Below are 60948 nucleotides of genomic sequence, written 5' to 3'. Positions count from 1 at the left end.
AACTCGGAAAAGTTTTAGGTGCATGCGATAGAATCATAAGTTATCATCGCTTCCGAAGTATATTATTTCACAGAGATAAAATCAGAAAGATACTCATTGCTCAATTCGTCATTGTTTGCTATTTTTCCACATAAGTTTTTATGTAAATCTGTACCCTAAAGCGAGGAAAACTCGCAGGCTTTGTTTGAGTTTTCCATTTTCAGGCTTTCAGTCGTAGTCGGATCGTCGGTATTGCTCTACGCCGGCGTAGCTTTGTGGAATACGTCGAGAAAATCCGCTGATAAGTTTTCCGATATTATTTCAAGCGAAATCATTTTTCTCGTACAGGATAGTTTCTATGTTCAGTGATATTGTATGCGTAAGAAAATATTGCCATATCTATGTGGCAGATTTCCATTAAATACTGTTAAATTAGACTAATTTAGGTGGTTTGTAGTTTATATAAGGGAAAAGACTATGATGTCACTCAGAGGTGAGTTAAATGATTTATAAGTATTGTATAGAGGCAAGGAATCAAAAGCTTAATTTGCTATAATCCACTGAAAAAGGCAAATCTGTATGGTACATGTAGCATGCTACATGCACCGCCCGCCCCCCCACTGTTAAGCATGCAGGAAAAGCCAGCCACGAAGCAAGCCCCAAATATCACCCCGCAATACCACACAAATCGACGAGAATACTCTCGACGCATGTTTCTCTCCAACATCTGAGCATCCTCAGGAGTTGTAGACCTTAGAACGCACAATTGCAAAGTTGAAAATGCTTTGCAATTGTGCATTGTAAGGAACTTATGCGGATTACGGCTAATTAAGCGTTTGATTCCTTGTATAAATGATTTATATTAAGTAGGTAGGTATTACATATGAAAAGTTTTGACAACAATAATAAAATTATATCAAGTCCTAATACTTAATTTAATATTTCACAGATTACTAGACACAGATAGATGACTAGATGGACAGACGAACGGACGAGCAGCGGCGGAGGCTTAGCAATAGGGTCACGTTGGTTGGCTTAGGGTACGCAACCCTGGTAACAAAGTCTAGGTCGCGTTTGAAGTGGGTTGAAGCCATAACCTAATAAAGGCAAACCCTTTTTGCACCATTGAACTACTATGTACTTAGGTCTAAGGCACACGGCATTCTCCTAATATAATAATTACATATTAGGTAGGTATACTTAGCTTCTAATTTTGAGCTAGAAGTGTCGTAAAACGTAAAAATTATTTATATAAAATACCTACAATAATATGGTTGGCTTGAAATAGTTTCAATGTTTTGTTTGTAATGGACATATTTAGTAACAAAAGTTAGCGAGATCGTTGTCGTATCAATAACATCGAAGGTTGTCGCGATGATTTCTTGTAAATTACTGTGTCACGAAACGTGGTAGAGAAAATCGTCCACGTCGCATGGACATGATAATTATTGAAAAATGACCACTGTTTAAGAAAAGAAGATAGGTATATTTATACTAATAAATAAAATTGAAGTGACTATCTGTTTGAACGGGCTAATCTTCGGAATGGCTGAACCTATTTTGACGGTTCACAGACAAGTAGAGGATTAACCAAGGAGTGACATAGGCTACTTTTTAACGGACTTTAAAAATGGAGGAGTTGTGTTTTTCTACCTATGCACTGATATCTCCGAGATTTCTGAACCGATTTGCGTAATTTTTTTTTAATCGATAGAGGAACTTTCGAAATTGTTCCATAAAAAATTTGGATTCGAACTCCTCAATCCTGATGCTGCAGGGGATCTGACCAATCCACGCGGGCGAAACTGCGGGCATCATCTAGTATTATGTAAAGGTAATGAATTACAAACGTGAAAAAACTCATTATATTTGTTATGGGTCACAGCCGATGACAAGTTAGGCACAATGTTACAGACTGCATTTTTTAATCGCTGTATGCTGATTCGATTAGTCCAATTTTGTTTTATAATTCTGTCATATCAATGTTCGTGATTAATTTCCACGTATTTTCAAAGAATTCAATTTTTCTTATCTGATCATAATATAATCCAGCATTGATTTTTGAAGGGTATACTTGAATCAAATTGCTATTGATGTCACATTTGATTGCTAATATTAGCATAACCAGGATCCAGACGGTCGTCCAGGCCATTTTGTAGGCAAATTATGTGATTTGCATTTTTCTTCAAATAAAAAAGCCAAGTTAGCAAACAAAGCAAGTACATATTATAAAATAATGCTTACTTGTGACTGCTTTGACCTTATGGTGATGAGAGCACGATGTGAAGCTGCCGATATACTCCTCGTAGACCTCCAAAGCAGGTAGGCAGTAACTCGTACAGCGTTCGTTTTTCACCGAGGTTTTGGATTGGTTAAGCTTTTTCTTGCTTCTAGAACAAATCCTACCGACTGCGCCAAAAATGTAATGGGTCACAGCAGATGATAAGTTAGGCACAATGTTACAGACTTAGCATTTATTATATGAAGAAAATACCGAGGAGAGATTTATAAAGTAATTAAGCTATTTAACCTGTTTGGTAATGCACTTGTTAAGACTTGTAGATACACTCTTAAGTACACTTTAATCTATGCTCAATATATACCAAAGAATTATAATTAAAAAACAATTATTATGAAATTAAGAGGTATGTGGTAACTATCCAAACTTGATTATATAAAATGTGACCACAAATATGTTGTTAATGGCAATTCAATTAAGAAAGAATTTGGAAAGTTCCATTATTATGATTTCAACATGTAGTTCGACTAATTATGATATAAATAATGGTAAGGTATTACACCTAGAACTAGATCTATTAATGATGAATTACTTTTCTAGTAATGAATTACTTTTATAGAGCAACCTCCCAGGACTGCCAGACCTTACTTACTTATTTTCTGAAAAACAAAATGTGTGGGATAGAGTAATATTAGTATGTTTTAAGTATCAGCTGCTAAAGGCTTACCTTCGTAAAACGTTACTCACTTTCCTCAAAGTCTGAGTACTGATTTTAATGTATGTTTTATTGAACAGAATTTTATCTTATAGATATAAGTGCTTCTCTGTCCACTATTTCTTTCTTTTTATCTTTATTGTTACAACTTTCTGGTAAAAATAAATATAAATATACAGAATATTGGTAATAATTATTATCTAATAATTAATACTGTGAGACAATTTCCGTGGGTGGTAATTTCCGCCAGACACTTTAAAGCTCGCAAAAAATAGCATATTTAATCTTATTTAATGTCTGAGTCGTAAGTTTTATATTATTGATACTCACGAAATTAACCATAAAAATCAGCACTCGGACTTTAAGAAAAATAAGTAGTGTTTTTACGGACCTTTAACAGCTGATACCCATCTTTAAATTAGCCGTGTCGGTATAAGTTAGCAAATATGCAAAAGTAGGTACACACTAAAATTACTCTATCCCACATAATATTATTTTTTTCTTCAGATAATAAGTAACGTCGGGCGGCACTGGGATTTTGGACCATTGGATTAGGAAAAAACTCCTTTTTAGGGTTTCGTACTTCAAAAGGAAAAACGGAACCCTTATAGGATCACTTTGTTGTCTGTCTGTCAAGAAACTATAGGGTACTTCCCGTTGACCTAGAATTATGAAATTTGGTAGGTAGGTAGGTCTTATAGCACAAGTACAGAAATAAATCTGAAAACCGCGAATTTGTGGTTACATCATAAAAAAAAAATTAAAATGTGTTTCAGTTTTCAAAATAAGATAACTATACCAAGTGGGGTGTCATATGAAAGGGCATTAACATCCTGTACATCCTAAAACAGATTTTATTTATTTTTATGTGTAACAGTTTTTGATTTATCGTGCAAAATATTGGAAAAAATACCCGAATAACCCTCAGTGCGCGAGTCTGACTTGCACTTGGCCGGTTTTTTTAGTGCTGCAGAATGTAGACATATAGAGAGTAGAGATAAGACGTAAGCGAATCCCAGACCCTCACCGTTTGTTTAGATAAAAATTAAAATTGTTTAGATAAAATCTCAATTTATTTTAAAAGCTTTTAATGGCACTGCGTCTGTGTGACGAGCTCCTTATTTGGGTTAGATACTATGCCATAACTCATGAGGTAGGAGGTCTTTTAAAAGTGCAAAAGCTAAACGCACGAAAGGAGAAATAAGTAAGTAGGTACACTAATTAACATATTTTTCATTTCGTTTCATAACGAATTGTATGTACAATTGTACCCACATAATATATCTATTTTGTATGCATACAAAGATTCCAAAGGAGGTGGTATGTATATTAAACCAGCTATGCCGGCGACTTCGACCGCGTGGATATAGATTTTTCGAAATCCCATGGGAACTCTTTGATTTTCCAGGGATAAAAAATAGCCTATTTGCTAATCCAGGATATCGAATCTCCATTTTAAATTTCAGCCAAACCCGTGTAGTAGTTTTTGCGTGAAGCAGTAACAAATATACATACACACAAACTATCGCCTTTATATAAATCGCCTATTAGTGTGATAAATATCTAGATAAAAGGCGCAAGCTTGAATACTAAGCGTGTGGAGGAGGCCGCACCTTACGTCCTTCGTATGGTAATCTAGCTTAATGTGTTTACATTATTTACATATACATACATCGACATTCGATATTGTAATGAGATAGAAGAAAATCACTACTATTTCAAGTAAGTACTCAAAGAAAATACCTAAGCTTAACAGGGCTCACTCCGTCACTCGTTTCATACAATCGTAGTTCCAATTTCATTTGAATATTAAGCAACCAAACTCCATGAAATTTTGCAGACATATTCTAGAAACTAATATCTGTGTCTGTGGCGTTTTAGATTTTTCTAAAAATATGTAGTTTTAAAATTACAGGGGTTCAAAGATTTGTATGAAAATTTTTAAGACCGCGTAACTTTGAAACCGAATATTTTAGCAGAAATCTGGAAAACCACAGACATAGATATTAGTTTCTAGAATATGTCTGCAAAATTTCATGGACTTTGGTTGCTTAATATTCAAATGAAATTGGAACTACGATTGTATGAAACGAGTGACGGACAGAGCCCTCTTAAGTGCAGAACATCTGTGCAGTTTTGTGAACATTTTTTGTAGTAGGTAGGTAGCACGGTAATATTATACATAATAATATTACCGTGTAGTTAGGTAGATGATTGATCTTTACCGGCTAGAGAGTAGGGTGCCCAGATAAAAGACACTAACATCTGTAAAACCATTAAGTGCTTTGTTGGTCTAAAACTCTAAATTCTAAAACATAGTAACTTTTATTGCTCGGAGGTCTTTTTGTAATCTTGTAAAGCTTTGAACCCCATATGTCTGTTCCTTTGCAAGAGTTCTGTAAAACAAAAATAAATAAATAATTGAAAATATGTTTATCAAAGAAGTTAATCGTTCAGAATAAGGACTTAGTAGATCAAAACAAAATCGGTTGTAAGTATTTTCCTTTCTAGAAATCCATTCAAAGTATTCTACTCACAAATTCTTTTAATATTTATCTCTTAGTATTTTCTCATAACTATATGAAGTACGCGAGTTTCACTTTTTCAGTGTGGTTGCTTGTTTACGACTTTTAGTAGAGAAAGGAATTTAGAACACCTTCTGAATATTTGATTTATCGCGACCAAGTGTAGTCGTGCTCATGACCTAAACAACTTACATAATATCCTCGCCTTCGGCTCAGATCTTAGCCCAGTTATTAAAATTAGCACCTTGTCTGTATTTTTAACCCCCGACCTAAAAAGAGAGGTGTTATAAGTTTGACCTGTGTATCTGTGTATCTGTCTGTGGCATCGTAGCTCCTAAACTAATGAACCCATTTTAATTTAGTTTTTTTTTTGTTTGGCTTGATGGAGAGTGTTCTTAGCTATAATCTAAGAAAATCGGTTAAGCCGTTTGAAAGTTGTCAGCTCTTTTATAGTTACTGTATGTAACCTTCTTGTCGGGGGTGTTATAAATTTTTAATTTACACTTGTTCATCATGCCGCGCTTGTAGCATAAATAACTATTACAGTCTACTTAAATGTAATTTGTTTGTTGCAGTTATGAAAACGTTTCTGCTCTTGAGTCTGGCTCAATCATCGACTTCGGGTGTGAAACTAAACAATCACAATAGAACTGGTCACTTGGATGGATCTTGCTCGTTATCGGACCATACCAACAGAGCATCTTGTGTGCGATCTAGTGAAGCCTTATTGTGTACTAGAGGCTTCACTAGTGGTTGGTTATTAGGTGTAAGGTAAGTTACACCTAACGGAACTCCAAAAAATTATGTAGGTACTTATGTTAATGGAGCTTACTACCAGCAGATACGATAAGATAACACTAAAACTTCAGATAAACAACCCCAAACTTTTGTGCAACCAAGGGATCCTTTCCAGACACTATACGTCTGTCATTCCAGAGCTGATAAACGACGCACCACGCATCGGGTAGGTACCATCTTAATTGCGAACCGTTGCAACATTCTAATAATAATTTATTTACTTAGGTACCTATACGCATGCTATTATATGCGATGCGTATACGTATACCTAAGTAAATAAATTTATTAGTATTATTATTGGTCAGTGGTAAAATAAATAAAAGGTAGGTACGCGTCAAACCTTATCAAGGAAAAGGTATACATTTTTACATATTTCAAATATTTTGTATTTTTAACTGAAATACAATTAATATTAATTTAATATTAATAAGGTCAATAGGCACTTCTCATAAAAACTTAATTAAATTTGTTGTTTACAAAGGACCTATTGTCAACAATAGAAATTGGGCTTAGAATATCTTTCAGGCAAAAATCAATTAATTTATATTGGTTGTCTATAAATAGTTTAATTGGATACCTTTATAGCTAAAATTTCGATTATATTTCTAACGAGTAGGTAGGCATGTAACAAACTCTAATAAATAACTAGCCGATGCCCGCGACATCGACCGTGTGTATTTCGGTTTGTAAAAATCCCGTGAGAATTTGATTTCCCGGGATAAAAAGTAGTCAATGTCATTCTTCAGGCCTTTAACTATATCCATGCAAACATTAACCTTCTTCTGGTGCAGTTAATATCACGTCAAGTGCTCTGTTCTGTTGCGGCGTGCATTGATTTTGAAAGAGCCAAGGTTTTGGTTATTCTAGGGCGGCGCGCGTGAGACGTTTTCGCATTTACTGTATAAAACATTATGTACGAGTATTAATACCTATATCTTATGTACTTACTCAATTAATATTAATCCAACAGGACCACATTCTACCTACGTGTATTTAGTTATTAACAGGGCTCTCTCCGTCACTCGCTTCATACAATCGTAGTTCCAATTTCATTTGAATATTAAGCAACCAAAGTCCATGAAATTTTGCAGACATATTCTAGAAACTAATATCTGTGTCTGTGGCGTTTTAGTTTTTTCTAAAAATATGTAGTTTTAAAATTACAGGGGCTCAAAGCAAATCTTTGAAAATCTATGTAAATTTTTAAGACCACGTAACTTTGAAACCGAATATTTTAACAGAAATCTGGAAAACCACAGACATAGATATTAGTTTCTAGAATATGTCTGCAAAATTTCATGGACTTTGGTTGCTTAATATTCAAATGAAATTGGAACTACGTTTGTATGCAGCGAGTGACGAAGAGATCCCTCTTAATATTATGAATTAGGATTTTAAAATTTACCTAAAGGCGGTGGAGTGCAGATCGTAAAAGCATAAAAACCCTGCTTACCCTAGCTGAAATAGCACAATGCTCATTTTTCAATATTACTAGTGGTGTGCAGGTAATAGAGACATAAAAGTGGAACTAATGCCTACCCTTGTTGAGGAACCTATGCACGCCACTGCCTTAAAGAATTAAACCCACAAGTACCTAGTTACCTAAAAGGAAAAATCCGAAAACCGCGAATTTGTGGTTACATCACAAAAAAAAATTGTTTTTGTTACAGATGGTCTAAAACCCTTCGTGTGCTAATTCGACTCGCAATTGACCGGGTTGTTTAATTTTTCTCTTCTTTTAGGTTTGAAATATCGCATTTGAAGTTGCTGCAGTGGCCCGGCCGTTGTTTCAACGTGGGTCACCTTCAAAGACATTTTCCTCAGCTACGGACACTGGAAATAAGCAATAGCACTAATCTGAAAACTTTCAAGGGCCACTTTGACTCGGCAAGTAAAATTGAGGTAAGTTTAGTTGTAGCTGTTTCGCCACTTGGTGCGAGGATAGGCAGGCGTACCTTTTCAAATCTATTTAGTTTTTTTAAATATTGATTAGTTTTGCAAAATAACTTACGGTTCTGTTTGCCTGGAAGAGATCACTATAGTATGTATAAGGTCGCCCTTTGTTTTTAAGTCTATCTTGTATTTTATTCTTTGTCATATTATTAACAGGGCTCTCTCCGTCATTTACTCCATACAATCATAGTTCATATTTCATTTGAATATTAAGCAACCAAAGTCCATGATATTTTGCAGACATAGTCTAGAAACTAATACCTGTGCCTGTGGTGTTTTAGATTTTTCAAAAAATGTGTAGTTTTAAAATTACAGGGGCTCAAAGATTTGTTTGTAAATTTTTAAGACCGCGTAACTTTGAAACCGAATATTTTAACAGAAATCTGGAAAACTACAGGCATAGATATTAGTTTCTAGAATATGTCTGCTATGGACTTTGGTTGCTTAATATTCAAATGAAATTGGAACTACGTTTGTATGGAGCGAGTGACGGAGAGACCCCTCTTAATATAAAGCGTTGATTTGGGTTGTTAAAATATCGCGCATAAAATAATCCCTTTTGAGTCTTGAGTTGTCGCGTTCGTTCTTTAAATAATTTATTTAAAGTTTACGTCCTATAAATCTTTGACTGAAATAGTAGGTAGGTTCTTAAGCACGTTCACCATATCCACTTAATTTAAGTGGCTAAACCTGCATCTTGTATGTCAAAAAAGACCGCCACCCTTGATATTAATATGAATTCCGTTACCATGCCGTTACATATTATAAAATGGCGATTTATGGCTACACCAATGTTTAGTATCCATTGTATTAAAACTTAATAATTCAGCATTACAACTTAATGTGGTCCCAGCATTACTGAATCTTTATTCAAGATTTTCGCTAGAAATAGGGACTTTAGTTCGACTAGGATTTTAATTTTTGTTATCTGTTGTATCGTAAACCTTATTGGTAGAATAAAAATTGATAAGATAGTACTTGCCGGCATTGTTTAATCGATTTTTTAAACTGTCCTTTACTAGTTAACAAACAAAGATAACTTAACAGCATAATTATTCGTCAAAAAAGTATTTTTATAGGCGTAGCTGTTACGTTAAAAAAAGATTAAAAAGGCTCTTTGTGCAACGTACAGAACATGTAAAATGTAAGGTACAAACTACAAACAAAATATAGAGCATCAACTATGTCAGTGATTGAAATAGGTAGGTATGAAAGTTTTGCGGCCGTAAAGTAAAGCCTATTTGAACGGTTTTGACCTGCAGCTGGCTCCAGCAATGCACGAGACTTTAATTACTTGCATACATGGCATAATATTATATATCAAATCTTTGAAAAGAGCAACCGCCGAGTTTCTTGCTGGTTCTTCTCGGTAGGATAGGCATTCCGAACCAGTGGTAGATGCTCTTGACGATTCAAAAGTACTTGTAAAAGTCTAATTGAATAAAAATATTTTGAATTTAATTTGCGTTTAAAATAAATAGTAGGTATAGATGTATACCTAAGTTTTAACCCTTTATAATTTCCAATTTATCAGCTTTAGTTAAATTCTCATAAGTAAAGATGTTTGAAATTCAAAATACGCCGTGGACCAGTCAAGAGTTTGCTTTGAGTAGGATTGCCAGCCGTTTGGGTTTGCCCAGATTTGTTCTAGTCTGGAGGGCATCCAGGAAACGTCCGGGCGGGGTTTTGCTTACTGTCCGAGTTTAAAATTCGCACTCTACTCATGTAGAGCGCTGAACATACTGATTATAAACATTTAAAGCCTGAGTGCTTTTTTTAGGAATGATTCCACACAAAACTTTGTTTAATTTTTAAGTGGTATCTATTATTGCTATCGAATTTCAAGGTATCTTGCAGGTATAGATAAATAAATAATATCAATACATAATACTTAAGTATTTTATTAACGTGAGGTAAAAAAGAGTATAGATAAGTATGTTCGGGTTCTACCTACGCTCGTGAGTCCAGGATTTTCCTGCTCCGTGTCCTAGTTTATAGATTTGAAAGATGGCAATCCTAGCTTTGGGCCTTTGGAAGATAAGAAAGAAAATTTAATAACAGAGTATTGCCTCATTTCTCCCGTGGAAATGAAATAATTATAATTAATGGTTACGAAATTCCTGGTTTCTATTTGGAAGCAAACTCATAACTTTATACATTTACGTCTCTCTGCCAAAATGTATCCATACCTAAAGCAATTAAAGTTCGTGAATAATTAGCAATCTCAATTTTTATTTGTATTCCCTCTACAAATAGATTATTGAAATCCTACAAAAAACCTTTACACTTTTAGGAAAAGGTACCTATGGTTTTAGGAAAAAAACACGATTTCTTATTAGAAATAATGATCTTCATCGACTGTTCATATTTTGACGATTTCCATGCTCTATGTTATTTGTTGCTACCGCAATAAAATGGTTGCCTAATTTACGCTATACTTACAGATAATTCATAATCCATACCAAGTACCTACCTAATATTATAAATGCGAAAGTGTGTCTGTCTGTCTCCTAACTTTTCACAGCACATACGTTTAGCCCATTTTGATGAAATTTGGCACAGAGATAAAATAGCTTACATCCCGGGCACAGATACCTAACTGAAGGCTACTTTTTGCATTGAACTATATTTTTTTGTCCCGGAACATCAAAGAGTTCCCTCGGGATTTTTAAAAACCTAAATACTACAAAGTCGTGTTCATTATCGCATTATTAGTGTACCTACATACTAATAAGTAGGTACAGGGTACATATAATAATTTTTTTACAGAAGATCTCAATGCATGGCCTAACCTCATTGTGGGAGGTGCCAGAAGTCATGGTGGGAAAGATGACGCAGCTAAGAGTATTAGATCTGAGGAATAACACACTGAGGCATATGAAAGTCGGCTTGATAAGCGGACCTCCTCAACTGGAAACAGTTTATCTTGGAGGTGAGTTACTCGTTTAGGAATTTTAGAAATACCAGTGAAACTAATAGTAAAATATAGCTACACCATATATATAAAGCTGTGATAGCCTGTGGTTAGGACTAAGGACGTCCGCCAACTGTCTCACGTAAAACTCAGTGTTGTACGGGGGCGGAGACAAAAGTTTCAACAGCGGAGTATCCTGTGATCCTCCTCTACAGCGCATTATAACAAAGATACAATTATACAATTTTTGTAAAGTTTTGTAAAGTAAGTTTTAGGGCATACACAAGCTTATGTTAGCTTCTATCCAGCATTGCGTTAGGAATTACACGAAGAAAAAGTGTATATTTTATTCATATCCAATTTACGATTACTTGATGTTGTCATTTAATTTCTCGAGGGAAATATATTTGTCTTATATTACTCATACTCGAATGAATACGAAATGGCAGAATTCCTGGGTAATGTAATACATGTAATATATTTTATTGATTTTAGTAAGTCGTAGTAAATTATGATGCAGTCAGTCAGATGGAAGTGAGAAAATAAAGAGAGGAAATTGGTTGAAGAGCTGCAGAACCAAAATTTTGTAAGAGTAGAAAGAGGAGCTGAGTTGCAGATTGGAACTTAAAATTTGTGAAAATAGAGGTAGCATTTGAGCAGAAGAGTAGAACTTAGTTTGGTTTGATGAAGGGAAAAAGAAGAACTGAAAGTTTATAAAAGTAGCAGTTCAGTTACAGAGCACAACCGAAAGCTAATAAAAATACAGAGAAGAGCTGAGTTGTAGAGCAGAATTGAAAATTTGTGAAAGTAGAGAGAAGAGTAGAACTAAGATTGAGTGAAAATAGAAAGAAGAGTAGTTGAAACGCAGAGCAGAACTGAAGGTTTATGAAAGTAGAAATTCCAGTGTAGAGCACAACTAAGAGGAAGTCAAAATACAGAGATAAGCTGAGTTGTAGAGCAGGAATGAGTAAAAGATAGTTAAAATAGAGAAAGGAGTCGAGTTGCAGAGCACAACTAAAAGTTAGTTAAAGTAGATAGAGAAGTGGAGTTGCAGAGCAGAACCGAAAGTTGTGAAAGTAGAGAGAGAAGTTGTCTTGAACTAAAAGTCCACGAAATTAGAAAGAGCAGTAGACTTGCAAAGCAGAACTGAGAGTTATGTAAGTGGAGACAATAGATGAATTGCAGAGCAAAATAGTCTTTAGAGCCGAAAGTTTCTGGAAATAGAGTAGTTGAGTTGATAAACAGAACTCAAAGTTACTGAAAATGTAAAAAGAGCAGAATAGAAAATTCATAGTTAACCAAATGAAAAAGTGGATAGTAGCCATTGTTACCTATGTGGATTTAATGCTTACAATAAAAGTTCTTGCTTTTCGTTACTGTGGCTATCGAAGCTGATTATTTGAAGCTTTAGGCGTTCGATATGAGCTTTCGGTACAGCGTGCGACATGCGTGTGACATACGACATATTATACACGCATAAAAATAAATAATATTCAATATAAATATCAATATTTACAATAATTTTATGCTTATGTTTAAATTATGAAGTACACTGTAATCAGTTTATCAAACATTATTATTAATAATAATCATTATTAATAATTAATAAACATTAATATAATTACCCATTATTCAACATTATTGTCTTTATTTCCGGGCTAACCTTTGAGAAGACTAGGTAAACCTATTATGACGGGACTTACACAGACAGGCAAGGAGTGATTTAATTTTTGTTTTGGGGTAAACCCGACTTCTGCGGGTTTTTTAAAATATCAGCTTTACCGAGATTTGCTTTTCTTCTCATTTTGTAAAGCAATAGAAGGCAAAGTTTAAAATTCCAGGAATTAGTTAGGTACATTATCTTCCTCCCACAAAAAACTTTCTTGTGTACCCCTAATTACGACGAAAAAAAAGAGTGTTCAGTTTCATAATCCTCTCTCTCTTTGTGTATTATTTCCCAGAAGGAGCTATTGTTCTCGCTTGATCCTTAGAATTCGGCGTTTCTTTTATTACTTTTGTTTTTATTAAGAAACAATAATAATTAAGTTAAATACTTATTCTTAGAAAAATATTAAGCTTTTTAAGAAAGGATCCTCATCCTTTGTCGGAATTGATACCTAGCTACCAATATGGACTTACCAGCCTGTCGGCTTTTCCAAAGTGCGACGCTCAGTACTTCAGAATTAGTTCTTGAACAATTTACTAGTTTGAGTTATACTAGAACTAATTAAGTAAGAATATCAATTATTATCCAAAAATAAATCTATCTGCGGGCGAGCGGCTGATTGCCGTCCTAACGTGTCGCGGACTATGATGACTAGGTAAATAATTTTTTTTTTGTAGATAACAAATGGGACTGCAGTGATGGTGGACTTGACTGGCTGGCAATGGAGAATGAGAATGGCACAGTGAGGAAAAAACTAGCTGATTATTACCAGTTGATGTGCCACCAACAATTGTACAGAGGGAAACCGCTGTACAAGGTTATGGATATAATTCGTGTAAGTTTCTTTTTACACCACTGCTAACAAACGGAATGTAATGTTTTCAGGGTTCATGACGTTATGTATGTATGTGAGTTTCTATATTCCACCATAACTTCTAAATGCCTGAACAGATTTGGACGTTTTATACGCTAGCTATATTTTCTACCCCATTAAACTACGCGATGTTCAACGGCGTTTCCCCTTAAACGTAGATATAACCACAACGGCATTCACAATGCCGTTTGGCGTTAGAAAATTTTAATTCCAATTCAATTGGCACTAGGCGCATTGATTATCGCGATGATTATGGCGTTGTTGAGCATTGACGTTAACTTTAATGTAGTCGTCGCAACATAAGAGACTAATTAAGTATAATTATTTAACATAGTCCGTAACTATAACTAAAATTGAACAATAGTAGGTACAATTAAGGGAAAAGTCCCAATAGGCGTCAGTTTATAAACTTAGCTGTCTTTGCAGCTTTGCCGCGTTGCTGTTAGGAGCAAAACAAATTGTTAAATATTTAGGTATATCACCCCGAAAGGCTATAATTTAAATTTTAAAGAAAAAAAAATATGGTGGCTGTATGGCGCCATTTTCAAATGTGGATGGATGGATGGTGGATGTTTTTTATTACTTTTGAGTTCGCTTTTTTAACAGCTAGTAACTATTTATAATACTCTTAACCATAAAAGACCCAATCATTTCTGTATAAGGAATTTGTACACTCGGAACTTTCTTTGATTCGATTAGCTTTACCTTTGAATCCAATGGCATTTTAGCCATACCAAACTTCTCTATCAATTTCACTAAATATTCTCTTTAATTAACTCTTACAACACAATCTTCTTTTTTAATGTTTGCTTAGCCCTAAGAAAATATTTGCTTTTCCTAGAATCTAGATCCTTCATTTCAATTTTTCTTCGATATTTTGGTGCAAATTATTTATTGTTTGCATCAAATATCTGTGGTAGGTATCTACTTAATATTATATAGGTTATATAGGTACTCGAATCAGTGCCAGTAAATTGTTAGTAAAAAATCATATTACTCTACTTCTACTTCTAGATTTTTATATCTATACAATGTATTATTAACTTCCAAACTTCGGGACTAGTAATTCTACATGTAGACCATCAGTTGTGAGAAAATTGTAGGTAGATAATTAGGATTGTACCTACACTAATTAACCTACACTAATTATGTTGATTAGGTGTAAGGTCCATACAAAAGGTAATAAAATAATGGATCCGAGAATCGTTTAATGTTATTGTTTGTTTGATGAGTAAGTAATCCTAAGCAAATAAAGTCCAGAATATACTTTGAGTTCAACTTAGATTATGTACAAACATGGTCCATAATTACCTACATTAAGGAAGTGGGAAAAGTTTGTTATGTCCCTACTTTCATCGATGTATTTATTTACATTTTCTATACATAAAAATGTAAAGTGTATTCTGTAATGTTATAATTTGTTGTCGATTGCGAGTGATTTACCTAAAATCATGAAATTTGGCAAGTAGATAAGTCTTATGTGCTATAAGACCTATAAACCTATAACCAACCTGCCAAATTTAAAAGTAAAGGGAAAAATCCGAAAACCGCGAATTGTTATTTTTTTGTTCGATGCTACGGAACCCTTCAAGTGCGAGTTGGACTCACACAGTCCAACTCGCACTTGACCGATTTTTTTTCACAGATGGTAAAAGAAACATGTCCAGAAATGTGCGTGTGTGCGATGACTCACGTGGTGTCTGATGCCAAAGGAGCTATAATACCACTGATAACAGTCAACTGCACTAACAAAGAGCTCAAGGACCCTCCAGCGTCGTTGCCTCCCAGCACCACCACACTGCGCCTTGAGGGGAACAAGGTAACATGGTATGCTATTGTTACTTTTATTTTGATTTTCTTTAACTTTTCACCATGTCCGAAAATCCACCATGGACGCAGTGTCACTATTTTACCCTCCAATCCGGGCATAGCACAAGTGCGATGTCAGGCCACAAGCGCAGCGTTATCACTTTTCATCGAATCAGCGTGGGTCATACGATATGCTTGAAATACTTTCTATTGTGTAAGCTGAGTATTGGAGAAGCTAGTAATATAAGAAACAATGAGTTTTTTTCACAGAAGCTATTGTAGTCATTGGTGATGTTTTATTATACGTCATGTGGTGGTAGGAGTTATCTATGAGTGGTAGGGGTTTTTTTTATATTATTTACTAGCCGATGCCCGCGACTTCGCCCGCGTGGATTTAGATTTTTCGAAATCCCGTGGGAACTCTTTGATTTTCCGGGATAAAAATCAGCCTATGTGCTAATCCAGGATATTATCTATCTCCCAAATTTCAGCCAAATCCGTACAGTAGTTTTTGCGTGAAGAAGTAACAAACATACACACACACACACACACACACATACAAACTTTCGCCTTTATAATATTAGTGTGATTTAACGTACAAAAAAAAACCTTATGCAATATTATCTCGCCAAACTGCGTCGCAGTTTGGTGGTGAGTTAGCGCCCAATACTTTTATTCTAAGCCCAATCTGTAACCATCGACTGCCATAGCACCACTTTTCTTTAATCGCTTCTATTCAGCCAATAGAGCTAAATATGTGTTACTTTCGTTTGGCACATAAAGCTGGCCTAAATCCTTATACTGGACGATGGATATGAACTCCTCAACGGATAACAGTAAATCGATCGTGATCAGTATTAATACGCAGATAATAACCATGATACAATTACATGGCATAACGTATTGTAACACACCATACGTTTTAATTTCTTCCAAATTAGTAACAGGTTTGATTCCGGTAAAAAAATTGGTAAAATTGGTACCTTTTCTCAGTGAAATTCAATACGGGTTTCATTGTATACAGTATAGTATACCTATATTATTTATGATTCAGATTATTTCACGAGGGATGTTCATAAGTAGGTAGATTCTGATTTTTGAATCTTTAAAGAGTTTGTCTATGGAATAGGTAGGCTCCCCTTGGGAATCCAGGGCATATCAACTAGTTAGGCACTATTGCTATCATCATATTGCTATGCTTCAGGTGTCCTAGCGAACTTCCTTTCTTAGGAACGGCATAGGTACGATAGCAAGAAAATACTGTTTAACCCCTAGACTTACGGTTTAACCTTTAATCGGACAAAATTATTAGTAAACATAAAAAATGGAATACTTAGTATTATGAGAACTATAACAGTAGTAGTGTGAACAACATGATCATAAAAATGGCGAATATTATGATCATATGCACGATGAGAAGCATGAGACTGAGCCATCAAGACAACTAAGTAAGTATACAAATAAAATCGAGAACATTGTACTACTTCTTGTTTCAGTCAAATATTAATGATGTTTACTCTTACCTATATTATATATTTATTTTATAATGAAGGAAGGAAAGTCAACTTTTCCAATTAATTTTAATTTCATGGACGTTTATAGCTTAGGGAGTTGGTGGCAATTTCGGTATGGAAGCGAGGCCAGTTGTCGCTAGACCAAAGTCTTCTTTTTATTTAGACGTTCGGTTCATGTTATAAATCAGGTACAATTATTTAATATTAAGTTTACATTAAATCAATAGTGCGATTAATGATATAATTAAGTAATTGACTTGCAAGTAATTGTGAGTGCGTAGCGCAAAGCGAATTAAAACTTCTTCAGCTTCAGTCGATTCTAGATTGTAAGACTTTTTAAGATTGTCCTGTCTACATAAGACTGACTGCCAATCCCGATGGTTCCCGTATATACGAGTATATCCCGTTTTATGAAGAGGATTCACGTTCTTCTGGAATATCCTTTAGATAAATAAAATGTTTTTATAAAAGAGATTTGTTTATTGCTGGTGGGCATGGCATGTAGGTGTGTTCTCTAGTATTCTGCAGTTCAGATAAACAGTCTCGTAAATTCCGTAGATAAGTCTTCTTGTACTGATTCATAGTTGCTAGGGTCTGGTTCTCGAACGTTCTGCGGCATTTGATAAAATGTCTCATAATTTACCTGGTGTCGTTTTTAAACGTATGTTGGCACTTAAGATAATACATCATGTGCTCTCTGTTGGCAGATATGGGTACTGAGCGAATGTCTTGAATCCATCGATGCTTGAATCCCATGCTGTTTATCTTAAAAGGTTTTTTGTTGAGTCGCGTTGCTGCTTTATTGACAGTTGTGATAAGTTTGTCGTTCAAACGCATAGGAAATGGTTTAAAGCGTGTGTATAGTGGGGTGATTCGGTTACTCAGTATCTAATACAGAACAGCCACTGAGCTCATTTGACATCAGTTGGTTCTACATTGTTGCTTTATTGAGTGATATTAAAATATTTTTTCGTAGAAAACCTTCAATGGATAGAATATAAATGCCAAAGAGCTCGGTGGTTATCATTGTGTCAGAGTTAGTGAATCGCCCTAAAGTGCGAACAAGGCATGGTCAGGTGATTTAGCGAAAATGTTTAAGTTTAAATAAGGTAAAAGCTGAATATTTATTACAAATTATATTATGCTCGGTCCTGCTAAATAAGTTATTATTATTTGTTTAATTAAGTATAAGCAAAACACCTTTTTCTAGACGTCAAATCTTTGAAATTCTGATGTACCTACCTACTGGAAAATCGGAAATTAAAATTTGACAGACAGGAGTAAAAGATAGCTTTTTAACAACAATAGTTTTTCTAATCAAAGTTTCACTAACTATAGCTTATGGCTTGCGAGCTAAAAGATTATTTTAGCAATCAGCTCCCTGTCTATAAATTACGTTCTTAAATTTCATTGAATATAAAGTTTCACAAAAGACGAAGTTCGTCAAATTGTGTAGATACGAGTAAGCATTTCCTCGTAAGTAAACCTTGCTCCCTTGCTCGTAACAATAAAATTATTTGGTAATTTTCCGGAGTTATTAGTTTACAGTCAAAGTTGGGAATGTGGATTTTAGATCAATTTTAGACCGAGTACTTGAACAAGTAATTAATTTAAATGAAGGTTGCTGCTTGTGTAATCTAAAACCCACTTTTGTTCTAACACAACGCAATTTCTAAACACAACTGAATTTTAATTGAAATAGGAAAGTTTATCGTATTTTGAATTAGCTGGTTCACCCCGGCTATGCGCGGGTTATGTATTTTATTTTTGACCCAAGAGTTTTTGTTGTACGTTTTGCGGACGTTTTCTTGTTTCCGACTGGCGACGAAACAAAGCGTCTCTCGATTCTCTAGCGAATAACATCGAAGTGTTTAATCTACCAAAAAATGACTTAAGTGTATTAGAACTTTTAGACGATTATCGTCTTATTGATTGAATTAATAACTTGATTGCTAACCTAGCCGCGTTAACTTTTTGAAAGCTTTAAAAAAAGCTAGAGGTAAAACAGCATTTCCAAAATCCGAATGTGAAATGGATGATAAAATTAAGAGCGAAATATTTGACAAATATAATTACATGTATTTGATCTTTACCTTTCCAAATTCAACCCATATAAGGTAAGTATATTCAATCAGTTAATTACTCATACAGTAACAGTTTAATTAATCATACTAATATTATAATTGCGAATGTGTGTTTGTTTGTATGTTTGCCCACTTGTCCTTCAATCACGCGGCAATGGAGCCACGGGTTGGCACGAGACAGAGTGACATAGGCTACTTTTTATCCCGGAAAATCAAAGAGTTCCCACGGGACTTAAAAAAACTAAATCCACGCGGACGAAGTGGCGAGAATCAGCTAGTTTATAATAATTCTACCAAGTAGTCCCTTACAAGCAACGACGCACGTTTTAGGGATTTACTTCTTTCTAGTTTGGCAGCAAAATTCTCACCGAAAGAGCTTATTACTTTTCACATGTCACGTTGGTATTTTTACTAGTGTGACCTAATGTTAGAAAAGTAGAGCTTACCAATAAAAGTTTCTCATTTCTAAATTCTATTTCAGCCACCAGCCTACATCCAGACTTTGCCCTTTACATAAAGAATTACTTTTGCTCGTAGGAAGGTACTTGCCCATTTTATTTGTGAGCCCGAATTTATTTGGTAACAAAAACAACATTTGCGACGTTCTAATTATTGAGTTCGATCGTTTACACGTGTCGACACATATACCTACCTATTATATAGTACACAAAGGTATCACCATTACATGATTGTTTTTTCTGTGAAATTAGAGAGGCACTGTCAGCGTTTTATTGCACCCAGCTACGAATAACATTCGTATAGGTTTCGCTAGTTTAATTTTAGATAGATAGATCACTTTATTGCACACAAAAACACATGTAAAGGATCACAAAACAAAAAGGAGAAAAACAGAAAAAACAATTGTGTGCAAAGGCGGCCTTATTGCTTGGAGCCATCTCTACCAGGCAACCTTTGCTGAAAAGAGAAGTGCTAGTGTGAAGAATTTTAGTTTAGATTACAGTTTTATTATAAGTATAGATTGTACCGATGAGGCTGGCATATATAGGTCACTTATAAAATCCCCTAAAAAATATTAGAATAAAAATAACATTCGAATAGACACGCAGCGATAGAGGTTTTCTGACACCTACGCCTTACAATGCTGACCAGAGCCGACACAAAACATCACAATAAGCTCAGTAAAAGTAAAAGTAAAAGTAAAAGTAAAAAAGCCTTTATTATCTAATACGTTTCCTAATACATTTATAGCTATGTTGTGTTACAATAATTTATTTATTCATTTTTGTTCATAAATTCATCATAATCAAAATCAAAACTTATATCAATTCCCATTTCTCGGTATCAATTAATTTATCGTCACATAAAAATTAATGAAATAATGTCAAAAATTTATTGATAAAATAATGTCAAAATATTTATGTTTTAATAAAATATTTAAGTCCTTTTTATAATAGTATAGTAATTTACGTACTAGTCGCCTCCGTGGCGTAGGCCTCCCCCAAATCTCTAATAAGATAAGCTCAGTAGAAATCGGATAATGTTTTGCGTCAGTAGTCAGTACTCAGTACATTCTGATGAATAAGCATTGTTTTTTTTTACCCGACTGTGGCAAAACCAAAAGGAAGAGTTATGATTTTAGCAGTCTATGTATGTATGTATGTATGTAGGTATGTATGTATGTATGTATGTATGTATGCATGTATGTATGTATGTATGTATGTATGTACACATGTATGTATATTTGTATCCAAAAAGTGTGTGTTCCACCGGAGTGCCTAAACTACGGGACCGATTTTGATGAATGAGGTGTCAATTAATTCTCTGTAAAGGCCCGGGTGACATAGGTTATACGAAACAAATTGATCTAACGGTAACGGATATTACATCAAATAAAGTGGAGGTCTCCAAAAATATTTCTTGCTATTGTATCGAGTGGGATGTCAAATAAAAGAGGAGAAAATTCTGAGCTCATGAATATAAATGTACAACAACATTAAAATATACCAAGCGACAGAAAAACAATTTTACTCTAATATTTCAGCGTTTTTTAAGAGGATCGCAGGCGAGTTTTAGTTTTCAACTTTATCTTGTTACTGATTTGGATTTTTATCTGGATTATGCAATTTGTGGTTGAAGACTAGGACTTAGAAGGTAGTGTGACATGACAATAGTCCAAGGGGCCAGACCAAAACCTCCGAGCTGTCGGATCTGTCTACCCTTTAAATTTTAGAGGGTAGGAAAGTATTTGGATTACACACGGTCACTACATCGCGTCACATGATTTGATAATGGTGCGCTTACATAGGCAATTTTTGACAAGAATTATTGATTTGGGAACTATATCACGGCTTTGAGAAAAATGGAATGGGTCTCTATGTGGAGTGCGGACGAAAAGCTAATTTCGATTTCAATTTGATACATATTAGCTCACACCCCGGGGACGGACAAAGGCTACTTTTGTCCTGGGAAATCAAAGAGTTCCCGCGGGATTCTTGAAAAACCTATTTCCACGCAGGCGAAGGTCGCTGGCGTTATCTAGTAAATATAATAGAAAAGGAAAAACTGACTGACAGACATATTATAATTAACGAACAGCTCAGGCTGAGGCAAGAAACTTGGCCTGTAGACTTTCTCAAAGAAAAGAATTTCAGAAATTCCATCCAAGTATTTAGCATGGGCGGGTCAGTTATCAATAAAACAAACCATCTATTATGATTATTCACAGCTTACCAGCATAAGGCAGCTGGTCCAGTACCCCCAGTACCAGAGTCTAATGGACTTGTACCTTGATAACAACAGTATCCAATCAGTAAAAGAGTTGGAGGGCTCCGAATGGTTCTCCACATTCAGAGTTATGAGTCTTCGTGGGAATTTGTTGAAGCAGGTATTGCTATTGAATTATAGTGAAAATTAATGATTCCTCAAGTGTATTGCTTTATCTTTTTACCTACTAGCGAGCTACAACCAAGCTTGTAGATCGTTAAACTGTGCTTGTAGCAAGATAAAGCAGTTTGGGCCAGGGGCACTCCCGTGCCCCCAGACCCAGTTTGTAAGTCTTACTCTGTGTTTTTCTTTGAAATTCCCATATAATTTCTATTAATTTGTGTTTCACGATTGTCTAAATGCCAATATTCAATCTATCTAAAATCTATGGTTAAGTTACTTAACACCTCTTAATACCACTGTTATTTGATAAATATGACCATACAATTTTAGGCAAATAACTTAGACTAATACGCCACTTGAAGATTTCTTGAATAGCTCGAGCTGGTGGTAGATATTGACTTATTATACGCGTCAGATACATTGGTCTGCATGTAATAAATATTTTGTTAACAATTTGCTTGTTCTAGATTCCTGTATACGCATTCGACAAGGCCTTTCAAGGGAACAACAACATCATGCACGTCTATCTGGGACATAACCCTTGGAGATGTGACTGCCACTTCGTCCCCAGGTTTCAAGGGTTGCTCCTGAAGTACAAGCGCGTCATACGGGACTTAACGGATATAAGATGCGCCAAGTCAGATGATAAGACGATATCCTTTGTTCAGGTATTAAAAAAAAATATGTTAACCATGAGTCATACTCGTAAGTCATAACCAACCTCTAAGATTTCCTGCTAAGCGTATCACCTATCCAGGTACCTATATCATCTTATCGGCAAGACACTGTGCTTATTTACTCTCAAGCGATTAAAGGGTTTCGTTATGATATATCTAAAGGTCCTAAACTAATAAAGAGTAGGTATTATAGGTAAGTATAATCATTATTATGGCTGTTCACTTGAATTTTTTTATTTTATTTTCATAACATCCTGGTATCAAGTAACGAGATACCTACTTAGTAAGCTTGCTTAGAAAGTTATACAATTCCTTTGTTTATTAAGAACGCTGGCAACAACGTGCCCAGCTTATTGCTTACCTATCAGCTTGTTATTTTACCCAGGGAGTTATTACGTAACGCAATCGTCATCATCATAATTTTTATTGAAGCATGCTGCAGAGTGAAATGATGCGATACATTGGCCCTAATAAAATCCATATCCATATTCCATACTAGGTAATAGTGTTAATTCGAAAGTGTGTCTGTCCGTCCGTCTGCTACGCTTTCACATTTTGACAGAGATAGCTTCCGTCACATAGGTTAGAATGGGCATAGCCATTGTTAATAACGTAACTTTAACCACTCGGTATGCAACTGGGCCTTCATCATCATCATTATCAACTAACAGATGTCCACTGCTACTCTTGCAGGGACTTCTATACCCCACGGTCTTGTGCCTCCAGATTCTGAATCCAGCGGTTCTCTGCGACTCGTTTGATGTTATCTGTCCACTAATGGGGGACCTTCCAACGCTGCGCTTTCTTGCGCTGCGTGTGAGGTCGCCATTCTTGCACTTTGGGATCCCAATGCCTATCGTGTTTTCGAACTATGTGTTGTGCCTATTGCCATTTCAGCTTCGTACTCCGCTGAGCTACGTCAATTACTCGGTTTTTCTATGGATCTCCTCATTTCTGATCATGTAGAGAAACTCCAAGCATCGTTGTGTGACTCTGAGATTTCTCATGAAGCCCATATTTAGTGACCATGTCTCGGATCCATATGTCTTAACTAGCAGCATGCACTGTTCAAGACTATGGTCTTCAAGCACTGAGGAATTTTGTATGAGAAGAAATCTCGATAGATCTGATTGCGAGTAATTTTCATATAAATGTAGTTCTATATATGAAAATTACTCGCAACCAAATTAACCTTTAAAATTATTTTCGTAGACGATTGTATTTTAAACTCATCTAGATAAAGTAAAATATTCAAAGGTCGCTATATTTGCAAATAAATACGCTAGGGTAGGCCTCTATAATTGTATACATTAAAAGAGAGCCTTTAGTAAAGAAAACGCTATTTATGTAACAAAATCAAAAATCTAGAATACAGTAAACGAATGATAACCTAATATTTTTCAATAACAGACTTCATAGGATTTTAGATCAAGTCTTCAAGAGCAGCTTTAATTGAATTGAAAATATTGAGTTACCATACTTACCTACCAGTCTGTTTTCCATCGTGTGGGGTGTTTTATTGAAGAAAAATACGAGATTGATTGGGGAATAGAATATTTTGTTTGCTAGTTTGATTATTTTTAACCGACTTCCAAAAAGCAGGTGGTTCTTAACTCGGTCCATTTTTTAGACATGTACATTGTACCTACATCGATTTTTTCGACCGATTTGCAAATTTTTTTGATCAACTGCAGAAGTTTCCGTGGTGCTTGCATACAAAACTCTGAATCCAACACATTCAATTTCAACAACAAATTGAAATTGATAAATTTAAAATCCTCTGCAGTCCCGTCATCCAATGTGCGCATGTACTAACTCTAAAGGACCAGTTGCGCTTTTTGTCATCCATTGTAAGTACCGAAATCGGTTAAACAGGCGGCTACAAAAAGCTAGCAAACAGACAGACACTATTTCGCATTATTATAATGTTAGAAGGGATTTTGGAGACTTTATTGGGCTCTTTTTTTTACAGATTAGCACCATGGCTTTGGGACACGTTTGCCGGAGTAGTGAAGTGAATATGCCAATAAGTACAATAAATATTGTGAATTTAGTCCTCTTAGTGCTTATTCTGATGGTAGTGGGCAGATTTCTTTATGATTGGCATAGGTTTAGAGCTACAGGGAAATTGCCATGGATTTCATCTGTTATGCCCTAAATATTTTTTACCTGTTAGCTGGTTTCACACTAACCGCGGCAACAGTTATATGACGCTATGCGGCAAGTGCACATCTCTTCTCTAGGTTGAAGCCAATGACTTCTATGTATAGAAGTCATTGGTTGAAGCAGTGTATTTCAATTTTGATGCGTTCACAGTTCGCACAGCCGCATTGCTGGGTAGAAAGCATGCCTCGTGAAGCTGCCGCACTTAGTATGGCGCTAGCTAATTAAATTTTTCTTCTGTGATTTTATTTATATTTGAAGATTGAATTATTTTAATTAAGTTAACTGTTAATTCCCATGTGCCTTAATAAGATTGTTATACATATTTTGTAAAACACATAATTATTACCAATTAATGAGATTAATACTGAGATTATGTAAAGATTTATTTTTAAGTAGGTAAGATGATAAATATTATGTATGTATAATGTACCTATATTATTAAATACCAGGTAATACTAGCGAGCGTAGAAACTAGAAAACCCATAAATTATGTAACTACTTAAATAATAAATGAATGAATTTCTTGAAATTTGTTTTACTTAAGACTTGGAGAAAGTCCACGTAGGTACGCAACATAGATGCAGTAGTAATCTATACTAATATTATAAAGAGGAAACCTTTGTATTTTTGTATTTTTGTATGTTTGTATTGAATAGGCTCAAAAACTACTGGACCGATTTCAAAATTTCTTTTACTATTACTTAGAGGGATTCTTCCAAATCCGTATAGGCTATATTTTATCCCGGAAAATAGATAGGATTTTTCGTGATAGTGAAAATTGTGGAGTAAGGCGTCGAAAAAACTGCCGTACGTTAACGATTCTCGCGAACGCTGCCTAAATGGTTAGAGATGTATGGTTGACTTCTATAGAAAAGTTGTAGAACTCAATAATGCCTACAAAAAAGTCCGCGATAGTATAAACCAAACATTTATATTTTAGCCATTATAACCACTTTTCCATAGAATAAAAGTAATTAAAATTATTAGCCTATGTTTATTTATCATATTATCGTCCAATACTAATCCTTATCCAAATAAACTATTTATTGAGATAGGCTACTTTTTATCCCGGAAAATCAAAGAGTTCCCACGGGATTTCGAAAAACCTAAATCCACGCGGGCGAAGCCGCGAGCATCGGCTAGTTGCATATAATGTACTTATAATTCTTTTATTTAAAAATACATATACTTTTTTATTCAGATATAAGTTAGCCCTTGACTGCCATCTCATCTGGTGGTAAGTAAGTGATGATACAGTCTAAGATGGAAGCGGGCTAATCTGGCAAGGATATGGCAGTTTTTATTAAATCCATACCCCTTTGGTTTCTACAAGCAACGTATCGGAGGGTTAAATCTACATAGATCAGCGTTAGTCTACAAATATACCTGTCTGAAGATGAATAGGTACATCCCAATTCCCAACTTATATTAGGTACCTACAGATATTAAAAATAATAAATTGCTAAACTTGTGATAAAAGTGGCATGTTGAGAACGTATCCCGAAGTGCTTAACATGCCACTTTTATCACAATTTATGGCCACTTGTAACTCGAACTTTTTGTTTACTTACACCTTATACTATGCCATTCTTTGAAAAGGTCCTCATCCATCAAATGGAAAAAACAAATCGAACTTCTTATGAAGCTTGCTTCATTTATTTGGTGACTATAGTTGCTCTATGTACCTAAGACTTAGATACACGAAAAGCGTGCCGGTATAACGCGAAAGAATCCGCAATCTTCATGCAACACGAAACGCACGGGTGCGTAGAGATCTCAATAAAATAATCCACAGGTAATCTATACTAATAAATAAAATTGGAGTGTCTGTCTGTAATTTCGAAATAACTACCACATATTAAGGTCATATGGTTATTTGAACGATACCATAACTGAATCACACGTTTTTAAAATTTTTGTCTGTCTGTGTGTCTGTCTGTCTGTTTGAAAAGGCTAATCTTCGGAACGGCTGAACCGATTTTAACGGGATTTTCACATACAAGTAGAGGATTGACCAGGGTGTAACATAGGCTACTTTTTTAACCGACTTTCAAGAAGGGAGTTGTGTTTTTCTACCTATGTACACCGAAATCGCCGAGATTTCTGAACCGATTTGCGTCATTTCTTTTTTAATCGATAGAGGAACTTTGCGACATTGTTTCATAAAAACACGGCTCAAGATGGCTCAATTATTATTTAACCGATTTTGAGGGGTACAGAGATAGCTTGTTGCATCCCGTGATGGACTTCTTGTCCTGAAAATCTAAAGATTTCCCACAGATATTTATAAACTCAAATTCTTGTGGATGAAGTCGCGAGAATCATCTATTTCGTACAGATCGAGGTAGCTTGAACCCCGGGGATTTTTATCCCGGAAAATCAATTTTCAATCAACCAATCGGAGTTCCCACGGGATTTTTACGAAACCTTGACTTGGACGAAGCGCGGACATTATCTAGCATGTAATATTTTATATATTTTATTTATTTATTTTATTATTATATTTTTGCATTTGTAATACGTTCAATATTTGATAGTTAATAAAAAAAAAAAATTTACAAGAAACTGCAAGAAATTACGACGATCGTGATGGCGGATTGACGCGCGACCAGCGGCGTGACCCCTACGAGTGCGACATGGATGTAATACAGTTCCTCATGAGGCTAAAGACATTTTATAAGACGTGAGTCGTGCTTTTTGAGTCGCGAAACATTAACAAAATAGCTTATTTTTGGGTCATCCTATGGCAAAACTTGGACTTTCAGACCCTGTTCAAGGGTTTTCTATGCGCCACAAGGTATTTACTCAATAAGAATAGTTTAGCATCACTACGTAAATATTCAGTAAGATTTATCCTACAAAAAATATGTGCCGCATGAACGGGATCATATTATTACGTGAAATCGACTGCAGCGTAAATTACACGACTCACAGTTTACAAAACCAACAAAACTCTATAGTCCTCCCCCGTCGCGCGCCGTGTTCCTTATTTTTTGTGGCGGTTCAAAAGCCACTTGTTATAAAAGGCACGTATTGTAATGCACAAGAGGTCGAAGAACGCATGGATTTCTTTGAACAAAAAAAGGTCAAAACAAGGGTAGGTAGGTATAAAACTTTGGAAAATATTTTTTTCAAATTTTTTTGGTGCACCACTTGTCACACGCTGCTGGGATTTTACTACGATAAGGAACGGCAAACAGAGTCCATTAGTAGCCTCCGCCGTCCGTCCTTTCTTCCGTCCGTTCGTCTGTTTGCGGGCTGTATCTTTTGAACAAGTTGAAAACACAGAATCTGTATTTTAAATGACGCCATAACAATAAATATGTAGTAAAATTGTCAAAATCCAAAATAATTTAAAAGTATTTTTTCTTTTTCGATGGTAAAAACCCTTCGTGGCGGTTCCAACTCGCACTCGACCGATTTTTTATTATTATTTTCAAATTTAATTTCGCAATAAGGAGGTACATACCACCTACTTAGGTACCTACTTGATAACTTTGGATGAATGATAAAAAAAATGAAATACAATAGTATCATCTAAAGCAAGTACGATACAGTGCTAGAAAGTAAAAAAGCTGAAGGCTTTGTGGCTGTTTGGTTTCTGCTAGACACGTCTACCATATTTCAAGGTACTCTGATACTCACATACAGATTCATCTTTAGATACTCATATCAATAGATGGCATTTAAATACTTTGGTTTCAGGTTTCCATGAGAACATCATCTTGGATCTGGGACTCAAGTGCTCAAGAATGAACGCCATCTATGTTTTATATAGAGCACTATAGCGCTGGGGGTGGTATCCTGTCTGGGAAACTAGGTAAGGGTTTCCCTGGTTGGGGATTAAAGTTATGCAGTTTTGAAGCTAACACATAGATGGCATAAAATGGGTCACCCGTAGACGCAACTACTATAGAACTAAATGGCTCCATCGGACTTCAATCTAAAAAAAATCAAGAATCCTTAATCGGCAGCTATTGGACGAAAAGAACCTACCTAAGTAAATTTGTTTCATATATTCTGGGTCATACATATAAGTAGATAGTACGCAAACTTCGTCCTAGAGTTATCTTATAAGGCAGCTATTGAAAGAAAATAACCTACCTAATTAAGTTATTTTTTTTTTCATAAATTCTAGGACACACATCGATAGTAGGCAAGTTCCCTCCTAGAATTATCTTATCATTGATGCACGGATGCATTCTCAGGATGCACAATGATCGTTTGTGTCATCAAGACACAATATGATTGGTGTCTACTGTCCATTTTTGCATTTTTCACAACCAAGTCACAACAAATGAACTTACAGTTCGACTACCATTAGTTTTTATTTATTTTCTATTTAGTTTAGTTGTTTCGTGATGATTTGTAAAAAAACAAAGAACGTATGAAGAAATTAAAAAGACTATGCCAAAATTTCTTGTAGTCTCAACACAAGTTTTGCAATAAGGTAAACCATATGCCTAAAACTAAAAAAATAAAATAACAGTATAACTTAGCTTCTACTAACATCCACAGAAGCCACCTATTTATTATTCTGAGATAATAGTTATAAAACATACCTATCTACTTATATCGAGTTAGCACAGCATGTCTGATTCAAAGGAATTATCAGTAGATGTTGTTTTCGAGAGAAATGATACCACAGGCAGCGATTCTGAAATGTCTGTGAAAAACATTGTTCAAAAACGCAAAGAACTCGTAAGGATTCAAAGTAAGCAATCACTAAAAACGAAAATTGAAATTATGCATGTGGAATACGAGAGGGCGGACGATAGTAGGAATTTAAAATTTTCTCGTCTAGTGAAGGCAGTTGTGGAAGCTAATGCGCAAGAAAATCGGGCCACAGAGAAATTTCTAGACAATGTAGAATCAATAATGAATCGTTTTACCGATCTGAGCTCCCTGAAGAGGCTTTACGAAAATGTTCTGGAGAAGCTACCGAAATATGTAAGTGTATTAAAAAATGATTGAATCGTGTTGTTGAGAACTGTAAAATTACAAGTTGTGTGAGTTGATTTGCGTTTCTCTTACAGAAAAACCTAAATGGAAAAGAAAAACGAACAGTCATCATTATGACTGTTCGTTTGTTTCATTAAACTAAATATTTTTCTATCTTAAATAAAATTATGTATAGCTGTAATTGCGATTAGGATCGCATTGCAACGCCAAAGTACTTATAGAGGTTAAAAAAAGTTTGTCAGCCATAAAATAATAAAATATTATTTAAAAGCATATCAAGTATCGTGTGTGTTGCTCAATATGAAACAATACATACATCGGTAGCTACCTGGCTATCAAATTCATCTGCATAAGCAGTTAGCACGCTACGTGTGAGTGTGATTCTTTGAAAAAATAACAATGAAATTGCCGACCTTTTGCTGACGAATGCTTTCGAAGTTGATATCAGTATTCAGTACCCACGTAATCATTTTTTGTATGGGAATGCTGAGACAGAATGATGTAACTGTCGTGCTAAATGTAATTTTATAGTTGCAATATTAGTTTTTAGCGTCTTGAGCAATTAAAATGTGTCAAATTTTATTTTATTTTATTTCAAAAGTTGACTCGACTGACAAACTAAGCTACTTGATCTCCTTCGCTTACTTCATCTTCAGTTTATGATCACTAAGTGGAGTAAATGAGCTCTTATTTAGTTCCACTGGTCACTATTATATCAGATTTTTGCTTTATTTAATTTGTGGTTCTTTTTTTCGTGGCGAAATCCTCAAGTTGGACTCTTACCGATTAAAACCCCAAGGTGTTCTACGCATTGCCTGGTTGCTAAGCTAAGGGAACAAACCTAACCAACCCAGCTAACGGTAGCTGCTGAGGACTTTCTTTCGGGACCAATAAATCTCCTACACCTTGATGCGCACCAGGAACACAAAGGTGCGTCTCCCGCCTCGAGAGCTGTTTTCCTAAATCTAGGCCTACTCGAACTAAACTTAGAAACTTTCTTGCTTTGAAAAAGAAATAGAAACATTGTTTTATTCATTTAAACTAATACAAGTGCTTTCGAATCCTCAAGTGGTTCTATAACCGCTTTAACATAATGGATAATGCAATGAGACTTCAGATTCATTAGGTACCTTTGTTCCAGCTACGATAGTTTAATTTCCTGAAGAATTAATTCTTTGATTATATCAATAAGATCGCTAGCCTTGTATAAAAAGAGCTTACTATCTAGTGAAATAGAGCAATAAGAATGCAAGATGTCTTTTCGCAATTTTCGTTTGTAGCAGAAAAATAGGAGCATTGTAACAGTATTCGCAGTGTACTTGCGGAAATCTCTTAGAGAGGGCTTCCGGGATGAGTACAAATAGCTGGACTTGTTTCCGTCATTTGGGTCAAGTCATTTCCTACTTCCGAAGAGCTGATACCCAATGTATAGTAGGACAAGTTACATTTGGACAAAGATTTATATTGTGAAGATTCTTTTTTATAGTCGTATTCCTCATTGCTGAGGATTAGGAGGGTTAGGAGCTGTGATAGCCTAGTGGTTAAGATATCGTCGGCCTCCCATTCGGCGGGGTTCGGGGTTGACGCATTTCATAATTTTCGGGAGATTTATAGAGCGCACTTTAAGCTTACTCAAACTTAAGACTGAGTTAAAACGAGACAGATTTATGTGAGAGATATACATCTGTCTCGTTTTGACTCTGTCTTAAGTCTAAGCAAAGTCAGAGTGCGCTCTACAGATCTCACCCTAAATATCACTTGCTCTAATGATGATGGGAAACATCGTGAGGAAAGGTTTAGCCATAGTTTACCATGCTGGACAAGTGCGGGCAGCAGTCTTTACATACCTTTGACAACATTATGGAGAACTGTCAGACATGCAGGTTTCTTCACAATGTTTATTTAACTTTAAAGCAAGTGATAAAGAGCCGCGAACCTTGGAACCCCGACTAGGAGGCCGACGTTCTAACAACTAAGCTATTAGGTACTGGTTCTAAGATAAGAACCATAGATTTTTCAAATTGGTTTATACTCGTAAGTACATCGTGTCAAAACGTTAAATAATCTATAGTCAAACGTCTCAACGGCAACTAGACTCTTGTTCTTATATCTGTTAAAGCTTTCTTTTGCAAAACCTTTTATTTAATTCTGCCTTATTGGACAATGGATATACTCTGTCAATTAATTGAATGTTCGGGCGGTGCCAATAAATCTCAGTGTGCGATATAAATCGTAGCAAATGGCAGGCACTTTGATCTCTGTCGACGAGTGCTGACTCGGCGATTAGTTCGGGGAACGCTGGCTTAATAATTATGGGCGTAGTTTATCATATTTGATATATTATGCTGTCCGTATTACCTCGCTGATAATATTAGGTTGCTGCTATGATATGATAGAGTCATCAAAATTCATGCCCACATACCTGGCTATCAGAAACCACTTAGTTATATCATAGTTTTTATAATATAGTCTTAGTTATTGCATGTAGTTGCAGTGCTGTCTGAGATGAAAGATAGATGTATAATCTGGTAATGTTGGAAGATAGATTCTACTGTCTGTAAAGTATAGGGGATATAAGTATGGGAAACATAATATTATTTTGTACCCGTGCCCAATTCGCACTCGGCTAGTGTGGTAGACAATGGCTAATCCCTTCTCATTCTGAAAGGTGACCTGAGCTCACTAGTAAGCCGGTGATGAGCTGATCATGATGACAGACAGCATAAGGATACTTGGTATTAATATTCCTATAACTAACTGACGCCCACAAATTCGTCCTCGTGGATCTAGTAGATTACTAAAATCTCATTGGAACTCTTTAATTTGCTGGGATAAAAATAGACCATGTCACTTTTCAGGTCTTTGAAATGAAAAAAATCACGCCGATCCGTTGCTACGTTACAGCGTGATTGAAGAACAAATTAACGAACCAATAAAGTAACAAACAATAACATTTTCGCATTTTTAACCCCCGACCCAAAAGTTATAAGTTATAAGTTTGACGTGTGTATCTGTGTTTCTGTGTATCTGTGTACCTGTCTGTGGCATTGTAGCTCCTAAACTAATGAACCGATTTTAATTTAGTTTTTGTTTGAAAGGTGGCTTGATCGAGAGTGTTCTTAGCTATAATCCAAGAAAATCGGTTCAGCCGTTTGAAAGTTATTAGCTCTTTTCTAGTAACTGTAACCTTCACTTGTCGGGGGTGTTATAATTTTTTAATTTACACTTGTTAATGATAATGATGATGATGATACACATAGCTAGAGATTATGCTACCGTCCAACCCAATGATATAAAGTTAAGAAACAGTTAAAGTAGTAGATTATCTCTCAGTAAGCTTTTCGAGCGAGAGCGGAGAGAATTTGGTTTCGACAAATACACAAATATTATATGTATGTATGCAAACGCTGTTTACCAGGAAAATGTGGATGCAGACGAAATATATTATATGTATTAGGTATATTTATATTATTATTGGGGAAGTTTGCAGTATGTGCGCCGTCAGCACGTCTTGGGTCGCCGCGACGTTGCACGTAGCCTTTGGGCAAAGTCCGCACTCCGCTATAAGTGATTTATCTTGCAGTCTGTCAAAAACATTGCTGAGTGCTGCACGCTGCGGGGCAGGCATGGTGGAAATATTAATAGATACTCTCTATTGATATAAAAATACAGGACGATATTCTGAAGTGGTAGCACGTCCGCAATTTTTCATGTCATCAAATATTTCGGACAGCCCCGAACCACTTCAAGAAGTCCTTGGCAGAAGTTTCATGACAGATGTAATTTTATATTAAATTCCGATAAGTTGTCTCCACTCTCCAACTACTTTTAAAGTGCTTAGTAACCTGAGTAGAGTTGGAAGGTTACTGAATTGAGCTTGAATACCATGGTGTAATTAAATTAGCAATTGCACGAACGACAGGCGAAATCAAGTAAATAGAACAATCAGTCCTGAGTAAGAAGAGGGGAAAATTATGGACGCTGCTCTTCCTGAAACTGTATTTAATCAAATAGCAAAAGGATTTTGTAATGATTGTCTTGACTGATTGATAGAAGATTGTTTATATAGGAGTTTGGTTTATAGGAGGGACAGTTTCATGGTTTATCTAAAACAATTTCAATTAAATTCCAGCCACAATCCGTGCCGCAGATGTTAGTTTAAAACATGGCTGTCAGCAGTTTCAGCATTGCATTTCAATTTAGCTGCGGACATGCACAATGTTAAGCAAGCTGTGAGAACCATAATGAAGGCATTGTACGTTTGACGGCGACTGACGTCATTATGTGCAAGCCCCAGCTTTACTAGAGTTGATGATATGTACCTAGTAGGGATACTACTTGTCTCTACTGGAAGCCATGATTTATTGGCAGTATGTCCTATTAAAATTGAGTTCCTTTTTTCATGTCCTCAGCTATTTTTACATTTTAAACGCTCGCGCCGTTTGCGGCGAAAAATCTGATTTCTGAAAAATCTGAAATGAAAATATCTAAATTCTGCTTACTTTATATAGGTAGGTTTGCACATGGTTCGTATTTCATTTTGGAAAAAATACAATTTTGCAAAATCCACGAGTATAACTGAAACACCGCAACAAGTGTTGGTCGTTGTCTAAAAAGTCTCCTAGTTATCCAGATGATTGATGCGTCTAAATCCTTGAACCATAAGGGATAATACAGGTCAAAATCTTGCAGCAGTAGCCTTTGCTGTTTCTGAAAAGAAAAGCCTAAAATGGGAAAGTTTATTCAAGCATTTTATATTAAGCTATTTAAGGAAGTAGGAACATAATATACCTATCCAAAAATTTAATTTCATATCATATTCAAAGAGCCCGGCTGACAATATTTAAGCCCTCACTTAAGTTTGCAGGTAAAACTTATAATGCACTTTCAGATAACTTCCAAAAGCAAGTTTCAAAGCTTATTCATAACTTGCCATCATAATAATAAGGATGATAATACCTATATTATTAAGTATTATAAGTTTAAAAACACGCAGTATTTTATAGCTGCGTTTTTTTTTCTCTTCACACTGGGGTAGGTACTCACCTTGACCATTGACTAAAATACGATGATCTCTATGCACTAGGCAATAAAATATGTATAAGTACCTACTTGTTGAAAAATTAAGTACCTACATGTTACCCTAAGTACTTATCTTCAAACTTACAAGTTAGAAAACTGAAACTGATACGAAAGAGCAATTTTTGTGGCCAGAAGATCGCTAGATAGTAGCACAGAATATAAAAAAGAGACTGAAACATGCAGCCTGAATAAAATATATAAATGTTTCCCCGGGAGAAAAAATGTTTATGAAACTACCGTAGCGAAGCGCGAGTTGAGATAAAAGTTTAGTCAGTACTGGCCAGCTACTAGCCATGATAAAAGCATGATAAAAGGAACGCTGTGTCAATCGATTGGATGTAAAATGTTTTCTATCATAAAAAAACTGTGTATAGTGGACATGAAAGCATACATGGAGTGATGGCAATGGACAGCTTTTGCGATCAAAGGCACGAAGATAAATATTTTATTAAAGTATCCCAAAGATATATTGATAGGTCTGTATCTATAATTCCATGGTAACTACATAGACAGACATTTATGCACTTACGACATACCAATTTACTTATTACTTTTGAACACGTCATCTAGCTGCCTCATAATTAACGATTTTTGTTTTGGAGTTTTAAATAAAACTTTTTCTAGGTGTTTACCCTATCAACCATTCAATCAACATTTTGTGACATTTTGCAACTTGGTATTTATTATGTTTGCTGTGTGATTTTTTAACCCCCGACCCAAAAAGCGAGGTGTTATAAGTTTGACGTGTGTATCTATGTATCTGTGCATCTGTCTGTTGCATCGTAGCTCCTTAACGAATGAACCGATTTTAATTAGATTTTTTTTGTTTGAAAGGTGGTTTGATTGAGAGTGTTCTTAGCTATAGTCGAAGAAAATCGGTTCAGCCGTTTGAAAGGTATCAGCAGCTCTTTTCTACTTTTCTTATAGAGGTTTTTGTGTCGGGAGTTTTTTAAATTTTGAGTTATACACACGTGACAATAATATAACATTATGGTTAGGTAGGTAATAAAGAATTAATCTACTATTTCTACTAATATTATAAATAGGAAGTGTGTCTGTTTGTCTATCCGCCTGTTACATTTCAATGGTTTTAACCCTTATAACCGATCTTCGAATCAGAGAAATATTTTGCATCCTGTAGATACTAATTCTGTACTAAAATAGTAAATCGGTGTCTCAATGGTTACTGAAAGCACGAAAAAAGTAACTTTGAGTAAGTAACTATGAAGCCCAGGAGCAAGTAAGTATTATTACGAGTAGGTATGTACGTTCATTGTTTTTACACCTACTAGGTATATCCTGATCACCAGATTATCTAAGAAAACTAATCAAACTAAGCGAATTAGAATTTTCGGCGCGCTGTAATATTAGGATACGTGTGACTCGCGTAGTTCGGCAACATTAATTAAAGGATCCTGTCAGCGCAAGAAGGCACGGGCCACGGCATGAGAACCAAAATAAGATGGCCTCACGTTCTCTGAGACGCTATCTATTCACCGTAATTTACTTTGAAGCTATGGCCACACCTGCGCAACATGAACACGGGATGCAGGACCCGATCCGGAAGCGTCCACGAACCTAGGTAGATATGTGCATACCTATGCGACTACTTATCACACTTCACACTAATAATATAAAGGTGAAAGTTTGTGTGCATGTGTGTGTGTTTGTGAGTGTGTGTTGTGGTGTGTGTGTGTGTTGTGGTGTGTGTGTGTGTGTGTGTGTGTGTGTGTGTGTGTGTGTGTGTAGAATTGAGATAGATTATACCCTGGATTAGCATATAGGCTATTTTTTATTCCGGAAAATCAAATAGTTCCCACGGGATTTTTAAAAACCTACATCCACGCGAACGAGGTCGCGGGCATCAGCTAGTAAGATATATACGTGCTCGTCTGATCCCTAGACGCGTGTATCATCCTACTCTGCAGAGTGCTGACGTGGTCAAATCGCATTGTACTTGCATAGGTGTGCATGGATCCATTAAATATGTTCCTACATCGCCACGCGGCTGATGTTTCAGTTCGTAGCCGCCTTGGTCGCGCAGGTTTGGATGATGCTTAAGATATTCGTGATGCGGGTAAACAGAGGTCTACTTGTCTTAGCTGAAAATGGTGTGCACGTGTCCAACGGAATACATTATTTATTAATACGGTCTCTATACCTACTAGGATTATTCTATAGTAGTAGATAAGAGGCAATAACTGAGACACATTTTACTCATTGCTGATTAATCCTGCCTACTTCTGAACTATTATCATATATATTACCTAAGTATCATCAAAAGACATAGGTTATTATTTGTTAACCCCCGACCCAAAAAGAGGGGTGTAATAAGTTTGACGTGTGTATCTGTGTATCTGTCTGTGGCATCGTAGCTCCTAAACTAATGAACCGATTTTAATTTAGTTTTTTTTGTTTGAAAGGTGGTTTGATCGAGAGTGTTCTTAGCTATAATCCAAGAAAATCGGTTCATTTGTTTGAAAATTATCAGCTCTTTTCTAGTTACCGTAACCTTCACTTGTCGGGGGTGTTATAAATTTTTAACTTATACTTGTTTAGATATTAACGTACTGCTAAGCAATTTACCGTGTGAGTAAGATGCAGCTAAACAATATAAAACTCCTGATAGGCAAAGATCATACGTAATTGTTTTTAAAAGAGAAGACAAATTCGTACGCTTGTGTGACTGGTGCATTTTGAGTTCTGTGTTATTATCATACGCGTAGCGACAGTATTCGAGTTTGAATAGTTGACTCATTAAGTGACTAAGTCTTTAAGTGATTAGCTCACTAAGCGATTAGTTAATAAAGAGATTCGGTCAATAAGTGATAAGGTAGTTTGATTACGTCATAAAGTGATAGTCACATATTAAGTCACTAAGAGATTAGCAAATTAAGTGACTAGATCATTAAATGATTATATCACTAAGTATAAAGTTAATTAACTGATTCATCAGTGATTAGCTCATTAAGTAATTAGCTCATTAAGTGATAAGGTGATTAAGTGATTAGCGCATTAACTAATTAGCGTAAGTGATTAGTCACTTCATTAAGTAATTAACTCATTAAAAGATTAGATCAATAAGTGATTAGCTCATTAAGTGATTAGATAATAAAGCGATTCAGTCAAGAAGTGATAACGTATTTCTCACATTCTTCTTCTGGTAGAAATTTCTTAGAGAAAAATTATCTTGTGCATGTTTCAATGCTAATCTATTAGTTCTAAGTTTTGGTACAAAATTAATTGGAAAAAAGAAAAGTAAAAGATAATCTGTGCAGATACTCTACACTGATGAAACAATCCCGAAACTTGTGTTTTTGTCAACGCATTTGATACTTTGGGTGTGAAGTTGACAAATATCAGCTTGGTGCCATCGATCAAACCCGATGTCGGTTACATGACGGTTGAATAAATTGATGAAGCGTTTTTCTATTTCAGCGGTATGTATACATGTAATAGAACATGCCGCATTTAATACAAGGCTTTTTTTTTGTGTATAATTCTGTTTTTTTTTTTTATTGAAAATATTACAATAAAACTTAAAGCTAGCAATATTTATACAAGATTTCTATACAAGGCTTGGTATATTTCATATAAATATCCACTTTGCACTAGAATAATAAGTCATAGCCAGAATAATAAGTGTTTATACCTAAAAAAAATATTTTAAAAAAGTTTACTGAATTATGGTGCACGCACGATATTCTCTCGTCATAAAATATCGTGCGGGGCGCTGACGCGACGCGCAGTTCAGCTGCAGTTCAGTTCGAGTGCGTGGGCACTTTTAACCTTAATAAGCTACGGGAATGACCGAACCCAGGTGTAAAGTAAGTAACCCGTTAATAACGGGGATATTAAGCTGGTCGATAAGCTAAAAATGTAGGTATATGCGCAAAATGTTACATACACTTTGTATATAAATGTGACGATAGCGATGTATTGAAAGGAGAGCTCTGGCCAAAGCCAGTAGGTAGCATATAAATAGGGATTTTATTCATACTTTTAAAGCGTCGTTTCTCTAAAGTGCCTATACATTTAACACAATCCGTGTGGTGCGAGTAAGCGCGAGTTTTATATGACTACAATAGAGTATGAAAAATATGTTCAAGATCATGAGAAAGATTCTAAGTTAGAACAACTTAGAATCTTTCTCATGATCTTGAACATATTTTATTTTTTAACTTGAAACAGGCTTTTTTTGTTTATTTGTTATCTTTAAGTGATTCACTATAATTTATTATAAGGGTGATAATGATAAGGTAGATAGAATCATCATTAATAATCATCCTATCACCGGCCCACTCGAACAAATACAGGTCTCTTCTTAGAATGAGAAAGGTTTAGGCCATACTACTACGGTTTCGCATTTATCACAGCAGAAAACCGCTCTAAATCGGCTGTACGCATGATCACTCGCATGCAGGCACTGCCTGAGCCGAGAAAACTCGGAAAGTTTGGAAAATATTGATGAAATTAACAGTGACTCAGCGCGTTATGGAGCGAGTTATGGTGGGTACTCTCTCAGGGATAAAATCGGGAGTGAGGAAATTTGTGGAAAAATAAAAGCGACCAACATAGCTCAAAGGATTTGCACGCTGAAGTGGCAATGGGCAGGTCATGTCTGTGGCAGAACTCACGGCCAACGGGGCAGATGACGTGTTCTGGAGTGAAGCCACGAGTACCTACGTGGCCTCCACTAATTAAGCTCCAATTATGAATTACATTGCGCTTACCAGCAGGTAAGCGCAGCGCGCAGCGTAATGAGCTCAAGAAGATGGAAGCGGGTGGATGACAAAGGTGGAGGGCCGTGGATGGTGGCGCGCTCTTGGAAAGGCCTATGTCCAGCAGTAGACACATACAGACGCAGGTATGAAATGGAATGGAGATCACAGTTCACTACAGTTCTATCACGCTGAAAGAGAAGCAATACCTTTATCGCCAGTGTGGAGCTCACCTCAAGCCGACGGTCCATAACGGATGCATTACCAGCTTGCTTCAGCTTACACAAATGCGGTCGGTGTTATAGTGCCACTTGAGTTTAATACGAGATTAAAGCTGCTCCGTACATGAGAGTTAATTTAATTTCAAAGGGCACTTTGCCGAGAAGCCTTATATTGTTCGAAGTTGAATAAAATACCTGATATTATTTCTTAAAATAAATAACGCAGAACTTTAAACTCGCCTCTAAGCAAGCCTTTAAAGCTGACCTAACTGGAAATAATATTCATTCGTTTGTATTTCAATTTTGAACAGCTATTTAAGATCGAAGATATATACTTAATTCTTTTAAATCTGAAGGTTTTTGGATTTACAAAGCTAAGAGATAAGTTATATTTTTAATGAGTGGAACAAACGAAAAAATCAACGATTTAGACCTACAGCCCTTTGAATTTCAATTCGCTTTGAAACGAAGGCTTGATAAATTACAGTTTGAAGCAAAGCCGATAAAGTTTGAATAACTTTTTCTGAGCAAATATTTGTGGAGTTTTTCACTCACAGCGTTCGAAAATTTCTCTAGCAGTGGTTATCGACCCAGTTATGGACCCAGTAAATGCGTCAGTTAGTTGTTCTTAATCCCTCAAGCCAGTGGCCTGAACCTATCCAGGCCATTTATTTCATAGGGTCACCACATTCAATAAATGCGAGTTATCGTGCGTTAGGTCTCCATGACGTATTACCAACCACTGCTGTCGTATTTCGATCTCATCAAGCTATGTGGGATCGATACAGCATTGAAAGCTAACTATCGCGGTAAACCAGAGTTAGAGACTGCACATCAAACAACTGCACATAAAAAACAACAGCTGAGGGATTCTAATTTGTTCAAATTCTACAACATCATCGAATGCCACCAATAAAAGCCGATGGAATCAACTATCTTCTTTAGCCTAGCCTTCTATTAGTATGGATTTTGGATTTTGATTTACAGTACTGTTTTTTTTTTTTTTTTTGAAGTGTGTAACTACTGTGTTACTTAGCTCTGGGTCCGAAAACGAAGACAAAATCTAGCATGTATCTCCTCATAATATATAAAGCCCTATATAACGGTGGCCGACTTAGGTGTCTCTACATATACAATATATATTTCTATTCTCTAAAACCGAAGCGTATGAGGATCGAAGATAACAGAGCGGTATGGAAATAACGTCTGAAGGTCCAGATAAATGAAATACGCCTAAATACGGTGCGGACGTAAAAACATAAGCCGATTTTGCGGTATTAAGACTATATCTTCGGACACAGGATTTTTCCAATTGGTTTTCTATTTAATACTTTATTGGGAAATAGTATCAAAAGGAAACACAGTTTTTGGGTATAAAAAATTCCCTTCGTCTATTTCAGATTTATAAAACTAAAATTCTACATACGCAGGTACATTTTTATAATAAAATACGTTTTCGATGCTATAACAGAAAAATAGTAGGGGAAACAGTATTTTCGATTACTTAGGCCTGGTAACTTAAGTATCTATCCTGGGTGTAAAATACATAAGCACGCATTTTCAACCCCCGACCCAAAAAGAGGGGTGTTATATGCTGTCTTTGGCATCGTAGCTCCTAAACTAATGAACCGATTTTAATTTAGTTTTTTTTTGTTTGATAGGTGGTTTAATCGAGAGTGTCTTTAGCTCTAATTCAAAATCGGTTCAGCCGTTTGAAAGCTAGCAGCTCTTTTCTAGTTAGTTACTGTAACCTTCACTTGTCGGGGGTGTTATAAATTTTTAATTTACACTTATGATTTCATAGCTACTTTAGAAGCTTGAGCTTCCTTTTAATAATAAATAATATATTTCAGGAAGGAAAGTAGCCAGTGATAGTATTTGGTATGGGCCCATCGGTTACGCGAATCTTGAAATAAGAGTAAAGAGTTATTTAATATTATCTCTCAATTTAATTTGAACCTACAAGACCGTATTCAAAAGCCTTTTAAAATTTTAACTTACTTCCTAATAAAGTACTTTTTTTATATTGAATCAAGTTTGAAGATTTCGTCTTATTTTGTTCATAAGTAACGATAAAAATATACGAAACAAGCTCTTCTATATATTTCAATTGTTTCATTAAACGAACAAAAAGAGGGCATCTCGGTAAAAACTCCATTAAAAGGAAGTTTCTCAAGTATAAAAGTTTGCGACAATAAAACCCAAAACTTTTGTATTTTATCATTTAGAGAAAAATACGGAGAATGTACTATTTTCTGTTTTTTGTTTCTTCGGGTGTAAAAAGTAAATAGGGGCCTGGAGGCTTTCTATTCTAGATAGTATTGCCATCTTCTATACCTGAATGTAGAACAATTTTGAAAATACACTCATAACTAGCATACCCGAGATAGCTTTCCAAATGTGTTGGGATGCCGACCTCGTAGGGTGCACTGAAATGCACAGCATTGGAAAACGCCTCCAATTGTCACCTCAATTCCCCTCAATTCTTCAGTTTTATCTGCTCCAACTTCGGATCCGGTTTTTGCCTGCCGGTTGGACCTCGGAGAAAGATTGGAGATCCAGCTCCAGCTCAATAGATCCTTCACTAGAGTTCCGCGAGTAGTATAATCCGAATACTCAAGTGACTGTGAAATAGACATTAAATAAACGGGGTATTACATCAAACGAGTTGCAGGGAGTCGCTGTGGATTCAGGAGGGGCAAGACCGTGGCCTATCATGGAAGTCCCTACAAGATACCTATGTCCAGCAGTGGACATACATCGGTTGTCCTTTTTCGGTGAAAGAGTCAGGGACAAACATTAATCGAGCATAATATGTGGCTAATATTCTTATATATTCTAAAAATTGTGATTTTATTGTTCCTTTCATTTAGAACAGTCGAATCACTTAGCACGATAAACGGCGAGCTAATAAAATGTTTTAATACGATACAAATTTTGTCGTGTTTCACAATATATCGAGTTGAAAGCTCATTGTATTGCAGAACGGATATATTGTACCACAATTAAAACAAACGCGATGGCCATTCGTAGGTATGTGCAGGAAAAATGTATGACGGTTCGTCCGGTGGGACGAAATGGGGACAAAGCAAGAACTGTTTATCTATATTGAAGCTCTTTTTAATGTGGACGTCAAGAAACAAAGCAAGGGTTTATTTGCTCTCTGTAATTTTCGTTTATCACACTAATATTATAAAGGCGAAAGTTTGTATGTGTGTGTGTGTGTGTGTGTGTGTATGTTTGTTACTCCTTCACGCAAAAACTACTGGACGGATTTGGCTGAAATTCGGAATGGAGATAGATAATATCCTGGATTAGCACATAGGCTACTTTTTATCCCGGAAAACCAAAGAGGAACTCTTTCGGTTCGGTTCGAGAAACTCGTACGGGATTTCGAAAAACCTAAATCCACGCGGACGAAGTCGCGGGCGTGAGCTAGTAATTCCATAAAGTTTTAATATCAGCCCAGTTTATGAACATTTTGTTAGAGATAATACCTATCTTTATCAATACTCAAATCTTGTGTAGAGAATAGGCAGAAGAAAGTGTCCTGTGGAAATTCTATTGCAATATGCTAAAACCAATTTTCAGTTCAGGAGTCGTCGTCTATCGCTTGAAGTGATGACGAGAACAATTGTTCCTAATTACATAACTCATCCTATATTTACAAAAGTTATTTTACCTATCCTAGAAGTAATTCGTAAATCACGGACATCAAAAGTACCAACAAAAATAATAAATATTTTCATAGACTTATTTTATATCTATTTTATTTTACATCAAAACCGTTTTGTAGCTAGAATCGCCTCCGTTTTAAGACCTCTAATTAATTACTATGCAAATTAGAAGCGTCTGATGCCGTATTTTCCCCTCTTGATTTATATTTATAAATCAATTAATATTTTAACATCAAAGCGATTCGTATCCATCATTTGACTTACAAGCGGAGCCGGTACGAAGTTAAATATATTTCAGCAACAATTTTAAACGTTCAAACATAAATAAATATTTCGTTTTATTAGAAAAGGGAGGGTGACTGTCAGAATACAGATAGTTCTGTATTTAGTGGTATCTAGCAATATTTTTGGGACAACAAGCAATTAAAAAAAATTGTACATTGTACCTAAGTTTGTAAAGTATAAAATTATAGGCTAGAACTAAATATAGTTCAATATCAGTGAGACCACAGAAATGTAAAGGGGTAGATTTCTTCTACATCAATGTGTGAACCCGTGTGAACCATAACAAATTATAAATTCATTAGTGAGAAAATCTCCAAAGCTATTTGTTAAGGCAAGACAAGACGTGATAGAAAATATATCGATAAAAATATTTTCATTGACGATTCAATTCTCAACAGTTCCTAATAGGTAAAATGGCAATGAATAAAAATTACAACAAGATCTCTATGTCAGAATTCAACTCCAAAAGAGGTCAAGTTTGATTTATAAAATCTTTGGATAAAAATCATGAAGTTAATCAAAATAGACATTATAACAGATATTTTGTGCAAATTATAATATTATTTTAAGGTGTAAGCTGAAAGCCATAACTATAAACATACTTAATAACACAGTAAGAGCCCAATAACATGGCTGAGAATAGTATATTTGCTTCACAAGACAATGAAACCAACGATATGTGTAATGAATTAGTTAATTTCATTGTGAATACGACCGGTAAGATATATCGATTAATCGGGCCTAGCGCAAGTTTTGCAAATGCACTAGGCATACTATGCACAGTGCTATTTTGTTCACGTCTACAAAGGTTCCTACTACATGGAGCTTGATCCACACCAGTGCCACATCGCAAATACAATGTGCCCAGTCATAAAGAGCACAAACGGAAGGATGTGAAACTAGGCATTGACCTGGCAGAAGAGGGTATGTTTGTCCGCGCGCGTCGCATCCCTCTAAGCCCAAGCAGAGGGCGCAGTAAATGCACCCAAGGGGTTCAACCTCAGGAGGTTACCCGGAACACGAGGATCGTCCAGGTATGAGACTGGCGAAGTGGGAGGCAAATCAGTCCGCTTCTGGCCCATCGGGGCGGGCTGGTTGGTCGCCGCAGAGACCGTGTGGTGGTAGACTAGTGGTAAATGCTTCATCACACTTTGTCCCTGGCTGCCCCACCAGGTTGGTCTGCTTCGGTGGACATCCACTTGCGGAGTAACGAGGAGTTGCCGGTCCTCCGTCGTTAGTGGTGGTTGGTAGGAGTCTAACATAATCACTGTGCTCATCCGTAGCCGGTGGTACCCATGATGGATTCAATGGATCATCTCAACCTCCTCTAACTATATCAAACTAGTATCAAATTATAAGTATCCCTATTAGGTTACCAATTTAAGTACAACAGAAGAAGTTATTGAGAAAAAAATGGGGAGTTTAACCTAACAAGTGCGCGTGCTTTCTTCGAAACAAAATTTGGCGATCATCCCCCGAAAAGCTTCTCTATTTAAAGCTGCCTCTTTTAAATTCGGGTCACTAAGACCAGTTCCAAAAAAAAAAAATTCTCAATGTAGACGATTTAAAAGTAGGTATTTTCTAGTATAACTTACGGTCATACATATAGCAGGTGGTGCCGGCGCGAGCGAAAGCACTACACATCCAACGGAAGGAGGCACTCCGGATGGACACGCGCCGTCGCCTTTGCGCTATACCACTGGAGGTAAGATTATTACAGAGCTTAAATATTTTATAATAATAGCTAAATCACTTTTAGCCAGGTCAGATACTCTTTATTGGAAAGGTTTATTCACGGCGATGATGAGAATTTCTTAGAGCTTCGATGTAAACTCGGATAGGCAAACTTGAATAAACGCCAACAATTTCTGTCTGTTTGTCATGTCTGTCAAGAAAACTTAAAGATTACTTCCCGACGACCTACAATCATGAAATTTGGCAGGTAAGTCTTATAGAACAAGCAAAAAAAAAAAACAAAATCCGTTAATTTGTGGTTATTTTAAAGAAATAAGCCACGTGCACTGACCAATGCTATTTGCTTCGTAAGTTACGCATGACTGAAAATACGATGAATAATGAAGTTCCAAGAGAATTTCAACGAAAATCTAAATCTTCTAGCTTCTTCGTGCTTTGAGACCCTTTATTATTTCCTCATAATATCATCATAATAGATCAGTTTAAGTAGTTAAAAGTGGTGATAGCCTAATGGTTAAGATGTCGTCCTTTCTTTCGGGAAGTCGCAGGGTTCGATCCCGAGCAGGTACTTCTTTCTAACTTTTCGGAGCTACTTGCGTAATTAAATATCACTTGCTTTAACGTTGAAGGTAACATCGTAGGGAAACCTGTATTCTCCATAATGTTCTTAAAGGTGTGTAAAGTTTACCAATCCGCTTTGGGCCAGCGTGGCAGACTATGACCTAAATCTATCTTATTCTGATTAGGAGATTAGTGTTCAGTAGTTGGTCAGCTATGGGTTTGAACATGATAATGTTGATGATGATGAATAGATTAGTTTAATGATTTTCGATATGCGACGTTCAGGAAAAACTGATTACATTAAACTTTACTGTAATTATTGTTGTAGAAACTACTCTGTGCCAGTGTTTCCGTCTAATTCCAGTGCAAGTTAGCGATTTATTATCGACTTACTTTGATGTGCTCTCCGGACGCGATACTTTATAAAGTGCAGCTGTTTACCTTTTGTTCTATTTGCTATTGCATTTCTAGCAATTGTTATAACTTATTTATTGGTTTTAATCTACTTGCATTTATTAAACTCGTCATTATAGGAAAACATTTCTCACTAGATGATGCCCGCGACTTCGTCCGCGTGGATTTAGGTTTTTCGAAATCCCGTGGGAACTCTTTATTTTCCGGGATAAAAAGTAGCCTATTTGCTAATCCTGGATATTATCTATCTCCATTCCAAATTTCAGCCAAATCCGTCCAGTAGTTTTTGCGTGAAGGAGTAACAAACATACACACACACACACACACACACACATACACACAAACTTTCGCCTTTATAATATTAGTGTGATTGGACCCCGAGTTACAATCATAATAGCTCTACTTACTGTAAAGAAGCGAGCTGAGAAGGCAAAGTTTAAATCGCACCCGTTGCTCTATTTTCGTATAATACCTACTTGATTATGTCCGCGACTTAGTTTTCTTTAGTTAGGTTTTTAAAAATCACGTTGGAACTCTTTGATTTTTCGAGACAAAAAGTGGCTTATATCTATCGCCGGGATGCAAGTTATATCTGTGCCAAATACATGATGTCTGTGCCTTCGTCTACGTGGATTTTGGTTTTTGAAAATCCCGTTGGAATTCTATGACTTTACGGAACAAAAAGTAACCTTTGTAAGTCCCCGGAGTGCAAGCTGTCTCTGTATATTTCGTCAAAATTGGTTGGTGGTTGGATGGGGCGTGAAAATTTAGCAGATACACAGATTGATAGACCCACTTTTGCATTTACAATATTACCATGGTTTATGTGAAAAGTCAAAATTACAAATCAGAGCTTCAAAAAAAAATCATATCAATGAAAACAGATCTACCACATAGTGAAAATTGAAATGTAAGCGGCAGCCACTTTAATATAAAAGGAAAAGATTGCTCGTTTAATAGAATGAGATTTAATGCCCAAAGGTTATTTTTTTTGTGGAAAAAGGAAACTGCTGCCTCACGTTCCATTATAGAAAATAAACAAAGTGTAAAGCTGAAATTATTTCAACTCTTAAATAGAGGTAGCCTTCGTGACTCGCCTACTTTTGAGGGTGTATTTGAACAATAGTTACGGACAGATTTTATCGATACATCAAAAATTAATTAGTCAGTCCATTTTTACAATAAAATAAAATGTATATTTAGTTCAAAAAGTGAGAATTTGGTGTAATGCTTAGAATGTCTTGCGCTATCTGAAGATTTTGTAAATGAAAAGCCTTTTGTATGGCAAACATTGTACAACAATATTTGCCAATGTTAACGGTAACTCCGTAGGCAGGCAAAATATATTTCTAGTATCACGTTTATATAGAAAACTAGTACAAATCTGCGACTTTGTACGAGTCGATTTATAAAAAGTAATCTATGCCCATCTCTGAGATGCTGCACAAAATATTATCAAAATTAGTTAAACGAAAACACCATGTAAGGTAGCAGACATGCAGACATACATGTTTTGTATTTTTAATAGTATGGACTTCTTTTAGGGCCGACGACGTTAAAAATGTTGAAAATTTTATAAAATTTCAGTCGTTTATACAATAACATAACACAACGTAGAAGGTAATAACGGTACGGGATTTAAAATAAAAACTTAAAAATAAATCCTTAAATTGCACAGTTCTGAATAATTATCCGTAAGAACCTTAATCCGTTAAAGCTGGGTAATCCTCATTAAATTTTCCACATACGAAAAGCGGCCTTCGCATTTACTGAGCAAAAAACGTCGACAAAAATGGCCCACAATAATTTATTCCGGGCCGCCGAGAGCATCACTAATCGACGTCATCAATCAGCGGCCCGCGATCGGATCAACTGACGGACACCCCCCTGTTCCACCCTACCCTCTCACCTAGCTGAGTTACACGCATGGAGGTTCCAGTTTAATGAGAGTTATGTATAAAGACCTTAAAAAGTTAATTCGGTGCTAATAATACTAATATTTAACATGGCATAAACGTTTTCCCTTTGTTATTAGTTCGGAGTTATCTGAAAGCGCAAGCCAATAAAAACATAAATAATCGAAAAATATTCATTTCATTTATTTATCATCAACCAATTGCTGGCTTACTGAGCGTGGGTTTCATTTCAGAATGAGAAGCAACATTTGGTAAATACCTACTTATTTAACCCCTCTTAAGAAAGGACCCAGACCTACAAATGCGACGCCGCAAAAAACCTTTTAAGATAAACTTCAAGGGAACCGTACCCATATCAGTCAATATTGAGCTGATAAATAGTGCATCTACTTATGGTGCCTTATCTTAATTGCGAACTGACGTAAAACAAAAGCTACACGAGAGAATTACCTCGGTACATTCTACAGAGACATTTTATCAGATGCCGCCGAATGTTCAAGAACCTAGTGAAACTTGTTTGTGAGTTTGTATTGTATGTACCTACCGATGGAGTAATCTCCGGAATCTCCGAACTGAAACTCGGAACTCGAACCGAAAATCGGAACTAATCCGATTCTGCAAATTATTTCCCCTACATTGTACGTATTATACAAGACAGCTATAAATCACGCAAAAAAAGCACAGTTACTAAATGGCATTTTATCTTGTTTTGCTAAATGTTATTAAAATCATCCCAACAATAAGACCAAAAACAAGCACATTACTTACTCTATTTACACATTTTCTTCCATTTTGTTTATCAATAAACATCATCATAAGAAAAAAATTCCTGCCGTGATATTATTTTAATACCTAAATGCCGGCCACACCTTGCATATCACATTTGATTTCCCTCAAAAATTTGAAAATTTTATCATTAATATTTTAATATTAATATAATTTTGTATGAAGTGAAATATTTTATAAAGGCATGATCAAATACAAATGCCTGAAATATCATTGGTGTAATATTATTGACAAAGCATATTTACCGAACCCTGATGTTTTCTGTGACAACGCCAGAACCCGTCGGCTGTCGCCGCGATATATTGTCCATATGGCCACTGATATACAAACCTATCTATATGTACAAAAGTTAATATTTTTTCTTAGTTTTACACAAAACGTATGATGGTGGTAGTTTGAAATAGTTACGCTGTTCCTTTGGCCTGATCACAAGGATTGTGGTAATGTGTTCTTGGGTGTTGGTAGTTTTTCTAGGCATGCAAGTTAAATATAGGTTCAACACTTTGGTTATATAATCTTTGTGTACCAATGACAAACGACAATCCACAGTTCTTTGCCTCTAATTATTCTTATTATAGGAGAACAGAAGGAACTCTTTTAGATATTTTTCAAGTTGTATCTTGGGTTTTTATATTCATGTCCTTTTTACACGACAACGTCGTTTAGAAATATATACCCTAGGTACATAGTACTAAGTACATACATTTTTTTTTCTAAATTTTAGATTAAAAATGGTGCTTATTCGGTTGTACAAAAATAAGCTAAGCTCAAAACTAGGCCTAAAAGTAATGCTCAAAGCTAGGTCTAATAGGTTAATTTTACATAACCTCATTAGCAGCAATTAATGATGAATGAATTAATGGTAATCAAAGAGAAAAGAGCGTTTAGGATTTTTTCGAGAAAGTGTAAGTAGGTAGGTATGTCTTGGTGTTTTATATCAATGTTCCTTTCCCGAAATTTATGTCGTTTAGATAGGGTTCAGATCAATTTTACGTGAAACAATGCTGTGTCCACGTCCGAGGTTCGCGCTGACGTGGGTAATGTTTGCTGGCCCAGAATTGATACACCCTAATCCGTAAACGTCACAATTTTATGAAAATCTGCTCCACCGCAGCCGATAAAGGTGTTGACGACTTTGTCAAACTTGGATAATAAATTAAAATTAAAATATAAAAAAATTGTAACTCTAAATATAAATAACTAGAGGATGCCCGTGGCTTCGCCCGCGTGGATTTCGGTTTTTTTAAATCCTGTAGGAACTCTTTGATTTTCCGGGATAAAAAGTAGCCTATGTCTTTCCCCGGGATGTATCCCAAGTCTGTACCAAATTTCATTAAAATCGGTTCAGCAGTTGGGCCGTGAAAACGTAGCAGACAGTCAGACAGACGGACAGACAGATTCACTTTCGCATTTATAATATTAGTATGGATTATGATTCTGGCCAGTGAATTCTTCAAGCTTATAGCCCGACTTCAAGTGATTTGCTAACCAGTAGTACCTACTTTTATTAAAACCGTGATAGCCTAGTGATTACAACTTCCTAAGCCTAGTCAGGAGGTCAGGGGTTACATTCGGGGCACGCACCTCTAAATTTTCGAATTTATGTGCGTTATAAGCAGTTAAATATCACAAAACTTCGTGAGGAAACCTGCATGAGATGTCTCCATAATGTTCTCAAAGGTGTGTGAAGTCTGCCAATTCGCACTAGGCCAGTGTGGCGGACTTTGGCCTAATCCCTTATCATTCTGAGAGGAGATCTTTGCAATCCCTTGGGATTTGGACCTAAAAAGCTGAAATTTTGAACAGAGGTTCCTTTTGTTATACGAAGGCTGGATTTTTAAAATTTCCGATCGATAATTTTTTTTTCTTTACAGAACGGGTGATACTGAAAGCTTACTTCAGGCTGATGCAGCAGTTCATTGAACTCCTAGACAAGGTTCCCGCGCAGGCTTAGTGATATTTACTTTTAATTCATCCAATATAATGTAATTTCAGTCCTTTGTCGTTTTATTTATTTAAAAAAAAGCGGACAAGTGCGAGTCAGACTCCAAAAAATACCCGAATATGGATATTTTTTCCGACATTTTGCACGATAATTCAAAAACTATAATGCATATAAATAAATTAAAATCTATTTTAGAAAGAATAGGTAAAGCCCCTTCATATGATACCCCATTTGATATAGTTATCTAATTTTGAAAATCGAAACATATTTTAATTTTTTTTTTGATGTACGAGTTACTACAAATTCACGGTTTTCGGATTTTTTTCCTTTACTTGTGCTATAAGACGTATCTACTTGCCAAATTTCATGATTCTAGTTCAACGGGAAGTAGGCACCCAATAGGTTTTTTTTTGACAAACGGACAGACGGACAGACAGACAGGCAGACAACAAAGTGGTCCTAAAAGGGTTTCGTTTTACCTTTTGAGGTACGGAATTCTAAAAAAAAAGCCGTAGCGGCGGTGGTAAAACGATACTTACGAGCATGCTTCAAAACGACGGCCAGTTGCCAGCCTACAGAAGTTCTTGACTGTAACCCATTACGACTTAAGAGTTTGAATATTCACATCATCGCGCCATAAAACGTCAATTTGTAAAGCCATTCGACATTAATGCCGTACACTACACTTAAACAAAGCAAATGTCTGTAATTTCCATCATCTCAGACTCAGAGGTCAGGTGGCTATTTGTTATATTTCAAAAGTTCCCGCCCTTTATCCGTCAGCTCCTTGATTTTCCGCCTTAGAACAATGCCTGTGATACTAAATGAGACCTTCAAGAATCTTTCTTTTGTCTGTGCCGAGATTGAATGGCTAAGCTGAATTATGCGTACCAAATGGGATCAGAGCTTTTGCAAAATGAAACACTTATACATACTAAGGCCAGTTTTAGGGTTCTGTACCGCAAAAACAAGAACTTTTATAGGATCACTTCGTTGTCTGTCTATTTTGTCTGTCATGTCTGTAAAGGGGGAGTTAAAACCTATAGTGCAGTGCCCGGTGACCTAGAATCATGGGTATGTCTTAAACAAAAGTATAGGAAAAAAATTCGGCAACCGTGAATTTGCGGTTTCATCACAAAAAAAATGTGTTCACGACTTACTAAATTACATCAAGATGGCGCTATCTGTCATTAACTCGCAGTGTTGTACAGCTGTTGGAGCGATACATTTTTATTATACTGGTTTAAGTTTCCTTGTACGATGGTAAGAAACCCTTGGAGTGCGAGTTCGACTGGTTTTTTAAAACTTTTGTGGATCACTATCATTTAAGACTCGTGCGTTTTGCATTTTCTGTCCCAGGTAGGATTAGGTACTCATTACCGAGCAAGAATTTTATTTACGCCATGTAACATAAACGAAAAATATCTATGATAAATAATGTCGGGGGTATTACCAAGAGTCATTATAAAGATTAAAAGTTGCTTTATAAAGATTTACCTATAACAAAGACCCCCAACAGATGCGATCCCCTCCGATCGTGAGTAGAGATATTGATTTCCTCGCTTCATTCGGTTTTTCTCTTCTTCATATTTAAGCTCGTCTGTCAGTGAGAGGAAAATTGTTTTATTTGGATTTAGGCTACGTTTCTGATCGCTGATGGAAAACGGATAATATATTTCGTCAGCTTTAATGTAAAATATGTTTTTATAATAGGTACTTTTTATAAGACATTTTCGACAAAACACATTTTATTTTCTACATTCTTTTCCAGCATGATTAATTAGTATGGCGTGAACGCTTAAACTACTTCATAGTATAAATGCTAGTATATAATATTTTTTTGCGCAAGTACGGTACAGGAGGTAAAGACTAAAGAGTACCTGTGACTATGAACCTCAACAGGGGACTCTCCGTCACTTACTCCATACAAACGTAGTTTGATTTTCATTTGAACATGAAGCAACCAAAGTCTATTTTTTTTTTTTTGTAAACACATTCTAAAAAATAATATCGCGGTGTCTTTGACAGGTAAAAAATATAAATATAAATGCTGCACAAAAACATTATGATATCCGTGAGTTTTTGATAATATAAATTATTATAATCGTTTTTAGTTATTGTGTAAAATATGAATTTTATTTTTAGTATAAAGATGTTTTCCAAGCAGCCAGACAGTTTTGAAGGTCTAAATACCCTGCCAGACATGTTTGAAGGTCAAGTGTAATTCGGGCGCGATTATACCTATCTGCCGGCCTGTATCAATTTTCTCTAAAAATAAAATCACTTAGTGTGATTTAGTGGGATCATACACGAAGTAACAGTTTTACTATTACGAGTATGATCAAAGAAATATTTTATCCTCATGAAGCCAGTAAAGTTGAAAGTTAAAATAATATAATTCAAATTTAATGACGCAGAAGGTAATATTATAAGCAGCTCCTTTTACGAGAGCAAATGATGAATCCGCGAAGTTCTGAATATTCTCAAGTTAGAAAAATTCCTGGCCGCCAAGTGGGAAGCGCTCCGGAGTATTTCTTTATTACGGAACTTGAGAGTTTTTGAGTTATCGATCTTTTTCTTATTCAACAAGTTTGAAGCTTTACACCCGATAAGTTGGTGTGCAGGTAGCACAATAACCTACCTCTACTTTCATCAGTATAAAAGATATAAACTTTTATCTCCTGTATAATCCCCTTATTGAATTTCCGAAAATCGTGAAAAACGTGTTTCTTCATTTTTAATCGACAGCTTAATTCATCTCTAAGCGGGAGTATAAGGCGATTTAAAATTATTTTAAGAAAGTCTAAACACGAATTTCTATATTTATTCTTATGACTTTTCGAATTTCCATACAAACTTTCATCCCCTATTTAACTCTCTTGGGGGATTAATTTTCAAAAATCCTTAGAACCACCATTTCTACTCGTACGTTAGGGGTTCCGTGTTACTAACTCCCCCAAAATAATTTTATTTGCAGTTTTGCCCATCGGATTCAAATTAAATTAGTACTTTTGAATAGTCAAATTAATCTACCAGTGCAGGTTCAGAATGTCCTTCCTGCCGTTTGGTGAGAAGAATCAACAAGAAACTAAGTTATTTGCTTATAGGTACACGTTTTATAAAATGTTCCTACTCAGTGCGTCAGAAAAATTGAACCTGGAGTTTGGGCATTCCAAATCTTAGGAATTCTTAAGCAAGCTCGCTCTTCGAAATACCATGTTACATGATATATCTATGTACCTACTTGAAAGTTGGTATTGTATATATTTCTATATGTAGTAATTATTATAGGTAGGGTAGGGTCTGCGGGTAGGGGATTACAAAGGATTCTCCGTTTAGCCGAGGACAAATATTTGTCACTCTTTGTTCGATCCGCAACCCTTGTCGGCCCATGTGAATTAGCAAATCACTGCCATTTGGAGACGCAGAATCCATACTAATATTATAAATGCGAAAGTGTGTCTGTCTGTCTATCTGTCTGTCTGTCTGATACCTTTTCACGGCCCAACAGTTAAACCGATTCTGACGTTTGGTATAGAGTTAGCTTATGTCCCGGGGAAGGACATAGGCTACTTTTTATCCCGGAAAATCAAAAAGTTCCCACGAGATTCCTAAAGACACATCCGTTTAACCGATTTGTATGAAATTTTGTACCGAGGTAGCTTGCGTCCCTGTATTAACATATGCAACTTTTATCCCAGAAAATCAAACAGTTCCCAAAGGATCTTTAAAAACCTAAATCCACGCGGACGAAGTCGCGGGCATCCTCTAGTATTTTATAACTATAAGGATTTCTACAAACCACGTTTTTATGCCACTTGTTTCCACTTTCCAGTGGTACTCAGCAATCTCCTTGAGATCGTCCTACCGGAGGACTTTGAACAACTTTTCAAAGCTTCTTGATGAACGTTTGATACTTAGGGAGGGACCTAACTCATAAAAAATGAAACGACAGAACGCACGAGGTGATGAAACATTATTATACTAAATATCACTTGCTTTAACGGTGAAAGAAAACATTATGAGGAAACCTGCATGCGTGAAAGGTTTCCGTAATGTTCACAAATATGTGAGCAGTGTATCTCATTCTTTTTTCTCCTATCACGGTTCGTTGCTCAAAATTTCCGCATATTTTCTCAATTTACGCAGTTTTTACCCCACGCATTAGATATTCTGTTTCGATAGTAGCTACTTGAAGCGTAACAAACATAATGCTCACCCAATTTTCCAGACACCGTACGCGTGTCTAGAGTCGAGTCAATGGGGTAAAATATTCTCCCTCGTTTAGAAAATGTACTCGTATCTAAATCTAAATATATAATGGGAAAAGTTGACTGGCTGACTGACTGTTCTATCAACGCACAGCTGAAAGTACAGGACGGATCGGTCTGAGGCATGCAGATAGATATTATGACTCAGATATCTGCTAAGAAAGAGTTTTTTAAAAATCAACCTCTAAGGGGGTAAAATAGTGGTTAGAACTTTGTGTAAATCAGTAGCTAGTATTAGCGGGTATAAGCTAATATCGTATGGTTACATAATAATATAAGCTGTGATAGCCTGGTTAGGACGTCCGCCTCCTAATCGGAAGTTGGGTTCTAGCTTTTCGGAGTTATGTGCGTTTTAAGTCACTTAGAATCACTTGCTAGGAAAACATCGTGAGGAAACCTGCATACCTGAGAGTTCTCCATTATATTTTCTAAGGTGTGTGAAATCAGCCAAATCGCACTTGGCCAGCGAGGTTTACCAACACTCTTTTCACTCTGATAGGAGACCCGTGCTCTGTAGTGAGCCGGCGATGGGTTGATCATGATGATGATCTAAATATCGGCAACGAGTATACTGTTCGGAATTCGTCGGATGATAAATCGTTGTGACATTTCATCGGACGACGACACGGTCGTTAATCGCGTCGCGTCGCTGCCGATAACACACAAAAACAGGAAAACTTCAACTAAATTCACTACGATTTTTTTTTCTGTTTTTTTTTTTTTTGAATGTTGTAATCACTGTGTGACTATGCCAGATCCATAATAATCTACTTAGTTGAAGTTTTCCTGTTTGTGTGGATTTATTTCATCATCATCCCCTGACGATCCACACTGGGGCAGCGTAGCAGACTGCGGACTAAATTTCCTTAAACCCTTCTCATTCTGATAGAAGACCCGTGCTCAGTAGTGGGCTGGCGATGGATTAATTATGACGATGACCAGGATTTGCAAGCCAAGATTCACTTTGGGTTACCGAACCAGCGAAGTTAGCAAATATGCGCTTAGTTATTCACTTATTGGTTTTCTGGGAAACTGACGAGGTTGAAGTTAAAGTCAAAAGGCTGGAATTAATTTATGCCATAAATTTAGTGTAAAGTTTCGCCATCAATGAACATAATACATATCATAAAAAAGATCCAGTGAAAGAAATAAGGAGTACGTTGAAGCACGCGAATTCGACAATTTATGCAAACAGGACATTGTGCTACTGTCCGAGTGGCGAAATAAACCGTACCTACTATGCACTATCCGACTTTCCGTGAATAAATTTTTTCACATAACATGTTTAAGCCGTGAGGATTTATACGGCCTTAATCGGGGAAGGAATTTTGCTTCAACGTTTAAAGGAAAATCCATACTAATATTATAAATGCGAAAGTGTGTCTGTCTGTCTGCTACCTTGTCACGGCCCAACAGTTTAACCGACTCTGACAAAATTTGGTACAGGGTTAGCTTATATCCCGGGGACGGACATAGACTTTTTGTCCCGGAAAATCAAAGAGTTCTCACGGGATTCGTAAAAACCCATCTGCTTAACAGATTTGTATGAAAGGTACCGAGATACCTTGCGTCCCTGCAATTATTGACATAGGCATTTTATGCCGGTAAATCAAACAGTTCCCACAGGATCTTTAAAAACCTAAAATATACAGTTCACCTTATACACAGTTTCATTTATTTATGAATCTGTGTATAAGGGGTGGAAGCCACATTAAATTAACGTATTTATTTAAAGCATAAGGGTTAAATTAAGTCATTCTAAATTCGATGGCCGGAAAGTTGGAGCTGAGCAAACATGGTCATTCCGAGGGACAAAATGTGATCTGAATATTTGACTGGTAGGTATTTGGATTTTGCGTTTGGTGTAAAAATGTTTAAATACTATTTGTGCGGTATTTAAGATGGGTTTATTCGTCAATAAAATTTTATAAATATACGTTCTAGTAAATAATTATTATCTATGTATGTTTGTGACTCCCAGATTTTCGTTAAAATATTTAATTGCACACAGCTTTGATAGTTCAAATAAGTTAAGTGATTTTGTGAAGTGGCTGAGTTTTTTGTAGGCTATTCTCAGACCTGGGCGCGTTTGGAACCCTCGTAGCTTTAGTTGTAAGTTTACTTAATTAATTATCACCACTATATCATCATACTAATCTAATAAAATTTGACCATCAAAAAGTGTACAATACTACTATGAATTTAAGTTTTTGCAAACTTACATGGTCTCAAGAATTTACTTACAAATCTCGTAATAATTTTAAAACTGGTTATTTTTACGAAAATCTGACAAATCATATAGTCTTAAGAACGTGTATATAACATAACATCGGGTTTGATTGGTTAATCATTTTTAAATGAGAACAAAACTACGTTTCTATGGGGCGAGTGATGGGGAGACCGCCGTTAAAGTGTCTAATTCGTAATTCCAGGTAGATATAATATCATGGACTAACTATGTACAAGTTCTGGGAAAATATCACTAAGTTTCAGTCTACTTTGTTCAACTCAAGTCCATTATTAATCACGTCTGAAGTTTTCAGACAGTAAGTATAGGACCGCAACTAAGGTCAATGTAAAGTTTTGATCTTAAATTTTGACCTTGACTGCGGCTTGAATTGATCAAAAATGGCAATCCACCAGCTTTGACATTTAGAAATAACTAGTGAATGCCTGCGGCTTCTCTCGGTGAAAATATCAATCGTCTTTATTCTCTATCTAGTGGGAATTTTGAAAAATTAGATCTTATTCTTATCTACATTATAAAAGACACTACAAATTTCAGCTTTCTAGGTCCAAGGGTTTGGACGTTGATAAGTTAGTCTGTGAGTGAAGAATTTTCTGTCTAAGTATGTACCTATTCATAAAATGATGTAGAGTATTTGATAATCGTCTACAGCTATTCATATATTCCTTTCATACCTTTACGGTATTTCACCAGACCTATTTACCATTCTTAAATTATTTGTAAAAGTATTATATTGATTCCAGTAACATTTGTGTAGGTTATAATAAGTAGGTAAATTATTGTCCTATCAACCTACTTCTGTGGTAACTTTATAGCTATGGTAATTTACTATCTGTATTAATCTCAATGAGTATTCTGACCCGTACTTAGCATGTTTTATTCAGGCTAAAGTATGATGAATTCAGCGCAATTATGCAGTATTATTTGGGCGTGGTAGGCAGTAATCTCGTTGATTATCTAGGCTGGTTGATTAAGGGCTTTGTTTATTTGGACGGACCTTTGCTTACCTCCACAATCAAATAATCCTACTAATATTATAAACGTGAAAGTTTGTATGTATGGATGGATGTTTGTTACTCTTTCACGCAAAAACCACTGGACGGATTTGGCTGGGAATGGAGATAGATTATATCCTGGATTGACACATAGGTTACTTTTTATCGGGGAAAATCAATGAATTCCCACGGGATTTTTAAAAACCTATATCCAAGGAACGAAGTCGCAAGCATCAGCTAGTACTAGGTAGGTATTTTTGACTCTAGTATTTTGAAGGGTTCCGTCTAACGATGGCGTAAATAGGACATTGAATTGGTTATGTTACATTATAATATCATAGTCATTCTTTGCACGAAACTGGTTACGTAGCACTGGTTTCGTCGGCGGCCGAAGCGAATTATTGGTGAAGAAGCTGATCAATTCCAAACTTTCAAGTTTGGAACATCGGCGCAAAGTTGCCTTTCTGTGGGTGTTCTACAGGATATAATTCAGAGAGTGTGTCTTAGAATTTTTTGAGTTCCTCCTTCACATTTCTACTACCGCACCGCAAGGCATCGTCAAAGCTTCTGCACCCGCACCTACGTTAGACAAAATTCCACGGATACGTATAAAGCGATTTGCCTTCTCGTTTTAATTCAACCTGCTAAGATTTGGAACGCCCTTCCGGCATCAGTTTTTCCCTCCACTTTTAATATAGGTACCTTCAAGTAATGAGTAACTATGCAGCTTCTAAACAAACGCGTTCCATCTTTGGCTGTATCATTACTTGCCAGCAGATTGGACTGTAGCCAAGCGCTAGTCTTAAAAAAAAAAACATGGATTAATCAGTGTATTCATCAGTTTAACCTTTTAGCCGATCCACTATGGAGCACGAGTCTCCTTAACAGAGTATATAGTTCCATTATACTTGCCGCGTGCGGATTGGCAGACTTCACTGAACCCACCACAGACCCAAACTTTTCAAAACCCACAAGTATAGTTACTAAGCTCTAGCAAAATAGAGAGCTTTTACGTTACAACAAATGTTCGAAAGTGTTACTTTATCCATAAATCACTTGTAACTAAAGACCGACAACAAACTTAGAATTTACCGCCTGGGACTTAACTTTTAACAAGGCAACGAACCGAAGTTGATTGACAAAAGACTTTTAAGTTCACGTAACTTGTCTTTCGCACTGATTTAGAAAATTGAGCTCATTTTTAACCCCCGACCCAAAAAGAGGGGTGTTATAAGTTTGACGTGTGTATCTGTGTCTCTGTGTATCTGTCTGTGGCATCGTAGCGCCTAAACGAATGAACCGATTTTAATTTAGTTTTTTTGTTTGAAAGGTGGCTTGATCGAGAGTGTTCTTAGCTATAATTCAAGAAAATCGGTTCAGCTGTTTGAAAGTTATCAGCTCTTTTCTAGTTACTGTAACCTTCACTTGTCGGGGGTGTTATAAATTTTTAATTTACACGTATAAAATCTTGTTAAGTAAAGAATCAATTGAATTCTTTTGGTTAGTTCAATTTTATATAGGCGCTGAGTTGTCCTTCGTATCCGTATTATTTTATTGCTGGATCATAGTTATCATTTATTATTGGTTGCAATTTTATTAACTGTACACATATAAGTACTTATACCATTATTTAGATCACCACAAGAGTTTTAAAGCAAGCCTGAGACATTTTCTGCGTGGAATTTGTTCCTTATTTTCCTACCTTTTCCGTGGGGCTTAGTTTATATTATAAAAGCTAGAATCTACCTATATGACAAAACCGGGGGTGTTCCAACTAGGTTATAACATGGACTATCCAATGGGTGGACCAACAAATTCCTGAAAGGCCGGCAACGCATCGGCGATTCCTCTGGTGCTGCAAATGTTCATGGGCGGCGGCGATCACTTAATATCAGGTGACCCGCCTGCATGTTTGCTCGCTATTTTTGTTTCAAAAAAACCTCTGAAATCGATCAAACGTTAAGACCAACAATGTAACAAACAGAAAGGGCAAGTTTTCGTTTATTTTAACAATATTTGGGAAATATATATTTACTTCATTGAAGTTGTAAAGTTTGGTAAATTCCTGAGTTTGATTATGAAATGCTAATATTTTTTGATGTTATTTTCCGATAACTTGCTTATCTTTTTAGATTTAGCAAGGTTGTTCATCAAGCGCAACGAATGGGTGGCGTTAAATATTTCATTTTAGAGAACTTTTTATTGCAGGCTCCGAACGTGTCTGCGATAAACGCAGAGAACGTGACTAGACTGTACCTAGCTAGTAGGTACCTACTTACGCGTCTATACAACCGACCGGACAGAATTAGGGGCAGAACCGACGGCTTTACCTTTACGTACCTACTCTCCGAGGCATGGGAGTAAAACATCGCCAACTTCCTAACTCGGGGCTAGTATGTAGGTGTTGAG

The 60948-nt window shown here is 36.0% G+C and overlaps 1 protein-coding gene across 1 annotated transcript; it reads left to right on the top strand.

Moving 5' to 3' along the window:
* The first annotated feature begins 224 nt into the window (after window positions 1–224).
* LOC123872665 (protein singed wings 2) lies at window positions 225–25231 on the top strand. The gene is made up of 9 exons (XM_045917102.1): window positions 225–472; window positions 6034–6229; window positions 7999–8158; window positions 10979–11141; window positions 13467–13624; window positions 15309–15482; window positions 21757–21915; window positions 22385–22585; window positions 24567–25231. Exons 1-9 carry the CDS (start codon window positions 457–459, stop codon window positions 24750–24752), a joined length of 1413 nt encoding a protein of 470 aa, XP_045773058.1. The 5' UTR covers window positions 225–456; the 3' UTR covers window positions 24753–25231.
* Window positions 25232–60948: the final 35717 nt, after the last annotated feature.

The sequence above is a fragment of the Maniola jurtina genome, chromosome 15 (assembly GCF_905333055.1).
Source record: "Maniola jurtina chromosome 15, ilManJurt1.1, whole genome shotgun sequence".
Taxonomy (NCBI): Eukaryota; Metazoa; Arthropoda; class Insecta; order Lepidoptera; family Nymphalidae; genus Maniola; species Maniola jurtina.
The sequence above is the reverse complement of the archived record's forward strand: the minus strand, read 5'-3'. Positions and strand labels throughout refer to the sequence as shown.

What these genes read in the sequence shown, in the direction of transcription:
- LOC123872665 (XM_045917102.1), top strand. An exon ending in AGGTTATGGATATAATTCGT is followed by an intron (nt 13,625 to 15,308) that starts GTAAGTTTCTTT and finishes TTTTTTTCACAG; the next exon opens with ATGGTAAAAGAAACATGTCC. An exon ending in TGCGCCTTGAGGGGAACAAG is followed by an intron (nt 15,483 to 21,756) that starts GTAACATGGTAT and finishes GATTATTCACAG; the next exon opens with CTTACCAGCATAAGGCAGCT.